Here is a 72089-nt window from a genome sequence, read left to right on the forward strand (position 1 = left end):
CCTTTGGTATACTGGAAATAACCACACTTGAGGGTGAACAGAGTAATTTAAATATCATAACTGTTTTTGTCTATTCACAGCTTACTTTCTGTGTGATGTCTGGTAGCTTTCATTAAAAGAGTGTGGCTGAGAAGCAGGGTATGTGCCTGCTGTTTTGCCCTGTTTTGGCTCCACTTCATGGAGTCAGACAAAACCATGGGGAGCAAGCAGTGCCTGCTCCGCTGCAGGGACGGAGAGCTGGGGGAGGCCAGGATGCACTGCAGCAGTTGCAAAGGCCTGTTTGTATCAAAGGGCAAGCCAGAGCCATGCCTCAAAGATGCCTACAGAACAAGCAGACCTCCTGAAGACCTATGAGAGACTCTGTACAGTTTATTAGAAAGGCAGCAAGTCGCTGGAAGTTGTTAGAGCAAGAGTGGAAAGGAAGAAGGATGGATATTGCAAGGTCACCATGTGTGGGGTGGTGGTGATGAGGATATCTTCTTTTTGGCTACTACTCATCCTGGTTTTAAAAACCTGTCTTATTTTAATACGCAGTTTTGTGTGATTTTGGAGCCAAGTTGTCTCTACGTTGGTGATGTTACTGTAATTATATTTAGGCACTGGGTTTGCAAGAACTTCATACAACAGTCTGAATCTTCCTGTGGTTTTGTATTAACTAGTAGCACTTGCAAGTCAGAAGGAAACAAGACATTCTCTTTTGAGGCTGTTATGTTTCCAAGAGCTAGAAAGCAGATTGTGAAGAAAGACAGAAGAACAATGTTCCAATGTGCCCATCTCCAGCCCTAAACCAGGTTCAGCGTGCATTGCTCAGCCCACTTGATTAACTCCCTTGACCCAGACTCTAAGTCCTCAGATCCTACAGACTCCCATTCTGCAACCTCTCCCATCCCAGAAGTAAAGCTGCATTGTTCAGCTCCGTTCTACCCCAGGCCTTCTTCCAAACCCTGTCCCAGTTCACTTTGTCCTGCCTCCCAGCCTCGCTGCAGCTCTTGGGCTCCACCACTGCTGCCTAGCAAGGTATTGTTTGGGGGTACCTCTAGACTGGTTGCTCTGACAAAGCCTGCCCAGAGGAGGCTCAGGGAAAAAAACAGGTGGGGTACAGGCAGATAAAAAGCAAAATGTTATTTTCAGTCATGTCAAACATGGAAAGCTTTATAGCAGGCTCTTTTAAGTTAAAGCTCTGAGATTGCCTCAAAGGGTACTTATTCCCTTTCTTTTTTTCCTGTGGTTTGAGCTACACCTTTCATAAAAGGAACAATCTTCCTGCATCAACGTATGTATAGAGCACTATGCCAACTATCAATCTTCTTGCTTGCCACATTTTTCCTTCAGTGCAAATTCCAGTAAATCCTTCTGTTAAATAGAGAGGAAAATGTATTATAGATGCTGTAAAAAACACTTTCTCTCTCTTAGCCAAACCACAGTAACTTCATAAAATTAATTAATTTTCCATAATGCATCAGAGATACTGTGATCAATAAAGTGGAAAATAATCTGTGGTAAATTTCTGACATCAGAATTACAAAAAGAATAAAAATGAATGTAATGTATGTCCGATAATTTGCACAAGAGTTAGTACATACTTATGCTATGTCATGAAATCTCTGAAGCAGAAACTGATATCATCTGTACCACAAATGGTATGTGAATCTAACAAAAAGCATAATGCATATCTGGTAAATAATCTGTGTTATCACAGGGAGTTTTTTCTGTTGTTGTTGTTATTATTTATTATCATTGTTTTGCTCTTATATCAACGTAATGCTTTGCACATAGATCTTTTACTAGTCAGACCTTCCTATTGCTCAGCTCAAACTTAGATTTTTCACGGGCATCTTGTTTTAAGCTATTGACCTTTTTTGCCTGTTTTGAGTTTTTTCAGGAGTCTAGAAATATGAATAATGGACTCCTTTCTTCTGATGTTATCCTACTCACTTCACACAGACCCAAGCAGATTGTTATATTTGCATTTCCTCCTCCCTAATAGGCAGGAAAAAGAAAAGAAAAATATTTTCAAAATATTTTCAAAATCCGTGCTGACTGATTAGTGGAATAGAGCTAAATCTCCTACGCTTTTCTGGGGAAACTGGTTTAGCAAAGAAATGGGCAAAGATTCAGCAGAAATCATGTTTCATGCTTAAAGAAAAGGTCTGAAATGCTCACATGAAAACTTTTCAAGGCTGCCAAGTCACACAGGCAGTGATTGTGTTTCATTTTTTGTTGTTCACAAATCTATGAAACACATTTCTAACTTGGTATAAAATTCCTCTGAAATTTCTCTCCTTCCTCTGCAGATTGGTGACTATTCAAAAATGTGCCCAGTGCTTTCAGTCATCCAGGTGCATTAGCCGCCCCTGTTCACGATGCTCAGGTCCTTCAGCAGTCTTAGTGGTGATAGTCATGATGGCATGCACCAGCCTTCCCCTTAGGCTAATCTCTTGGTTCACCTCTGCATCACTGCTTGTACAAACGTGCCGAAGTAGTGCATAGCCAGCCACCACTCAGGCACAACTGCCCCATTTCCCAGAGTTACGGTGTTTCCCAAGCTGTTTCTCACTGGCACAGCTGCTAACTTGCTCTTCAGGAATATTCTCAAATCAGAGTCTTTCCTATTCATTCTAGGTTGAAAATGTCAGCATGTGCTGGTCAGGTAGCTCCCAGGAAAACAAAAGGCTCCAGGGATCTTCTTCCTCAGCTCCCTCAAGTGTGTCAGCAGGACAGCAGATTATAGAGGTGAAGCCAGTAATAGTTTTTTGTATTCTTAGTCCTAAAAAACTTCAGCACAGCTGAACTTTGCTCTGGCTCAAAATGCTTTTGCTCTCCTCAGGGCTTTTAACACACTAAGTCTTTCAGTTTTACCTCAAATCTTTTCTTCCCCAAGTAATCTCGCCTGGACTCCTAACAGCTCCAGTGTTCCTTCAGTGAACTCCTTGGCTCAGATGAAGCCAATGACCTAAGTCCTCTGGCCTGCAGGAAAGGCAGGATTTCAACTCTCATTCTTGCAAACTTCCTTCATTTTCACTATACCCCTTCATTTTTATTTTTCATTTCCTATTGCTATTTCCTAAACTTTGTACTTCATTGCTGGTTCATAGAAATATGCCTCAAGTTCTCCATTTCCTTGGCATCTGCTGGTCTTCAGAGGCTCCGCTTCTTAAGTTTTGCAAATGTGCTGGTTGAGGACGTCTGTGTCCTGGTTCAAATAAAATCATCAGAGCCTTTTTACTGGCTGGATACTTTTAGTGCAAAGTCTCACTGCAAAAGTGAATCTTTCCTCAGCTCCCAGAGCTAGCTGACTGTTTCTAACACCATGCAACAATGCCTGTCTTCATATCCTGGCCTTTTTTCTTGCGGTTTAGTCCATTTCTGAAACACTGTTGCTTATGAATGCAAAAAATTCAGGGCATTTGCCTCCTGAATGCAAACTGAACTTCTGATATCCTGAACCATGCTCACTTTTAGCCCTTGAGGCCCAAGTGATGCAACAGGCACAGTCTCAAAGAATGATCTTTCGCTTCACCGGAAGGATGTCCAAGCCTTCTCCTCTTCATGGCTCCTTGACTGGACATGATTGAAGAGCCATGGTTTTGAGAGAGTTATTTGGTGTGTGAATTGTTTTGACTGCCAGTCTACAGCAAGATAATGATCCATCCATAGTGATTGCTCCTTGGATTTAACATATTTGAAGCAGGAGCTTGCAGTTTTGTTCAGGAATGCAAACAAGAAAGAGGAAAGAGAAATACTGGAAGCCTGAGTGGTGTCCTGCTGTCTCCTGTGAAAGGGAGAGTGTACAATACAGAAAGAAAGACTGATTCAGTCAATCAGCTGTCTGCTGGGGTGGTGGATAGTTCCTTCTATAAATGTAGAAACATGGATCATTAATGAAGATCTCTACTTAGAGCATGTTGTCTTAAAACCATCACATTGTGAGTCTGCATCGCTGCTCCTCTTGTTTTCAGTACATGGAAGACGCATTTATACCACATTGGGATCCCAGACTTTGGAATGTCACCAAAAAGTATCTGTGTTGTATCTGAATTCTGACTCTTTGAGGATTCAAAATCAGTGCTCCTTTGGATGAGGAGCTTGCTGACACTGGTACTGTTCGAAACCTGAGCCTTCAGTTGCTGATTCATATAGCAGCTGGCTTAAAAGAAATGGCAGTTCTGTGAACATGTGTTTTTGAGTTACGAAGGTATCACCTCCTTCCCTGCAGGGTTCAGGAAAAGGTTCTTCTCTCCTTTACTCTCTCTCCTTCCCCATCAAAATTCATGTTCATCAGAATGCTTTCTATTTAATTTAGTTCACAACTGCTGCTTTTTCAGTCTCAATGCTGTTAATGTTTCTTCCAGCCTTTCTATAATGATAGAAAGTCATGGTTTTCTTTGGGGTGTGGAAGGTGGTGAACAAAACTCAGCTACTATCTGAAAACATATTTAGAAAATGGAATTTGTAAATGCTGTCTCTTGTGGCTGGAGTTACAGCAGCATTATTTTGATTCCAGCCTCTCAGTATTAAACAACATCTTGAAAAATCAAGAGCTGGGTGAAGGATCTTTTAAAAGCTATATGCCATGACTGTTTTACATTCTTAAGATGTATTATTCTAAAGATACCTAGTGGTTTGTGTCTAGATTATTTAACCGGGACACCTGGGTAAATGCACAAGCATACAAAAATGAATAATGATGAATCTGGCCATTTCCAATTCCCTTTGAGAACAAACCTGATCAGTTATAAAACAGTAATTAGTAGTCAGCAATTAATTAAAATTTAATCTTCTTGAGTAGGTGATAAGAAAATAGGTGTGAGTCATGCTAATCATGTCTAGGCTAAACTCAGAAGAACAAGCTTCTATACTCTTTCCCTGTCAAGTATCAGGTTTTGTAGCATCATTTTGCTGGGTTTGAGTTTCCCTTCTGCTTCCAAGTTGAAACCTGCAAAGGCTGGATGTGAACAAATAGCCCAGCAGCAGTATGAACTGGGCAGCCAACGGCACTTGAACCTGAGAGTCCCCTGCTGAAGAACTAACACAATTGTTTGGTGTCTCTCAAACACCATTTTAGTTGACTTGTCGTTTGGGAGTGGTCCTTGCAGTCAGCCATCTCCCTGGTCATGTCCAAGCACTGCTTTGGAGGGAGGTGGTGGAGGAGCCCTGAGCAGAGCCACTGTGTGAGCCAGCAGTTAATCAGCGTAGACATTCATGCTGCCAGTGCTCAGCCTCACTCCTGGCCCTCTTGCATTTGGCAGATAGGCATAGCCTTTGACTCATCTAATGATGCCCTAGGGTATATGTGGTTTGTTTCTGCAGCTCTGATACATAAAATCAGTTTAATAATGTAACATTTGTATCCTTCCCTTCAGACTGACCTCTCCATGAGACCTCGAATTGTATTTGAAAAGTCGTTGTAGGCCAGAGTATGGTAAGAGGTCACATCTGGAGTGCTGTGTCCAGCCTAGGGCTCCTGAGCACCATAAAGGCATGCACTTGTGAGTCCAGTGAGGGGCCATGAAGATGATTAAAGAATTAGAGCATCTGATGTACAAAGCAAAGCTGACAGAGCTGGAGCTGTTGTCTGAAGAAGAGAAAACTTAAGAGGGATTGTATCAATGTGTATAAAACCCTGATGAGGGAATAAAGAAGATGGAGCCAGGCTCTTCTCAGTGGTGTCCAGTGAAAGAACAAGAGGCAATAGGCACAATCTGAAATAGAAAAAATTCTATTTAAACATGGGAAAATAGCTCTTTTCCTCTGAAGGTGGTCAAACACCGTAACAAGTTGCCTAGATAGGTTGTGGAGTCTCCATCTTTGGAGATACCCAAAGTCTGACTGGACAAGGCCCTGGGCAGCTTGCTCCATGAGACCATGCTTTGAGCAAGGGTTTGAGTGGGATAATTGCCATAGGTCCTTCTACTGCAGGGGTCCTCAAACTTTTTAAACAGGGGCCGGCGCGCGGATGAAGTGGCAGGCAGCCATCTGCGGCTGCTTGGTTCCCCCCCCAACCCCCGACGGGGTGGGGGGGGGGGCAAGGGGTGTCTGTAAATACCGGGGGCGGATTGAGGACCCTGGGGGGCCGTATCTGGCCCATGGGCCGTAGTTTGAGGACCCCTGTTTTACTGTCAGCTGCCCTGTGATGCTGTGAATAGAGAAGGATGTATTATTTCGTACAGAAAAAATTCTCAGGAAAGTAAGTCTACAATTTTTTTAGCCTATTTGATACGTATGGAGGTACTGCTGTCTTACACTGTTAGATGTTGAAGGAGAAACATCTGACTTTGTTGTGCTTATGAAAATTATGTACACACAAATACTGTACATATTTTGTTTTTTAGAATTGGTGTTAGCTACAAGTTCTGCAGGTTTTTTTCTCCCTGTCTCTCCTTGTGACGGAATGGTGTATCACAGCCACCATTTTCAGCCTCACAGTGCTGAGAAAGTAACTGTCATAAACAGGAGGTCCTTTGAGGGGGAATGAAGAGAAGCTGCATCTCCCCTGACGTGCTAGGCAGCGCAAACAGCTCTGCAAGGCTTCCTCGCCCCTGCTCGGGCTCTGGTTCTGTGGCCAGCAGCAAAATTTGTGTTCACAAGTGAAAGAGGCAATTTTGTAAAGGGCAGCCCTTGCAGCTGGAAGCAGCAGCTAGCTGTACCATCACTTCTCTTCTCCAAATTTTCTCCAGTCAAATATCCAGAAAGTTTTGCAAGATTTAATGTGTGAGTATGCATTTTAAAAAATAATTAATAGCTTGGGGACTGAAGCTGACTTGAAACTGTAAGGTCATAACTGAAGGTCACAAACTGAAGAACTGCTGTGGGTATAATGTGTGCAGGAATGATGGACAAAACAAGCAGGAACTGTCAGACCAGGAGAGATGATACAAGGAAAATAAAGAATGATAATCAGGAAAAAATACAAGTTATAGGAACTAGCTATACTAGTGCTGACACTTAAAATAATGTAGTCTTGTGTAGGAGAAGGGCAGGGATAGAAAATATTTTTAATGATGATCATGTGCTTTTTCTGTGTTTTCCCCAAGGGTGGTGGAGTATTTTCATAAATCTATGACTAATTTTTGAGTTCTGGATCTCAAGCCAACTCTACAATTAGCTAAACCTTTTAGCATTTTTAGTAAGAGTACTGCATGGATTCTTTCAGCCAAGTTAGTCGCACACATGAACACAAATTTTTTACTAAGCAGTCTATTATTCATGAAGGTTTAGTAAATATGTTAGTAAATAGTAAATATGGTTAAGGAGGTCAACAAGGAGTTAGTACTTCTTTCTATAATAAAAATGATCATATATTTGATGTGATAGGTCAAAACTTACCCAGAACTAGGACAGAAAATAAACTGTGCTTTTACACACAAAATGCCTATCTTTAGATGTGAAAGACTTGGCTTCATTTGTAGAAACATTACAGAGCACGGAAGACATTTTTTTGGTGAAGCTGAGGACTTCCCTGTGTAATTAACTGGTGAGTAGCAAGGCTGTTGCTAAAGGGAAGTGACCCAGCATGCTGGTATTGCCTGGCTGAAAATGAATCTACTAAGAGTGTGAGTCATTTTCATAATAATGAACTCATGATATGACTTTGATATTAATTTTTATTGTATTTTGTATCAATCCTTTAAACTTTTTGTAATGTTATTTTGTTAAATGATAGAATTATTATAGTTAATTATATACACTACTTCTGATTTTTTTCTCTTCTTTATGTTAACTTCTTCAAGCTCCACATTTTCTTCTGAAGTCTTTCAAATCTGTGAAGCTCTATAAAGAAATCTTTCTCATATTCATATTGAAGTAACTGAGCTATGTTGTGTCTTGAAAATTTTTATCAAGTATTGCAATAAATGGAAGTCTTAGCTGATGCAGATAAACATTCTCCATCACACTAAGAATTATGCTGTATAACAAACCCTGTGGGTAAGTAGCATGATTCTCATTCTTAAGGCTTTGAAAACTTATCACTGGACAAAGCAGTAAAATCTTACAGTAGACTATGTCTTGGCAAAGATACTTCATGGATTTAGTTACTATGTAACAGAGATTTATTCATTTCAGGCTTCCTGGGTCCCTGCTAACGATTCTTTTTGTCATTTCGTACCATTACTAGTAACCCTATGTCCAATTAAAAGGAATTGTTACAAGACTGTTTCCAGATCAAACTCTTCACAGGTACCTATTTCTGTGCTTCTAGTATAAAAATCTAGATTTGAGAGCTGTAAAATTTGGATTTAACCTGTTTTATCTGTATTGCAGTACAAACATGATCTGTATTTTGGGTTGCATTCACATACATCTCATGTATTTATTTTCTGTCATTAAGACACTCTATACCTCCTTGCTAAAACTCTAAGTGTGGAACTTACAGTACAACATGGGAATTGAGAAAGTGGAATAAATGTGGTGATATGTAGACTTTTACGGTAGCATGGTGGCTGTGCTGTTACAGTCTTTCTTACCCAGTCTCTGTGGTCCAGTAGAGCTTGGGACAGTCCCCTCAGACGTACTTTGACCTCCCCCTGTCTCTCCTTCAAGCACAAACCATGAAGAGTGAGTGGCCAACCGAAGACCTCTGCTATCCTCACTCACACGATCATTAAATTGAAAACATAGCCTTCTCGGCTTGCCTGTCAAGAAGCAGCATCTTGTATAGCAAATCCAAGATCCTTGTGTTTTTGAGAGATGTAAATAAAACACAATAGATACCTCACAGCAGGAAAAGGTTTTGTTTGATTGTTTGTGTTTTGCTTATTGACAATGTTTCCAAACCCACACTGCTGTTTTGTTCATGACCATATTCTGACCCTCTGAATTAATCTCTTTTTGTTCATACTGCAGCACCGCTGAAAGGCTCCAGCCTTGTACATGGCACTGAACAAACCTGTGATAAAGGGCTGAAGAACTTTTCCCTCCTCTCAAATGATGTGAAGTGAGTAGCTCTAATGGTTGGAAGAGGTACGAGGCATAGTAGGCAATAGGTGTGTTCATGGTCTGTTTGAGTTTGAGCCCATTCTTGTGGGTAACCAAAGCAGTGGAGATGTGATGACACATTTTGACATATACTAGTCCAAAAGTAAAAATACCCCTTCAACTCCAGGTGCGCATGCTGCTGTCAGGAACTAAAGCAGTCACTGTGACTTCACTGTGGCTAGATGGAGATAGCACAGTTTTAGCATATATCACGCTTGTATCTTCATTTTTGTTGTGTGGATGTATAGAATCATATATGAGACTGCACAATAAACTGTCAGGACTCTGCATGCCAGCTGCCTAATGCCTGTCAATATTTTGTCAGCTTTTGTGCAGAGACAATTTAAGGAGGAAAGTGAGGCAGGATGAGGAGACCAATGACTTGATTTTCATCACAGCTATTTTCCCTCCACTGCCAAGTGGGTTTGGCGGACTAAAGCTGGGGTGCTGAGCTGGCGATGCTGTTGCAGCTGTATAGTTTGTTCTGCACAGAGCAGCAGGACTGTGCCAGGAGTTGTGGTGGATGTAAGGTGGATTCAGAGAGGAGCCAGACCAGTAACAGCAGGGGTAGGTAGTCTAACCAGCAGGATGCAGTAATCTCAATCCTCAGTGAATCTGTGCTGCAGAAAGCAGCAGACCTTAATCTACAAGGGCAAAAGAAGTTTCTCAAGGACTACTAGAGGTATTGATTGAATCAGATCTCTGACCTGTTTTGCTAGAACCTGGCAGCAAGCCCCTGCTTTGCTAGCAAGGGATGTGTACCCAAACTCCCATAGGGGTCCCCTCCTCTTGCAATAACTTGATTTAGGGTGAGAGTCTGGTTTATGTACTGCTTTGGTGCTGAAAGGTGTTTCCTACTGTTGAAAGCAGAACAGAAAATTTCTAGAAAATTACAAAATGCTTAAAAAACAAAACATTGGTTTTGTACACCTTAATAGAAAGGTAATAATTGGGGATTCTTCCTTAATTAAAATAATCAGACTACAAAGGCATTCTTTTTTTTAACCTGCTCTTCTGTGGTAAACCTCATATTTTATTGAATATATTTTTGAATATTTTTTTTGTAGATCTGAGAAGATCTAAGATTGGTTGAGTTGTAAAAGATGCTTTGCAAGGTGTAACTTGGGCCCAGCTCTTCTTATTTCAAGTCAAATACTTTTCTGAAATAGAATAAGGTTTTGTTTGTGGATTTTTGTGGAAATGACAATAAGCATGGAGTCTGTAAAAAAGAAACCATATGGTTTGGGGTACCCTGCCTTCAGCAGACGCTATGTTGGTAATTATTACCCTGAAAGCATGTATCAGATTCATGCTAATCAAATCAGATCTTAACCCCCCATCACGTAGTTCTACTGCGTCATTTTGTGATCCATAGCATAAGCAGACAGTCTTTCTTGGCATTCAGACTAATCTTAGATGTTTCCATTATTTCTGTCGGCCATACTAATGCAGAAAACATGAATGGCCAACTAACTGACACAATTAAGATGGAAATTTTGAAAGTACACCTCTCAAAACCCTATTACTAGCAGACTATATCCTTTCTTACTTACACATTGGCCAGATCTTGTAACTTCTACTTCTTGATAGAGCTGCTTTCTCCTGGAAGCCTCCACTTTCTACAATCCCACAAGCTGCGTGCAAGGATGTACCGGTCCCAGGTGGCTGTCTGTTTGCTGCTGGCCAGCACCATTCAGTCAGGTCTCCTGCTGAAGGGTCCGTGAACTGTCAGCAGGTCCAGCTGGATACCCACACAGTGGCATCGGGGACCTGACTTGCATGGTCATCCTTCACTTCTGACCATGGTGCTGGCAGTATCAGGAGGGGAGCAGCTGCAGGATTTCCTTTTTGGAAGTCAATAAGAGAACCAACTGAATACGGACTGTGGTGACTTGGCTGTTGACACGCATCAGTTGTCCACTAAGTGTAATGGCTGACCATGCTGTTGATGTTCTCATCCAGTATCACATATGTGTGCATATTGGAATACATTTAATCAGCTCTTGGTAAATTGTTCCTTTTCCAAGGGGAAAATATTAATATTTTCAAGAATAAGAATACCCAAACACTTTTTCTTATCTCCTGCTAGATTTCTTCGTTGGAAGGGCAAACTTCCATAGACAAGGGGTGGGGCTTTCACCCCACATGCTGCTTAGGAGCAAATCTCCCCACCTGAAACAGTAGTTCTGCATTAGATGCCTTACCTCAGAAGAGCTGTCATTTCTTTAGGGTTAGTGGCACTAAAAATGAACCCTGGAGCAAACACCTGAGCTCTGGAGTGGGGGTGGAAGTTGAGGTACGTTGTCTTCCTCAGTGATTTCCATGCAGTATTTTCAGGCAGTTCCCAGTTCAGCAGTGCTGTGTTGTGGGATTGATTGTCTGAGGCAGTGAACCTGGGTTTGAAAATTAGTTTATTCCCCAAATAGCTCTTTCTTCAGAACAAATAATGATACAAAATGATTCTTATGTTTGATGTGGAGACTAATGTGGAAAATACCAACTCATTCAGGGTCAAACAGCAGCATGAAAGTATGGGACACAGTGTAATGCTCCCATGTGACTGGCTAGGGCAGTGGGCAAAAGCAACTGCGCAGAGCAAAGCCGGGACTGGCACCTGGGCTTCCTTCTGTGCACCTTCAGTACCGCCAGCCAGCACAGCCTGGCTGCTCTCTGGGGAACTAGCGCTGCACACTGCCTAATCTGAACCTATTTCCCAAGCTGTGGGAAGGAGGCTGTGACCAGTAACAGACGGTGTCGTCTTCTGCCAAAGCTCAAATCCTCAGGAAAAATATTGATTAACCACTTAGGCAATTTTGTAAGAGCAAGTGATGAAAAAAAATGCTTTATTTAATGAGTTCTACAAACATTATAAAACCTGTTACTGGGCCAATGTTATTTAGCTAATTCTGTTACCGCTATTGTTGAACCTCTTTGGTTGGTTTGTTTGTTTGTTTTTCCTAGCATTATTCCATCTCACCTTACTCATTTTGCATATTAACTGAATTCATTAGTGGAGCAGAGATTTGAGCCAGCTGGATTTTACTCAAACTGGATTATCTCACAGGGACATGCAATCCATCAGACAGGCTAAAGTAAACACTTTTTTGGGTCATAGTCTTCCTACAGGCCAGCCCATTTAAAATCCTGTATGAGATCACTGAAATCTCTAGGTACGTTACATGTTTACCGTTGTAATGTGGGGACATGTCAGGAGCAAAAGGTCTGCATCCAGCAGCCGGCTGCTCCTGCCTCAGCCAACCATGGCTGCTGGGAGTGGGCAGGCACCCCTGCTCCTGCCTGGGTGCTGGCATGTGGCGCCGGACTCTGCATCCTTTAGTCATTAAAAGCATTTCCCATCTAATGGCAAGGCACACTTTAAATAGAAATGGGATATTCCTATTTCGGTTGTATGGACATATATATGTTTTTGAAATACTTTAAGGGATGGATCTATTTCCTATTCTTCTGTCAACACAAGCCAAATCTCAAAGGTGTGTGTGATGGAACACCTGTGAATCCAACCCCACTGGCAAATGGAAAGCTGTCAACCCTCTATTAGCAAACAGTATTATCATCATGGATGCTAGTCCTGCCAAAACTGGGTGTTCAGGTATCCCTGCTTGTCCTGCAAGCCCCCTGAGGTCAGTGGAACCCCTCACAACCCCACTCCAGTGGGGAAAGCCCTGTCCTGGCCCTCCAGCTACACCAACCACTGTGAGTGAATTCATGTGAATCGTTAGCCTAATTTGCTAAATTGTCCATAAATAATTCCTACCAGCTGCACATTGCTCAGCACCACACCTCAGTATCTATGGAGCTGCTGTCTGCTGTGGCATAGAGAGGGTCTGAAAGCCTCTGCGCTGCATGGGGCTCTCGCTGTCGCAGCAGGGATTTGCTCCTTTGTTTGTGGCTGGGAAATGGACAAGCTGCAGCCCAACTGGGAGCATTCAGTGGCAGCTCTGATTCTCATTTTCCTGCTTCTGGTGCTGCCAAGGCAGCAGCTTCTTTGTGAGGCAGAAACATGAATTATGTGTTTCTCTTCCAGCCACCCTGAATATCCAAAATACCATACTGAGATTTACTAAGAAAAAAGCCCTTAAATACATATTAAAATCATTGTAATAATTAATCTTTCTTCTCCCCCCACCCCCCACCCTCCCACCCCCTGCCGCTCTATTTGCAGAGAGTTATGGTTTGGGGTAATCTAGAGCAATGAGAAGAGAGGTAGAAGATCTGCTTACAGCTCACTGGAGGGACTTCATGCAGTAACATCACTCTGAAAAGTGTCATTGCAACAAAATGTTTTATGAAGGGAACTGGGTACACAGGAACTGTTTAAAAATGGAAAAAATGTGATGTTTTCATTGTCTTCTGGAACAGCTTTTTTAAAAGTATATTATATTGAAACCAAACAGCCTGGAAAATGCTTTGGAATTTTACTAGGAAGAAAACCAAATTTTTGGGCTTTTATCCAGCTTAAAATAAGGTCAAACTTCAAAATGTGAAACCCTTTTCTGAACTAGAATTTCCATATATCATATGGCCATGATTTTATTGTCCGTGCCCTAATGTTGCAAGAACAGGATGTGAAGGCAGTTGCAAGCTGTTTTTGTTAGTGGTCAGATTCAAGGAGAGTTTATTCTTCCACACATTCAAATTTTCTAATCCTCATCTTTTATTATTTTTTCCAGCTGCTGAGAGATTTTCTACAGATTTCCTATTGGGAGGGAAATTCAACTTAAATATGGAAAGGAGGAAAGTCAGAATGGGAAGCCAATGTCAGATTAAAGAGAAGGTGTCTTGTCAGTGTTACACATGTGGCAGGGAAAGGGCACAACTGACTAATCTTCCCTCTGCGTGAAATCCTTCAGATTCACCCCTTGTATGGTCCCAGCCTTGTGACACAATCTTGATTAAATTTTGATAGTCAAAGAAATGTCATAGAGCCCCACCCTGGTTTTCTCCCCTTCTGAAATACTCCTTGGGCAGGATCTCTGCTCAAATCATTGACTGAAGTCATTGAAGGCAAACATTTCCCTGGCTCTCTGATCAGATTGCGCTGCATGGTAAGCCACGGTCCAAAGCACACCTATTTTTCCTTCTGTTTCACTGACCTCACCTGTCAGCCTATTGCTGTGTACACTGGATATTGTGATCAACACAAGATGCAAAGTGAAGAAGTGTCGTAAGTCCTTACAGTAATGTAGACAAACTCCTTGGAAAGGCCCCAACTCCTTGTGTCTTTAGTACTCAAGCGTTTTCTGAGCTTCTTCTGCCAAGGTTTCCAACTTTGTTTTCAGGCAGCTGTGCACGACCACTGCTGCTACAGAGCCACTGTGGTGGGGGTGCTGTATGTCACAAAATAACCCTCCCCTTTCCCACTCCCCATCCTCACACACCATCCCCTCACGCAGGGGACAATGTCTGGGTGTATCGGTGTTGTAGGGGCTTCTGTTGCAGCAGCCTTTCTGGATGCTTTTGGCAGCTGCCACAGCTTATAGTAGGCCCAAAGACCAGATTATCCAAGATGAACAGGGCTGCCTCGGGAAGGGAAGGGTACTGCTGTGCTGCACATCTGGGTGTAGGTGATAGGGTACTCTGTCTGATTGTGTAAATGTCAAGTTACATCCTAAACATGCTTGCAAGCCTTTTGTGTGCTAAAGGTGACTCCACTGAAATGAATCCGTGTCTCACCTTTTAAAATCTCTCTCTATAGACTCTCATTTGATAGGGCACAAGCATTTTTAATCTGCTCTGAAACTGGAAGCCCAGATTCCTTATCAGGATGTCTTCTTCATGCTCTTTTTGCTGGTCTTCCTTCTCCTATGTATTTTCTCTAGTACCAATTCAGTGTATATTTTTGGAAACTCTACCCTCACCAGACACCTTAAACATTTCACAAATCATGCACATAATCAACAACATATCATCCAGTTGCCACAAGCTAACTATTCTTCTGCATGATCAAATCACAACATCCCCTGTGTTTGTCAGCTACCTAGGAAATGGATTTAAAAGGCAACTGTATTCTGACTTCTATTCATTTGTCTGGAACATTCCACAAGCCATGCTAACAATTACAGAAATCAGCCTTTTTTAATGCTAATTGATGGTATTTATTGATCACTGGCCAAACTTCTTTTGAATAATCAGTATTTAATTCTGTAGTTAGTATCTTTTACTGGGTGCTATTATAAAAATCTGACCAATGAAGTCCTTTAAAAGAGTCATTTTACAGTGTCCCTCCTCAAAATTCAGCTTATTGCCTTCACTGCCAAAACCACACTGAAACTTTCTTTAAAGGACTAGAATTAGATGGAACATTGGGGTTTTGTTTGATCCTTGACTAACTCGGTGTACTTTAGGAGCAGTGTTGTTATCAGCTGACCCTCCCCATCACTGGGACAGCCTTGGGGCACACTGCTGAGTGTGTTTGCTCTCTGTGCCCTTGCCAAGCCAGTTGCATGCCTGTGACCACGCCCTCCCATCACATCCTTTCTTCTGCCCCACCTTGTGAGACAGTGTACAGAAACAGGATGGACTCATGGCTCATCGTTTTCACTAAGGTTCTTTATTGCTGCCTTGCTGCGTGGGCAAAACAAATGCAGTGAGATTTAGATGACAACCCCCAGCTAAGCCATCCAGAGCTGCCTGTGGATTCCTGAGTCAGCAGCATCCCGCTCCCTGCCTGGTTGAAGGGGAAGTGAGCAGCCCTGCAGCCTACTGATGCGTTGCCCCACAGCCCTGAAGCTGGACCCATGGGCTCCACATGTGGCCTCCCTCCTTAGAGTGGTCCTGCTGCAACTGCACCTTCTGAGCTGGCAGGGTGGCATGGGACACTACTGTCAGGTCACCATTTATCTGGTCTGGTGCACTGTCAGCTAAGTGATCTCATCTTGACCTTGTCAAAAAAGCACATCCACAGCCTGAAAGGGGATAGATCCCATCTGTCTCCTAGCAGCGACATGCCTGGTCTTCGCTTATATGATAGATGCTTTCTCATGCCCAATGTTATGTTAGCTAGGCTCAACAGCCAGAAAAAATTTAGTGATTTCAGAGAGACTGTGATAGCTCTTTGCTCAGCTAGGTCTGTTTGCCTGCCATAGGCAGGATATAATCAGTGTTAAAGACACTAAAGAACAGCCAGGGAAATACTACCTGTATTCTTGCTCTATAGATGCAATCTGATATGGGTCTGTTGAGCTGCTTTAATGACATAGCATTTCTATGTGAGATTTGATCCTAGGGCACTCTCGATATATCAGCTTTATACTGGCTGACAACAACCAGCTACTCATAAAAAGGTTAAGCTACAGTTTATTCCAAGCCTGGAAATAAATGAACTCCCTCCAATATACTGGGCTGCTTCATCCATCTTTCTTCCATCACTTCCATCACTCATCTCTGGCAGCAATATTAGTGTCAAGATTCTCTTGACATTTTTCATGTGTCTGGCCACAGATGTCCTCAGCCCATTAAAGCTGTTTTGAGATAGGGTGAATATATTTAGAACAGAACAGAACAGAACAGAACAGAACAGAATAGAATAGAATAGAATAGAATAGAATAGAATAGAATAGAATAGAATAGAATAGAATAGAATAGAATAGAATAGAATAGAATAGAATAGAATAGAATAGAATAGAATAGGAGTAGAAGTATTTGGGTTGGAAAGGACCTTTAAGATCATTGAGTCCAACTGTTAACCTAACACTGCCAAGTCCACCTCTAAACCATGTCCCTAAGCATGTACTTCTGTCCTTGCCATACACATTTCTGACAGTTTTAACTTCCAGGGTACTCTTTGTTCTGCATTCACAGTTTCAAGGAATCAAGTGTTTCTGAACGGCTAGGATCTTCTCATCTTTTAAAGGAGTTCTGCATATTCCTCATCTAGGCAAGATCATATTGCTTTTGGCATTCAGATAGGATGGATTCAGTTAAGTCCTCACTATGCCTGATACATATTGGTGTCACTTGGAGTAAACTCATCTCTTGGCCAAGTTTAGCATTTAGCATACCATAGTTTTCTACAGGTACTGCACAGGGCTATGGGGTAAGATACAGACATAGAAATCATAATTTGGAAAATAATGGTCATCTCAAAGAGAACTGGTCGTGGCAAAAAGTTCAGCTGCCTGGCAGAGTGTTGTCATGCAGCAGTAAGGCAAAGACTGAAGTTACTCACAGAGCAAGAACATAAAACTTTCTAGCTGCTTAGGGCTGTGAAGGAACTGTAGTTTACTAAGAAGAGGTGTTCCTACTTGTGTGCCATCCTCCTCAGGACAGTGAGGGCATTCCTCTTACCCATCAGAGGCATGACTCAGCTCAGTAACCCAGCTTGCAAATATTCACTCTGCTTCTGCCAAATGACATGTTCTGGGTAGAGGGTAACAAATTGCATCCTTAAAGGCTGAGGTTCCCTGGCTTAGTCATGGGGACAGAGCAACAAAAAGACAGAAACTAAATTCTGTTATTTGCTTCCCTGTTCTCTGTGGTGCTGGGGGGGTGCTGCTGCAAGCACAGGGGCTTTCTCACTGTGGATACTGCATGTGGTGCATGGCCAAAAAGAAATTGCAAAAAGTAGTGGAGAGATTAAGGTCCAAAGCACACACGCTTGTTTTGCAGCACCTTACTGCATAAACCCACATTCTCTACATGTTAACTAGGCACGATTCAAATTGTGAGGCATTTGCTAATTGACATGAAACAAGCACTTTCGTGTAAGGGGCAACATGATTGCCTCTGTAGTACAAGCTCCAACAAGAGGATTGCTCTGGGTCCATCAGCTGAATTGTCTTGCAGGTGTTAAAGCCTGCTTCTACTCACCTCCCTGCCCCGCTCCACATTAGAGGTGACCTCCTACTCTTGTGCTTCCATAAAAGGCCCTGTTTGAGTTTAAAGTGCAATTGGTTGGCTTGGCATTTGCTTTATTCTGTTCATTTATTCAACCTTAAGCTTGAAATTGCTCTCATCTACACTTGGAAAGCTAACCGTACATATCTCTGAAGTCATATGCAATATAATTTTCCAGATACTCAATTTCACTCTTCATGTTCCAAAATGTAAATAAGATGTATGGAAATATATTCAAATTCCTGTCATTTGGAGTGACGATTAAATTATAACCAAACCAACAGAGTATAGATATTAACTCATCCCTGTGGCTCTACCTCCCTAATGGGTCCAAATCAAAGGACCTGTAGCTACTGCATATCAATTTATTTCACTTCAGTTGCACTTAAGAGGTAATAAAAGTATATTTTATCTTTGATGAAAAATTCAAAAACATATTTAGCTTTTATTTCTCTGGGACATGATCTGGGATACAAACCTATCCTGTGTATCAGGCTTTGGTGGCTTGCTGGAGCATAAGTGTTTTGGAGGTAGAACACTGTGTCCCATCTTATACTGCAGGTCCATTTCCCTTACTGTTAAAACTAAGAAACTGTTCCTAAGGAAAGAAATTATTTATTATTTGTATTCATTATTTCTGTGCTGAAGAAACAGGCAACTGTGCTAGCTCTTGTTTGTGCTGGCAGTGCAGCCTCACTCCTCTTCAAACAGCTCGGACCAACTCTGTAAACAGCTCAGAAACACTTTGACACCTGGCAGCTGGGTTCCGTGAGCCCGTGTGCCAGAGACACCTGCCAGACACCTCTGCAGTACTGTGCTGCCTCTGAGTCTTGGATGCCCTAGCCAGCACCCTCCCTCCTTCCAGCTGCCGCTCCCTGTGGGGAGAAGGATGCCGCTGTCAGCGGGGAAAAACTGCCTGTCTGGCACCATTTTGAGTGGTGGTTCACGTAAGCCAGGCAAACTCTAATCAGATCTGCAGATCTGCTCAACTCCAACATGCCTGATTGGAAACCAGATTGTCCCTGGTGGGTCAGACTGACCTACTTCCCTTCTGCCCATGGCCCAGCCTGGAAGAACGGCCAGCTTCCTTCCCTGCTGCATGTCCTGGCACCCCATGGCCACCCCCAGTGCCCTTCCACCTGCACGGTAACACACCTTATCCTCTGATGCAACACATTTCAGCTCATAATAAAGTTATTGGCTCATTCCCTCTGTGGAAAGATCGCTGTCATATGATGTGGGAGCATCTTGTGCTCCCGCTGGTGTCTGGCTGCTTTGCACGGGGAAAGGAGCAAGGCAAGAAGAGTTAAGAGAGCATCTCCGCCTGCAAAGGCAGAGATTTTTGCATTTAGCATACAGTTTTCATTTCCCGCAGCTAATGCTGGGAGCTGCCAAAAGAATTCCTTCTTATGCCAACTTGAGCACATCAAAATGTCGTTTAATACAGAGTCCAAGTTTGGCCGAAGCTGTTTTGATTCAGTAATGTCTCTTACAAATACATGCCAAAGTATCCAGTTTTCCAGTAATAACTTCAGCACTGGCACTATGACTTTAAAGAGCAAATATCAGGTTTTAAAACCTATAATGAATGTGTTTGCAATTAGCTGTAATTATTAGGTCACTTTTGTAAATTTTATCTTTCAAATTTAAGGGCAAGTGTTACCTAAAAAGATACAAGTGTATGTTGGACAGGCATTAATTTGCTTTGTAAAGCAAAATTGGACAGAGAAAAACAAAAAATTGCCTAATGTAAGACATAGAGAAATGCACCTGCCTTTATAGAAAATTATCCACTCTAGCACCTTGTTCAGCACACAACACAGACAAGCACTATGATATTTCTGCGCATCTTACTTGACCCTCAAACACACTATTAAGAGATTCAAAGTAGGTTTTCAAGTGTGCAAAATTCAAGAAGCAGTAACATTTACATTTTGGTTAGGGAACTTCCATCTGAAAAATTCAGATTCAGATTCTCAGTTCCTCCGAGGTTTCTGAACATTTAACTTTTTTGGTTTCAGAGATGTTGTCAACCACCTCAACAAGGGAAGGTTCCCACTTCTTTATTTTCATCTCTTCTTATTTCAGTGATTATAAAGTGAGGAAAAACTTTAATGAAATATATCTTTGTGGGAAGTAAGTAACTTCTGGCAGGAATAAAATGTGATTTCTTAACAGGCACTGTGGAGCAATGAACTTATTCATCAGCCAGTTCATATCTAGCCATGTACTATGGCTGTGTCCTTGAATGTGGTTTTAAATAATGTCTGAATCTTTCATTATCCTGTTCCTTTCATCGCTTTGCTCCTCCACCCCTGCAGTCCCTTTCCAAATTGTACATAGATCCTCAGTCCAGGATATAAAGTCAAATTCATGTTCCATAAACAACACAACTCTACAGGCTTTTCCCTTTATTTGGGGCTAAAATTTAGAGCAGTTAGTATCCAACACTTAAAATATAAACCCCCCTGAAAGAGCTGTACATTTTTTCAGGAGCTCAGCTTTATTATTACTGCTGTCTGTGAATACCATTTTCACTCATATACTCTTGTCTGCTATTGAAATGTGAACACTGAGAAGATTTGGGAAGGTGTTTCTTAACTATACTGTTTATTTCATTGTTAAAAATGAAGAATTTGCTGAGTAATCTGTTTAAAACTGTCTGTTTTCACAGAGGAGGCTCAGCTTGGACCGCAGCCAGTCTATTAATGCAGGAAACTGGTCAGCTTGTACAGAATATTTGCTAGTCCTTGCAACACTGAAGTTCCACTAAAATGTTCCCAGTAAATTAACTGCAATACTAGAGAAGGCGTCACATTCTTCTTTTTTATTTAGTCATGAAAAAGAACACATTTTAGTTTTCAGCACAGTTTACACTGAAAGCATACATACATTAGGCTCTGCCTTAGTCTGCTGTATTAGTTGTCTTGGTGCATTACTTACTGCAACCACAGAAGTTCCCAAGAAACAGTTATTTTGAAAGAAACAAGTATTGGAAGTGCACATTCTTGATGAAAGTATCGATAATAAAACATTTCACTTAGTACATTAGCAATGGTGAGAAGGTGGAGAGCAAGGCAGAGCTCCGCAGTCAGCTCATCCTCCAGAGGGACCTCCCGCCCTTGCTCCAAGAGCCACTTTGTCTGTTAAGATGCCTATTAATAATTTGAACAATGATGTGAGGAATGTGGTCTGTTGAAGCAGGTAGAATCATACATTATGAATTACAAATTTCCATTTGTGTTTTTCCATCAGTTACAATGCTGTACTTCATCCACAGCTACTCAGATGGAGTCAGCTCATGTGTCTGATGCCAAACCTGATTTCCTCACCCGGAGCAGACTTGGTCCCTTCTTGCTCAACTCACAGGCAGAGCAAAATCAGGCTCATTGAACAGAACCTGAGATGTCTGCATTGTTGAAAGAGCATCCCATTTTTTTCAGACTGCCTCCAACCCAAGAAAATACACTTCAGTTGTGTATTTGGCCCTGGAAAGCCGCTGTTTTTAAAGAAACTGGGTATGCATGTGTACAGTAGGTCATCTTTGCACTGAAGTGTTATCACCTTGATATCCACTTAGATATCTGCCTAGTATAGTCTTTTATGAATTGAAGGTCAGGCTAACTCAACAGTGCAACGAAGTGGAATGGTAAGGCTTAATCTGTCTTCATCACCCTATTCTCCATACTTATATAGATCTCACTTGTGTCTTTATGGGTTGGCATATCAACATCTCAATCCAGTATCCTATTCCACACAAGATTTACTTGGTGTTATCATGTGATGTCAACTCCCTGGCCTGTCTTTGGTTCAGAACAAATTCTGTTCTGTTTTAGCTGATATTGAGATACTTTTTTCACCTAATAGGATCAAAGACTTTTCTTACTGATGGACACCTTTTAAGTAATCATCTTAGAAAAATTCACCAGGTGTGCAATCACCTTTGAAATACAAGGAAGAAAGAGGTAACATCTTTTATCAGAGTAAATAATGCAATTGGATAAAAATACGTGCACTTCTGTGTATGCAACTCCCTCCATTATATTCTGAAGAGTTAGATAAGAAAGATTTTGCATATCCCAAACCTAATGCATTAGTATTTTCTTCAAGTGTTAGTTGTTACATTTATGAATATTGCCTCTTTTATAGTCTTAGACCATCATGACAATTAACTGCACTAGGACTTTAAAACTTAGGGTAAGTGATGGAGTCTTTCAAATCTAATGGAAATATATGGAAGCCATTCACACAAGATGCCTTGGATTAGACTCACAAGAAGGACAGGGGATGGCATTTTTATCTCAGTTATGTGTCTCCTAGTTAAAACATAAATTTCAACTCAACGATAACTTTACCCATCTGTCTAGAGTAGGAAATGACTAATTGGACCTAAATAAAAGAAGATTTGGAGGGCTGTTTGGGTAAGGAATAAAAAATAAATTCATATCAGCCATAACAGAAAGGGTTTGTTATATTAGGAATAATGCTGGGAAATACCTCTTATTTTTTTTTAATCTCCTCATTTAAATCCCAAAGAAGGATAATATTACAATTAATATTGCATTTTTTAACCTAATGACTGCTAATTTAGCAGGATAGACTTGAATTCTCCTTGTCCCAGAGAAAAGCAATTCAGAGAGTAAACCTTTCTGAAGTTAATATAGATGAAAATGACACATTTCAGGCGAGATGGCATGTATTCTAGTCCTTTGCATCAAATTCTAATGCAAGTGGATTTTTTTGAGAAATACATCAAAATCCACTACAGTCAATGCAGATTCTGAAACCATTAGAGTTATTTTCTCAAACCACTGTGTATAGAACATATGGCAAGTGTATAGGTTGCTGTAATTAACTTCTGAATCTAGGAAACTGCAAATCAGTACAAAATTTAAACTATGTGTGTATTTGGAGGAAAACAAAACTTGTGCAGTGGGTGTGCAGTAGGGAATTTCATTAGGAGCAGTTAGTAGTCAGAATGGGGCACATCTGCTGGTGATGATTGTTATGCACAAGGGTTTATTTTGCATGAGCAGCTATTGTCAAAGTACAGAGAATGGATGTGAATGTATGAATGTGTATGTAACTATACTGGCATTCATACCTGCAGTCGTGGTCCTGATATTTCAGGCAACAGCAAAGGCAATAAAGAATAAGGGCTCACTTCACTGCAAGCTTGTTCTGCACCCTCTACACACATGCATGCTCATATCTGTGAACGTACAGCAAGCCGATCTGATCTGTTTTGAGCAAAGCCCTCACTCTGCATGGCAGCACAGTTCTTCCTTTATGGCAAGTCATTCAACATGTGGCACTCTCACAGGCACAGCAACTTTCAGCAGACAGTAGTAGTAGTATTATTAGACTGGAAACCTGCCTTCAAAAATATAAATATACAGTTATTTCCTGGTAAAACTACCATTAGATGGTCTCTGTAATGAAAACTTCTCTTCACACATCCATCTCCTTCTGCCAGCACTCTGAAGATTTTTCCACTGTTCCCTGACATTGCAACAGCATTCTGGTCCTCTGATGTTTACGGCTGCACAGAAGTATTTTTCACAGTTGAACTCAGTTTAATATATAAACAAACTCAGTTTAATATATGAACACATCATTTCCCAAATGGAAGTGCAAGTCTTTCAGACACGGCCAACTTTTTCTTTCAGTGACCCCAACACAACTTTAGCATGTCTTTATGGTAAGAAAGTAGTATTTTTACCTTGAAATACTGATGTGGATAACAGCTTTCGAGGCAGAACCAGGGAAGAGATGAAACAGGTTGTCTTCTGAGGTTAAGGGCAGCTGGCTCCCATGGCTTTTAAATTCCTGTCCTCCCAGTCCTGTAGACAGGGATTGACATGGTTATTATCGTGCCTGCTCACTTCCCACTCCCCAGCCCACATGATTGAAGATAAACGTCTTTTATTCCCCTGTGACTTTTATTCCAGTATGGGCCAGGATTGATGGCCAGCAGTGGGGATAGCCCAGGGAGATCAGAGGGACAGACCTGGGCCAGCAGTGGGACCAGCAGGACTGGGCAAGAGGCAGGGGCTTGCCCCACAGCTGAGCAATAGCCGTGGCTTTCCAGGGTGACTCGTGACTGGAAGTGTCTTGTTTCTCCGGGAAACAGTATCTGCAAATTAGTGTATAGAAGAAAAAAGTGATCTGGCAAATTATGTTTTTTAAAGGGTGCTAGCTCCAGTGTAGCCATGCAGTTCGCGTTGGTACTGGGGCAATGAGCTCAGAGGGCTTGTCTGCCTTGCCTTAGGCACTCCTGAGGTGACAATAAACAATCCCTTTCCTTTTGTATGGGAAATAACACACCATTGCACTCAAAATCTTTGTGGGCAAAGAGGAAGCATGCCATTACATTTATATAAACTAAAGTCAAGAATTTGTTGTTACTATAATGTAAACCTTAACTATAATGCAAATTTTAACAACCTAATTCAAGAACCGTTATTAGTCTAGATGTTATTATTGCAGGAAAAGGGGAACTAATAATGCAGGTAGAACACTTCTGTACAGGAAAAAAGTCTCAATAGTAGCAATAATAAAATTGTAATTCATGTATTTATTAGTTTCTATACCTTTCCTTGGAGTTGTGCTCACCCTTCCACTGCTCCTCTGGCCCTTCAGGAGCTTTGGACTGCTGGAGAGGACAACTCCATCAGCCCCTGGAGCCCCTCACTGTGAGGAACGTGATGTTCATGGTGCTGGATTCTTCTTCCTCCCCTGAGATGCACTTGGGATCATTTGTTTATGTTTGCCAACACAGTTTTACACCTTTCTTTTTCTTTCCTGGTCTGCAGCTCCATGTTACAAATGTATTTACTATACCTGATATAATTTATGTAAGTTAGATATTATTTCCTTTCTTTTTTTTTTCTTTCTTTTTTTTTCTTCTATTATTTCTTTTCATTATCCCTAAAATTGGTTCTGTCCAGCTCCATCCAGGTCCGTATTTCTAAAACTGATCCCTGATGAGTTGTCTCCAGTCCCAAGACTTTGCTCCATCTCTTATCACTCCATGCCTGTACACCTCTGCCATGCACCCTGTGTCTCTGCTTCTCAAACCCTCTGCTGTCGTAACAGGCCTCTATTCCTCCACCCTACATCATTGTGTCAGAGTCTTAAACATCTCATTCGACATAGGATCACCACTTGCTACTGCCAGCTATATGAAATGACGGCTGCACCATGCAAAGACAAGTAAATAAAGAACAAATTAGCCACAGACACTGATCAATTAGAGAAATTGCTGTCACAGCCTGACAAAGCAGAGCTACAGGCAGGTCAAGAGATGTTCACACCCGAACAGCCTCAGTCCTGACGGAGTTACTGCAAATTCACTGCAGAGCTCATGGCCTCTTGCTAGAAGGCAACACTACGTTGCAGGGCTGCAGGGTTACACAGCAAAATGTGTGGTCTCTGGAGATACTTGTGTTTCCATAATCCCTCTCTGATAGCAATACACTCACCCAGCCCTGAAACATTTCACAGAGTGTCATCTTCCAGCACTGATGTGTCTGCAGGGACTGGGAAAGCTCAGTTTTTCTTTTTCACCTACTGGGCTGTGCTAAAACCCATGCAATGAGTGTCAGTGCTATGTCTAAGAGGTTAAGCAGAGCTTCTATGGCCAGAATGACTGTGGGTTAAGATAACCACAAGCCAACATGGTGCTTTTATGGTCTAGGATGTTTGGGGGCAGCAATACCCCCTGCTGAACCTGGTGTTTTTACTCCTTTAGCTGTTCTTTGCATTTCTCAGTCACACCTCCTGCCATATTTTAGGCCATTGCTTTTGGATAAGTATATTTTGTGGGTAATTATTTCAATTTTTTGTGGCTAAATATTTCAAAGTCCTTTTATGTTGTTTCAATGCTAGCAAGGACAAATAAAAAAGTTTCTAATTCAAGCATTTATCATGTGAAAGAAAATTGTATGACCTATTCAGAAAATATTAAGACTTTGGGAAAAAGGATTTTACAAGATTGTTTGACCTGTTTGCCTGGTCCAACATGTTTGGACATTTCATGGGAACAGGGTTTGAAAACTAGAGCTGTGTTTGCTGACCTTCCCATGAGACAACAGCCCTGTCCCCAGTGCTAGCCCAGCTCCCAGCGATTCACCAGCTCTGGGTGTGGATGACAGCGTGGTTCATTCGGAGACCCTCCCCAGGACACCCCCAGGCCAGGCTCTGCCTCTGAGCCCAGCCTGTGGCACTGCCAGGCACTGGGAGATGCTGAGCTGGTGGCCAGGCAAGTGGAGAGCAGCGTCCGTGCCCTGGGATGCCCATTGCTGACTTCGTGGGCATCCAGCCAAAATACCTGCTTTGTGTCTCTGACAAATTCTTTGTACCTCTTCTGTTCCTGTTTTAGTTTGGGGGGATAGGAAAGCACTTTGGAAGGGCATTGCCTGCCCTGGCACCACAGAAATACCAAAGAATGGGGAAATGCAGTGCTTTCCAAAATAATCCCCGCCTCTACTGCTCAGTCCAGCTCTTATCTGCATCTTTGTCAAACGCAGTACCAAAGTTCTCAGCCAGTTGCTTCCATGCCTTAATCATCGTTCAAAAATGTTAAAACAAATTAAAACTCCAGCTGTACTGACAATTAGCTTAAATTGTTCTTTCATACCAAACATATTTAACAGAGGCTGCATTATTTTACACCACATTGGAATTTCAAATCGGCCTGATTTGCTCTTGTATTATTCTGTGGCTTTGGACATATTTGACACATAAGCATTTCAGACATGCTGAACATTGCTCACTGTTGCTGAAAAGACCCTTGTAATTAATAACTAAAAGAAAGGAAAAAACCCTCATACAATATTTAAAGGCTGCAGTTTTCTAATTAGGACACAATATGTGAAAAGACTTCTAAAACCCCCGACATTATAACAGAATTGAACGTATTTAAACATAAGTCTATTGAAAAATAATACATCTGATATTGTCTCTTTATTCCATCTCAGAAGGCTTTGAAAGGTTTCTCACATGCTATAGTTGCCGTATAACCACATGCTTCCAAAAAAACGAATTCAAGGGAGAAAATGTAGTTTATTACCCCAGAGTAATATGTAACGTAGTGATTCATCTCATCTAAAAGCAGCTGCTTTCTTTGTCATCTTTATATGTAGCACTCATTTTCCTGGCATGAGCACAATTTACAAATTCACCCCCATCCTCCCAAGATTCAGATAGCATCATTAGCATATATTTAGCAGTAGCAGACAGTGAGCAGCAGGTACAAATGGCTGGCTGATGTGCTAATATGCTTTGGGCACTTTTCCATCTTGTGTGATAAGAGAAAAAATACACTACTTCAAAGTCTGCCAGTCGCAAACCAATTAGCAGAAAAGAATAATAAAATGACCTAAAAAGTCGGCACTGAACTGGGGTTATAGGTATACTGACATGTTGCCTGATGTTTATAATTCTAGTTAAGACAAGAAATTACCAGCTGAGTGCAGAGATGCTTCAGCACATCATTGTCCCATTTAAGCCTTTTTGTCTCTTTTTCAGGGAGTTGTCAGTAATAGAAAGGTAGGCACCTGCTGCCTACCAGCAATGTGGATAATAAATATCCAACAAGCCACAGACGGCAGAACCTGCTGTCAACATGAATTGAATATTTTTATTTCAGTGAAGAATGACACCTTCTTAACATATGTTGCTAAACAGATGTGCTCAAGAGCTGAGCAAGTGTGTCTCTCTCATTTTTCTTCCAACTTTAAAACAGAGATGTTTTCTGCTGCTGAGAGGACAACTAACCTTTATCAACAAGCAGGCTTAACAAATTGCCTAGTGACACCCAGATGAGCAAAGCACTGACACAGGTGTAGAGTCCAATTCAAAACATGCTGACAATTAACCCTCTATCTTAAAAAATACATGTCTAGAAGGAAGTGAGGAAGGAAACTGTTGTTGCAGTCTGTTTTACTCGAATCCAGCCTCATTTCCTAATGGTTTTGACCTGCTGACCAAGAAGGCACCTAATGCCTTATAGATACGTTCAGTTTATGAAATCCATTTCCACCTAATGAGTGGTGGCAGCAGAAGGAAAACTCTATGTAGAACAGCTCTTCATGTTCTGCTGCACGCCCAGCACTTGTTCTTCCTAACATCAGTGACCAAGCAGAAAAAATGGTGCACTTGAATTTGTTGCTTCAGTAAGAATAAACATATGGACTAACCCTTGGGCAGACTGGAAACCTTCTGCTTAGAGGAAATTCTCTGTTGTAAACACTTGAAACTTCTGTCACTGGTTTCAGAAGTACTGTCAGAGCTAGTGCAATGCAAGATCACATTTCATGTGTGAAATATTGGGTGCCTTGTTGCTATCATACTGTACTTGGTGTCCTAATAACTACCTGATAACAAGTTTGATACTAATGACTTAATTTTATAGGTGTTTTCTCTGAGGCCTAAGAGATGATTTTGAAAATTTTTAGCCCAAGACTTAACTTGAAGAAGGTGAATTGTGAAGGGAGTAAAAAATTGAGACAAATGTTTGCTCTGTCAGGACTGACAGAGCAGGAGCTAACCTGATACTGTTAACATTCATACAACAGGAGATTCTGCTTATTATAAATGCCAAATTCAGAAATAAAAGTCTTTTTTTCTGTTTGCTGAATATAAGCACCTGTGAAGAGCCAATCTCCAAAGAAATGCAGTGCTTCAGGTACCTCAGAGGTCTGTACCATGTCCTGTCCATCTCTGTGTGCTGATGCAGCAGCTGCGGGCACCCCATCGGTGATGTGTGAGGTTCACTTCAGCCATCACACAGAATTACTCAAGACCAAAAAGTGGCTCAAAGCAGGGACCTAAACCCCGATGGGTTATTTCTTCCCTTGGCAGCTCCCTGTGATGCCCATGGTTAGAAACAAAAATGCAGGTTGGGCAGATGAGGTGGGTAGCCTGAAAATGTGAATCAAATTCCTCCATGCTCAGTGGCTACTCAACTTCAACAGTGCATAAAACCAACCTCCCTTCAGCCTGCAAGTTCCCAGCCCCTCTTTAAATCCACCTGGGAGCAGGAAGCAGGATGGGCTCCCCAAGTCTGCTCAGCTCACACCTCCCAACATGTCACCATTCACGTTCTCTCTGTCAATTGGGTTGCTTCCTGGGAAGAAAGAAGTCCTACCATCTACTCACTTTTCCCCGGGTTATGCCTGCCTTCAATTCAAAGATGGTTTAAAGCAAGAATTTCCAACTGAATGTGAGTTCAAATACACCTTGTATTTTGAATTTCCTAGAGAAAGGCTCTGGGCTCAGCTGGTAGGTCTTGGGTCTCAGCCTTCGCATGTCGGTCTTGGGACTTTTCCCTCTGGAGCCATAAACTCTCCTCCCAGAGGAAAGCCTGCAGGGTCAATTATAGGAAATTGAATCCAGTTTAGGGTTTCAGTTTCTGGGCATTGCACTCAGGGACCAGATGCTTTAAAAAAAGTGTGTCAGCATTCACTTTGCAGGCACTTAAGTGCTCTTTAATCTAGACCTTGTCTTCCTTTAGATGGCCTCTAGGACAACCACTGCAACTGTAAGAAACTCAGGCAGTTAACTTGTGCTGATGAGTTTTAGTTGCATGTTAAGCAATGAGCTGCTTGACCCTACAAGAACCCGAGTAACTTTGAGGGAGATGCAAAGTGCACCTGAAACATCCACAAAAACATAAACCTGAAAGGGCAGATGGTTAAAGGAATTAGGCTCTTCCAGGATTGAGTAGTGGTGGATGAAGGTATGTTAAGTACATGATTTGGGAATTAGGTCCCTAAGCACCTCCCTGAATGGAGTCCCAAATGTTCTTGTTCCGTAGCTCGCTGCAGCAGCCTGTATATTGGCCTCCCTGCAATCTGGGACACACCTGCTCTACTCTGGGCTGCTTGGTGTTCATCAGGACTCTGAGATAGGGGAAAAAACAGCCAACCAGGTCATTTCCCTTCTTACTGATAGAGATTACGTTCTGCTCGTTGACAGACTACTTTCAAATTGCAAACCTTTAAGCAGGAATTAAAAATGAGCCAAGAGTCAAATTCACCACTGAAACAATATCTTAGTGGCAGTTATTCACAACAGAAAAAAGTATCCAATAGGTAAAACCTTGAACAAAGGTTTCATGAATGTTTAATGCAAATTTTAAGAATGCAGCCTACCAAACTGTAGTAAAAAGTGAATGTAGAAATGATATATGTATGGTAAATGCGTAGATAAGTAAGAGTTGCTTCAGAGAGAACATGCCTGGTGCACCCGTAATAAGGAACAAATTGAGTCACCCCTACCCACAAACACACAGCTAACTTTGCCTGTTGCTGCAGATCCCAGACGCTACATGCCAGTTTAATTCCACCAATCCGTTCTGCCTGTTTTTCTTTATCAGGGGCAGAGGGGATGGTGACTGGTCTGCAGGGATGTGGCTCAGTGGAGGGCTGTTAGCAGAAGTATAGCACGGTACAGTGGGAAGGGCAGAAGGCATGCCATGCCTCACACACAAGGCAGTGCATTCGCTGAGGACCACAAAGGCATGAAGAGCCTTCATGTATCGAGTGACAGCTGCATTTTTTCTCCTCCCACCTTTTCTGGTTTTGCAATTTTTCTACATATGCAGCTATGGCTCCTATTAGGAATCTGATCTGGACTAGACCAATGTTAGCCTCTAATCCCAGTTTAGAAAAGACATTTAGAGCGAGAAAAGGGGTTCAGATTTTGTATAAATCACAGAATATATAGCAAACTATTTGGTGGCTTTTCTGTGCAGGAATTTTCAGACTAGTTCTCATGTGTCAGCTGGGTTTGGGAATCAAGGTTATTAGAGCTGCATAACCCCCTATGTCAACACTGGGCATTCTTGTTCAGAATTAAAGTAAACTTAATTAGATTTGCTTTAATTTAATGAGTAAATTAAACTAGATGGAAATAACATGAATTCTGAATGAGTTAAGATGGTTTAGCTAACCTACTTTAGATCTAATTTGGACAAATTTTCCTGACTCTCCAAGTAGACGACTGTTTAAGGCTACACCCTATAAGGAATGCAGGTCTTGGCTCCCTGCACAGTTTGCATACACAGTTCCCAGACAGACAAGCAAAAGGATGTCTAGAAGCAGCCAGTGAGAGAACGGGCACTGGGGTCACGGCCAGCACAGCCCCCTTGGGAGCTGATGTCCTTCCTATGCAGCTTCAGATGAATGCTTTTATAGCCTAGAGACCTACAGCCCAGAGTCCTCTTTGGTGGGTGGGCACCTTCAGTGTGTCCTCTTGAAAAACAAGGTAAAGCTCAGCTCTGACAGATGCTGGTGGGACCACCACTGCCTCCTGTACACTGCACCGGCCAGCAGCAAAGCAGCTTCAGCCACATGCAGGGGAATCCCAGCTCCTTCATCCTCAGAGGTTCAGCTGTATATATCCCAGGAGCAAGCACCTGTGATCAGTATGAGCTAGGGCACCTCCTCCTCTCCTTTTCTCCGAGTGCAGAAGAATGACAAGGGAAATGACCTTGAAGCCCGTTGCTCTGAGCATTTACCGCCAGAGGTTCCTCCTCCCATTTTACACTCCTGTATTTTACATCAAATGATCATGGATTTTAAAGAGAAAGGGGCCACAACTGCCTTCTGTGGGATACTTCATCCTTTGCATGGCAATCATGATCTTGGATGGTCCAGAGGGAAACCTGCAGCATCCTCCAGCCTCCTCTGGCTGTGAACGCACAGCTCCCCAGTCTGTGCTTGGACTGCAAGGAAAGAGACTATTGCTTCCTCCTCCCGTCCCATCCTCTTGCCCTAATGAGTTCCAGACAGGCTTTTCTCACCACACTGATACGCTGACTAATGCTCCAAGGTGCAGTGTGTGCCCTTTATCTGGGTACTACCGAAGGCAGTTACATTTCTTTCCTCCCCACCCCCAGGCATGGGGCTGCATATTGCTTAACTTGTCCTGCTAAACGCATTCCTTAACTGTGGTTCAAAGTGTGAGCAATCAGTTCTTGACCTGTGGCATGCTTCTTCATCACTGCCAGTGCTGTGGCGGTATGGACAGCTAAGCCTGGAAAATTACCTACTGGGGACGCTAAGCCTGGAAAATTACCTACTGGGGACACGGCAAGACTGAAGTGTCATTGCGTACAACCACCTGGAGGAAAAGACAAGCAGAACAGGGCAACAGCTCCAACTGCTCACCTCTGTAGGGTGCAGAGCCACCTTTGAGCATCAGCTTTTTATTCAAGGTTTAACATGTATCACCTCACCTTCATTTTTTCTTATGACACTCATGCCACTCAAAATTCACCTTAAAGGCATCCTGACACATTATTTACATTAAAGCAGAGATACGGCTGTCTTTCAGCACACAGCTTGTGAATGGATGTTGCTTATGGAACAGCCCAAGCGGCCTGAGAGCAACCGCCTGTGCTTATTCACAAGTGAGTCCCAGGGAGACAATGGGAAGGGGAAAAGAAAAAAAAAAGAAAATGCATATGCTAAATATTTGAAAGACTCTGCTGAAGAAAGTAATTGAGCTTGAGTAGATAGACTTTCCTTACTGTCTAGCAATCCCACACATTCAGTCTAGTTTGCATTAATCTAGTGGACAGACAGTTTCTACACTAGCTACACATAGGTACAACTCAAACTGGTACAACACTGACAGCGGGGACTTTCCCTCTGATAGAGCTTGCTTCACAGATCCTGAACACGGATGCAAGCAAACAAGGTGTTTGCTTGTATTCCCAACACTTACTTAGCTCTGAAAAACCCTTCCTGTTTTTCTTACAATTGTATGAAGTGAAATCTACCCATGACAAATAAAATTGGCACAGAATTGTCACAGCAATCGAATCTACAGCATGGTCCTCAATTTCTTCAATGTAACAATTAGGGTAGTCTTCTTGCCTGCAGCATTTCTCTGAGTGAAGCAAAATGAAAGCCACCAAATGTGGCAGAAACCTGCTAAGATGGCACTGGATGATCCCTGACACTTATTTTGCAAGTGTTGTGTTTGCAACTAGACCACAAACTGCCTGAGAAACTGAAATTGGTGCTTGTGGCTCTTCCTCCACGTCACCTTCAGAAGTGTTGGGGCAGAGGTGACGGGTATGGTACCCTCCCGAAAGAGCATGAGCCAGCTGAGTACTGCTCAAGGTCAGAGAAGGAACTGAATGTCTCCTGCAATGCTTACCTGAGAGCTAGTAACTAAAAATGGAACAGTGGGAGGACACTTCTATTATTTCACCACCTTTATTTTTAATGAAAGAACTGACTCTTGCTTTTTTCCCAGAAGAAAGATCTCAAAAAATAGCATGGGGTGAATCAGTACCAACTGTGAAAAATACAGCCACCCTAACCTACACGAATAAAATTTTATACCCTCTCACATAGCTCTTTAATTTTTTGTGTCTGTTATGCCCCTCAAGTGCAACATTATTTTGCTGATAAAAACTTAGTTGTTACTCTCAATCGTGGGGATCAAAAGAAAAGAAAGACAGAATTAAAAATTCCTGATTTTTTCTTCTCTGAAAACATTCTGAAAACAGAATGTTTTCAATCTCCTTGGAAATGCCTTTTAAAACTAAAACCAATAAACCCCCCACATGTTCCTTCTGATTCTTTATTTCAAATGGTAATGACATATTTCTTAGAACAGCAGGAGTGGATTTTTATTAAAATTGCCTGAAAGAGCTTTATGACAGGCAACTTCACAGTGCTGTAGGATAGACTTAATTGTAAATCAGCAAAGGAGGGGAATACTGTGGACTGGATGCTACTGGATTGATGGAGGGATGTAATTCAACTTGCAGAGCCTGATACTCTTTAGTGGAGTCAAGCAAAAAAACGTTCCCTTTGATTTCAAAGTGGAACCACATTAAGTGCTTAGTTTTAAATTGGGTTGCCAAGCAGCGAGTCTATCAGACAGAAGGTGTGGGAGACACCTTTTAACTTTAGAAAATTAAGTTTTACTGTATCTGAAAGTCGTACCTATTGAAATTAACTCAGTACATGCTTGAGCTCTGCTGCTAACTGCATGAATCTGAAGTATATTGGTTACATTACTTGTATATGTTACACAATTTATGTTTCTATGTATAGCATGTACTATACTGCACTGTGTTACATTGAGAAATTACTGAAATTACAAAAGCAGCATCTCAAAATTTAGGAAATGCCCGAAGTAAATTGACCCATGTGACTAATTCAGCTTCCCTGTGAATATGCACCAAAAACGGGCTCCAACACACGATTTTTCTGGGAAGGCCTTTCTCTTTCCGTTCACTGTATGAACAGTACCTGACTGAGATTCCTCTAGAGGCTTATTTTGCCTTGCTGCTCCACAGTTGACCCCATCCCTTACTTCCCAAATAATATTCACACCCTATTCTGAAGATGAAGCATTAATTTCCTTAGGAGGGTTTGAGATTTTTTTTTAAACTTTAATAAAGCAACATCTGAAAACTCTATTATTTCAAGGAGTTTATATTCATGTTCCAGCAGAATAAGCTGGGTTTATTACTCCCCTTTTGCAGCTGGTAAGATTATGAGTCTCCTCTTAATTTGTGGTGGTCTACTTAAAGAAATTAATTCCTGATTATTTTTTTTCAGAAAATTTTGCATTTTGTAGCATTTTCTCTATTCAAAGCAGAATGTCCCTAAACTTCAGCAAAAACTGTGAATGCCCAGTACTTTTTTCAGAGTAAGCCCTGAGTTTAAACTCAAGCCTACCCTTCATACAAATAATTTATTTTGTGTGGCTTGCATTGCATAGATGAACTTGGGTACAGGCAGGGACAGAGTTGAGTTCCCTGAGCATCGATCACTCTGCAGGCTGAGAGAGACCCTTACTTGATGTTCTTGCTGCCTTCCTTTCTCACTGTGCAGAATACAACTGATGTTGTAAAAGTAAGGATTATACACACAACACCCTCCCTGAAAGACTTTGGTTGACTAGGAGGCCGCTGTATCACCTGCGCACTGAATTAGGCAGGGAAGTGGTGGAAAAGATGTTATGTGACCGTGTACCATGATGTGCTTTGATATATTATTACACAGGCAACCTTAATTCTGAAATCTCCTAACTTTTTTTAATTTAGTGATCGATCTTAGCATTCTTTAATATAGTTGTTTTGTAGTGTGCAACTTGCTAAATTGATTTGCTCTTCTCTCCCCCCCAAAAAAAACCAGATAACAGAGCATGGGGAGCTGTACCGACACCCACAGTGCTGCCTGACAAAGCCTGCATTAATGGCATCTCCTTCAGTCCTGAAATCTACAGTTCCACCAACAGAGCTCAACTTTTCAACTGCCGTATCAGACCTTTGACCATCGAGCAAAGAAAGTACTTTCTAGTGACAGAAACAAAATGTTGCTGTCCTCACCACTAGAACTTTACCCATTTTGTGCCTGCCCATTATGGCCATGTAGTAACAGCAAAAGGACATGGATGCTTTGGAAGCCCAAGGCATCATCAGGGACTGGTGGAACAGGCTTTTGTAGTCACAGGGCTTTCTGTCCTTGCCCTTTTCTGATCTTTGTCCCCATGTGTTCCTCCCTGACCATCTCCAACCTCCACCTTGGTGTAGCTGCCAGGCCCAACTTCAAACTTGTGTTCCGGGCTTCTGCTTCTCTCCTCCTGTGGTCAGGCTCAAAAAGCTGCCACGTCAGGATCTTCTGACAGCTTTTCTCAGCTTCTGGTCTGGGAGGTTCAGCGCCTTCTGGATGAAGGGAAAAACAATTATAGAGGAATTCTCACACAGCTGCTGCTGACCAAGGAACCAAGATTTCTTGGAGCAAAGGGAGCTACAGAAAATTTATCTGTCAAACTTAAGCACAGTAGAGCTTGAGGAAACCTTAGATTAACTTGGAAATATTTGGACAAATTTTCACAGGCAGTGCAGCAGGCATATCTAAGGATGCAAAAGGTAACAAGTCTGCCAAATTTCAGGTCCTTGTTTCAGAGTATGAAAGAACTACAGCTTACAAGCCAAACTTTTTAGAAGATTTAAGAGGAAGAAACCCTTTTTTTATTTTTATGATCTCCTTCTGAGAAATAGCTGAACAACTTTCATTTAAGTTTCCCAGAAGAATTCAGGCTGGAGCAGACAACCAGCATGGAAGATGTTAGCTGGAATAGTGAAGGTCTGACAAAATAGGAAGGTACTGCAAACAGAGTCTTGTAATTCACCAGAAAGATACCTCTGCCGCAGCAGCTAATGTTCATTGGCAGTTGATTAACATTTTCCAAAAAGATATCAATTTCATATGCAACATATTCTTCCATTTTGAATTTTTTTTTCAGATTTTGTCGGTGCTTGTCTCGAATGTTTCATCAGCATATACTTTTCCTACTGATCTAAGCTGGGTCTTACAACACTTATAAATCAAGCATATGATGTCACTGGGCCCTGCAAGTGGTAGAAAGAATCTAGAAAACATGTAGAAGTCTAAATAGAGGCAACTGTCTTCTCTGCAAGTATGAGATGACAAAAGGGCTAGAAAATGTACTGATCTAATTATTTTACCAAGTTCATAATTTCTAAATAGAAACCTGCAATTTGAACAGAAACATTATTCACACTCCATTTGCTGGTGATTCCAAGTAGGTATGTTCCTCTGATGGGTTCATTCCACAGTTTTCACTGGATTCAGCACTTTAACAGAAACCAGTATCTCAGTGGATCTTCTTGCACCTTTCAGTTCAACCTCTCTAATCCCCAACAAGTGTAGCAGATACTTACTACTTGTCGACGCAAAAACTGCAATGCATCAAAAACAAATTACAGGAACGGATTAAAGCAAAGGCATTTACCATTATGCTAGCGAGATAATTTGCTTTCCTTCACATTTATTTATTTAAAAGGATTCTGTTAGATTTCCTTTGATGCTTCACAAGTCCCACACAATATACATTCATTTAACTGTAAAGTACATGCAGATCTCAGATCACACCATCCAGTAATCTGTCAGTCATGAGTGGTCAATGCCATACTTGTTCCAAATAAAATTAAAACCATATAGTGCAGTTACATTAACCGAGTTTAGGCTCCCTACATCAGTTTAACTCCAACCCTACCATGAGTAAGGAGAAAAGGAAGATGTTAATATAGATGTAGATTTGAACCCTTCTGAACTCTGCAACAATTTGGATTCAGGATTCCATCAAGCTTTTTTGGTACATCAAGTTTAACCAATTTAGCACCCCCACTCTCCCACCACCCCAAAAATTCACAAATGAGAAGGTGTGGTGAAGGCCATGACAGTTTATTTGAGAAAACTGTACCTGTCTGGTAATGTTGTATGTATACATATCACAGCTTAATTTCCTCCTGGACACACACATGTCATTAATACTAACCCCTAGAATACTTCAACCAGACTAAGATCGATTTCTGAACAGGTCTCAATACCTCCACACAAAATTAGTTTGATTGTGGTCTGACCTAATTACTGCAAAGACATTTAATAAAACAGTATCAGGCCTAAGCAAACATAAGCCATGGAACTCAGCTCAAACCTAGCTCATCACTATCTCACACAATGAAATGACATAAGGGAAGCTGCAGTACTGATGCAAAGAGCCATTAGGGAAAGTGGTGAGTTTTGAATGTAGAACAAGACACCATGAGAAAGATACAGAGCTCGTCAGCCCTATGAATGTGGTCCTTACTTTATGGTCAACTTTGTTGTTTGCAGCACTCCTTTAATAGCCTGGAAACGGAGCCTTTCCTCATTGATTATCATTTCTTTTACAAACACTGTTTCTTTCCTCTTCATTATTCTGTATTTTACTTCTTTGAGTATGTACTAGAAGCACTGCCAAACACAACTTGCGCAAAATAGCAATCTCCAAGCATTTGGGGATGAATCTTAAAATCAAAACTACATTCCTGCTTTTATTCCTCTAAAACAGATGTGTGGGGTTAAGCTACAGAAACTCACATAATCGAGCAAACAGAACTGCACTTCTCTGCTGCACAGGTGAGGAATGATTTGTACTTAAATGTAACTGTTGCGCTTAACTTCCTTTTCCAGGCTTTCATTTGTTTAAGCTATCTTTGATTAATTTAATTAAAAACAAAAAAGTAAACATTTTGCTTCCTTGGAAGGTTTTGTCATTTTTGTTTAGGAGAAAAAAGATAGGATAAAAGAAACCCTCTTTCATACTGACCTATAAGAAGGAAACCAATAGGTAAGAAACATAGACTTAAATCAAGGAAAATAAGCCAGGAAACTCTTTAAAAGATAGTGTTTACATATATATAAATGCACCCTGCTTGTCAAAAATATTTATACAAAAATTAAGACAATTGTTAATTATTGAGTGTTACAAACATAAAAATGCCACCTGTTTTCCAAGTCAGTTCAGCCATGACTTATTTCAGATCATTTGTATTACTGAACATCCCTGAAAATTTGTAACTTAGTAAACTAATGAATCACAGTGGAGTTTCAACTCAGACAACTGGCAGTGCAGATGCAAGTCTGAAGTTAAAACTGAATCAGCAACTGAACAATGAGCAGATCATTTAAAACTTAAAAAAAATGTTCCAGCTACATAGCTTGCATTCATATCCCCTTGATAAACATAATTTTATTAGGCTAGCTCTTCAAATTTTCACGCACAGTAAAGCTGTATACTAAAAAAAAAGCAAACAACAAACAACTCCTCACTGTATTATTCATTTTGGAAAGGGAATTAAGTGGTGTATTTTTGTATATGTGCTTAACATTGTAGTACATGTAACAAGTAGTCTCCATTTGCAGAGAAAGTGTGAATAGATTTAAGTTCTTCTTGAGCCAACATTTGTTGTAAGACAGTACTTGCTGTGCAAACTGGATGGCAGCTGATTTTTTTCCAGTCAATGTGAGGTTTCATAATCAGTTTCTACATAGGCATCAACCCTTCATTCATTCAATCATAAAAATGTGACTTACTAGAAAAGGAAAAATAGAGTCTAAAGGCACAGAATCATATAGCTGCTCTAGTAGGAGTCTGTAAACAGAGAATTGTTTGAATTTAGGAAATCCAAATCTAGGAAAGTAAAAAGGCATCTGAAGCAGGCTTTTATCTAGCCAGCTTCCTTAAAGACCCAAAGGGTTTTGAGGTCTACAAAGTATGCACTAAAATACCGTATTTCAAAAAGCAGTAAGGCAAATAGTATAATCATTATTTCAAAAAAGTTACAATGGTAGTGTAGGCATACACAGTATAACTTAGTTACAATGTGTCGTACTGTTTCTACTACATAGCCCTATAACTGTTTCCTTTCTATATAACTGGAGATCAAACTGGGGTTCCAGGTGAACACACAACCATCCTTGCACCACCATCTACCACTGGCAACAGTTCTTCAGCAGCAGCAGCATTTGCTCTGCTGCCTGGGTCATGTTCATGCGTAGGGCAGTCCACAAATCAAAGTCCAGAGATTAAACACTGTCATACTTGTGAAGAGCTTCTTCTAGCTTTTGTGTCACTTTTTGAAAAAAAAGTATTTGCTGTTGCAAGAAATGCTGCATCTGTGATTTAAAGTCCCTCACACGGATTTTGTGGAAATGATTAATTTCCGCTAGGGTTGCAAAAGAAATAATGTTACAGCGTTCTTGAATGCCCTCAGCTTTTTGGAGCTCCATCTTGCCCTCTTCCACATGCCGCTTACTCTCCTTTACTTTGGTAAGGGCTCCTGTGTAAAGAACAAAACAACATAGTTGAACTGTGAGCACAATGTAGACTTGACTACTGTAGTTTAACAAGTGATTTAATAACGTTAAGGATTTGTATAAGGCTCATTCCAAAGATATTTATATGTGTGCATATATATAGATGTATGAATAATAAGAAACAAAATAAAAGCTTTTTTCATATAAAAAAATAACAGAATAGTGAATCTTTTTCTTTAAAAAACCACTTTTTTTAAGGCTCTAGCTTGCGAAAGTTAGTAAAATGTGTCTACTTCACAATCTTAACAAAATCAGATGGCATCCTTCAGAGAACAGCTGATAAATATACCAGTAGTGGAAAAAATGAAAGCACTAGAAAACTAGTCAGATCAATTTAAGCCTACACAAACACCAGAAAAATAACCTCAATAAGAAACTGGATTTTGTGAAGCATCACTTTTCCCAGTCTTTGTGAAACATCAAAAAGTAAATCTGAATACAGAAAATCTTGCCAATACACCATTCTGCTTTTATGCCACAGATACCCCAAAATTAATTATTGAGTACAAGAATCTAAAACTTTATTTCAAAGTCACAGACATCCAGGTAGACCTAATAAAGCCCTGCAAGAGCTAAAATAAAAACAGACCAAAAGAATTGACAGTCCTCCTTCTCCAAATAACTACTGAAGTACACACAACCTACAAACCCCAAGTATCACCTAAACAGACTACCCAAAGCAGACTCATATGACAGAGTACCAAGGTATGTCTTAAGGCATTCATTTTCTTGGACTCGATTTCCCATGTAGCAATTACTTTGCCTTAAATATAATAAAAATAATTAAAAAAAAAAAAACAAACAAAAAAACAACAAACCAATCAGATCAATACAGCTTTTATAGTCTCACAAGATGCTAGGCCATTTTTTACATTCTTTATGATCACACTTATGTTACTCCTTCCTTCAGCTTCGCAATGCCTTAACTCCCTTTCCTTTCAGATTACAATTCTTGCACTACACGACTGCAGCTCACTGACAGGACTCCTTTTACGCTGCCTTGAAGAAATTCTTTTCCGTACCCTCTACAGCAAAACTAGCCAGCAAGCTAACAGAGAAACCTCTTTGCCTATGTATTCCAGGGGGACAACCTCCACTATCTGCTGGGGGAGTGGGTTTGTCTTCCCGTCAGCCTGAATCCAGATGTCATAAACCGTGAAAACGCAGCTCATCAGCAGTAATACCATCTTCTGACTGTTCCCTCCCGTGCCTGTTTAACAAGGCATTTTGAATGTGTCTCCCTCCAGCACCCAGACCATCTCAGCAGTTCAGACCTGGAGCATGACCTTGTGCACAGATGCGTCTGGGTTTGCTGCACACACAGCTGGCTGGGAGGCAACTGGGGAGCACGGCCATGGCTCACCACATTTCTTTCAAGTGCTTCTCACATTCCCCTGCCTGCTGCGGCTCATCCCTTGCCCCCCTGCCCATCTCCAATCCCTCACCAGACAGAAGCAAGTTCATACATCAGATGATATGGCAGACTTGGGGAAAAATAGTGTGTTGCATTTCTGAAATTAAATGGGGGTTGTGTCTTGCATTATAAATAAAATCTGGAATTTCTAAAAGAGAAGTATACATGACTTTTCTCCATTTTCATTTTTAGAACCAACTCGTTAACTGTTGAGGTGGTGTTTTTGATTGCAAACACTTTGAAAATATTCTCTCTGCTATCAGTACTCCTCTACTCTTAAAAGTCATATTTTTCTGCTTAATTTGCATTTAAGCTGTACTGTACATGGCATCTCCTGTCTGCAGTCCCGGTATGAGCTCTTAGTTGTGAGAGTAAGAAATTCCCCTCTGGTGTGACATACTTGCAGAAAGACCATATGGACGATCTTCCTTTTCTTTTTTAAACTGTGGCAGGGAGGTTATTAACAAGGCAAGCACAGACTGCTGGCTGCATGGCCAAGGATGCTGGTACGTGAGTGGCAGAGGCCACACTCGAATCTGGTATGCCAAAGAGCTGTCTGAAGGCCAAGGGCAGCAGCTCTCCCCAGGGACTGTGAGGTGGTGGCAGCGCTCCAGACTTTCCTGGCCCCTGCTGCATGCTGGCATGGTGGCTAAAAGCTTGGCACTGGGTTGCTTCAGCTGATTGACCTCATCATCTCCACCCTGGCCCAAAAAAACACCACAAAAAAAAAAGTTTTCCACATGCAGTGGTGCCAGCAGTGGGACCACGCCAGAAAATCTGTATTTTACCCTCTAAGGGTGGGGAAAGTGTGTGTGGGAAATAAGGAGTGAGGGATCTGCAATGCAGGGAATGATCTGAAAAATATTTAAACCCTTCTTCTGAAAAAAGGATGCTTCTTTCAACAAACAAAACCAGGCTTAGCAAAATTTTTCTCTGCATTCTGTGGGCATGGCAGGAATCCATGCACGGCTGTGAAAAACTGAAATTTGGGACTTACTGGAAGCCAGATGGAGATGGTTAAATAAACATGACAACTCTTCAGTTGTGATGTGGGAAACAGCTTTAGATGTTATTTCTAGAATGTCCAAACTGGAAAAAAAAACCCTGACATGTACAGCATCAGCAGCTGAAAGCATAACTAAGTTCTGGAGCAAGTATAATCTTCAAATTATTTCATATCAATAAAAAACATGTACTACCAAACACTAAAGCCCTCCAGACTAGACATACTACGGATTATGCATTTTTTGCCATTAAAAAAAGAAAGGAAGATTTATAATTAGTGAAAGGAATCCAAGGGGAAAACCTGCAACCATTAACACTGCTCTCTTAATGCATATATATTCACACTGGTCCTACAGTGGGATTTCCTTTGAAACCTAGACAGATTACAACATGACATCAGCAATACATGACAAAAGCTTATACACATGCTTAAGTACAAACCAGCTTGTCTTTTTGAAGTGCCTTTGAATAAGTGTTGAATTATTAGTAAAACAATTAATCTTAAAATAACTTAATAAAGGGAAAATTTTAGCTTACTTTAGGACAATCAAAAGAACTTTCCCCAAACACACAGAAAAAACTCCCATGTGCTTTATTTTAAGACACAAGTGATTATTTGTTCTAAAATGTAATTTTATTTTTTTTCAGCATCTACTGAAGTTGGCAAGACTTAGTTTAGTAAATCTTAGAAAAGTCTTAGTTTGCATGGCTTTGCAAGCCAGCTTTGCTAACAGTAACATACTACATTTATTCCCAAATTTTCTCCAAACACTTCTCCATAGACTAAAGCCCTTTTATTTTAACTCACATGAGCAAAACTCTGAGGTGAAGCAGAGATTCATTGATGTCAAGGGTGCAACAATCCAGGCAGGCTTCTAATGGTGAAAGGCGGGAGGGGGACAGTGTGAGGGATTTGGGGAGCAAAAAGCAGCCCCTTGTGTGCATCCCTGCTTGCAAACAAGGGCCTTTCTCAGAAATGCCCAAGTAGGGGACAGGTCCCATGGTAACCTCTAATGCCTCCCACCCACAGCTCTTAGCCTGCTTCACCCCTGGCTACACCATGAACTCCTGCACCTCCATCCTCACTGATCTGTCCATTGCCCTCAGCACCTAATCCAGCACGTCCCTCTCCTGCTGCTGCCATCACAGGCTGTTGAGGCTGAGCAAACCCCCTGCAGTCTAAATACACCTGCAGAAACATCTTCTGGTTTCTGAATTTAATTATGTGAATGTCTAGCATTGCTTTGGACAACCCAAAAAAGCAAGATATGTTTAAAAACCAGAAGCAGAATTATGGCAGCCCTAGAAAAGGCTAACACATATTTTAGGGAAAAGAAACAGAAGGAGCCACCTCCTAATACATATTAGCTCAAGGAGACCTCCGGCTGAATACGTCTGGGATAAATATCCACCAATGCACTGCTTCCAGCAGGATAAAATACCTAAAAATAAATTCTTGGGTTTCTTTATCTCTGGCTCTACAGATTCTGTAAAGTCTTGCCCATGCATTTAAAGCTTCTGGTCCAATGAAAAGACCTTCTGTCAGGAGATCGAGTCCCAATGATCAGGACTAGCTTTCAAATAGCAAGGGGGCCTGGGTCAAAGGTGCTGCAAAAAGGTGTGCTACATCTATTTCTGTTCTTAAAGGTGGGGAAAAGCAGATGCGAATGCTGTTTTTCATTCCCTGAAGCCTGATGTTAAACAGACAGTGGTGCTCACTGAACGCTGCTAAGGGCTTAAGGGAAACTCACAGGTTTCAGCACTTGTTTTCAAGCGTAAGATTAGACAACACAATACACATGTTTAACAGAGGACATTTAAAGTAATGTGCTAGCAGCCAAGAAGACAGGAACACGGTAAAATTCCTGCTAGAAATAAACACTTCCAAGCTGTAAAGCGCACAATACAAACAGCAACTTAAAATGGGTGATGAGCAGTTATCAGGAAAAAAAGAAGTGTATTGAGCCAGTAAGCTGCCCATGCAAACGTGGTTGCAACAAGGCAGAGAGAGTCATATACATTGCGGAAAATTAAATAAAAGAATTTCTGAACCTGGGAGCACTCAAGTTTGGGTCAAACAATGTGTTTTCACATCACCGGCACTTTTATTACACTAAAAAGTGCTTTGAGATTGTTTGAAGAGTGAACTAAGAGTGGGTTTTGAAACTGTACTTGAAATTGTACCCACTCTCCCTCCACACTGTAAGTATGTGTGTATACATGTAAACCCATGCTGGTGCGTATGTGTCTCCAAGCTCTACAGCTGCACGGTATGATCAGCCTACCAGCAGCCAGCCCTACACTGGTTCTTCACACTTACTGTACATGAAACAGACAAGCTGCACCCTGCAATGTGGCAGAAGGCAAAAGCTGTGGGGCTCAGCTCACGAACGCTGCAATCAGGACTGCTCTTCATTCAACTCCTTTGTCTCATTTGAAGCCAGGTCTGCCCGGCCCCTGCCAGCATGGGCAATCAGAAGACAAAGAAGAGCAGTAAATGCTAAGGGTGTACCATCCTCCTGCTGCTCCGTTTCCAACTCTTCTCAAAATACCTGAACATCAGCTTTTGACTGCCACATACAGGAGTCAGGAGTGAAACGTCAGCTGTCTCTGAAGCTCATCCAAATAACGACAAGCCAAGAGAAAGGGAATTCTTCAGGGCAGGAGCCATTTTTTGCTCTGCATTTGTATGGTGCTTACTACAGTGGACATCTGTTTCACAGCTGGGCTTGCTCGATTCTTAAAAAACATGAGCAGTAATTACTGATACAGTTTCTGAAAAATCATTGCTGTAGCAGCAATGGTTTAACTGCATACAGTAATACTGCATATGGGACAAAATTCAAATAAGTATCAGATCAACACTGCCAGAGCATAGCACTTGAGCAGCAGTAAGTATCTGTTGGAGTCAGGGAGGTCCGCGATTCACAGTCACTCCCAGGAACACGTATCATCATTAAGTCACCAATATATCAATGTCGTCAGCATCTCACTCCAAAATACTGAATTTACAAACTCACCCAGCTTGTAGTAGCCAACAAGTTAATGTTTTAGACCCTCTAATTGTAATGACCTTATCATTGCAGTTCTTAAAATACTTCTTTCACTTCAGTGATTAATTATGCTATAACAGAGCAAACAGATTTCTTTCACTAATAGTGAAATAACAGTTTACATATATGTCAGTTACCCAGCAAATATTCATGTTCATGTTACTCTGCACTTTGAGTTAAAGAATTATTGTAAAACTGCAAAGGGAACAAAAGACGACATGGTGGGGGGAAAAAAAGGTGGTCCTGTGGTTGCCCTGATGTCTTACAAGTTTGTTATCTTCTGAAGTACATTTCTAATGGAGCTGGGGCAGGGTGGGAGACTGAAGCAGTGAAGTAGGTGCCAGCCCAACAGTATATGCTGCTCCTCAAGTGCCTTTGCCGCTCTTTGCCTTTCCCCAGCTGGCTCCAGCACTACCAGGAGGGAGATGAGCACTGGCCAGCACGCTGCTGGCGTTGCTGGTTGTGCTGCGGGTGAGAAGCAGTAACTGCTCAGAGGGACAGAAATGAAGCACCTGGCCACCAACTCCTCCAACCACAAACCTGCACTTAGATTCTGTCTGTAGACTCTATTCATAAAATGATACTGAAAAGGACAGCAGCCATAAAAACGGCAGAATGGGAAAAAACAGAGGAGGGTGATTGTTCTGGCCTTGTTATCAGTGGTAACTGTGGCAAAACCAAAGAGCACCATATTCTTGAACACCACATTTGACAAGTCCCCCAGCCAACAGGCTTCGGTGCAACAGCAAAACCTCACATCGAAGTCCAAAGGCTCCTATGAGAGACGCTTCCCTCACAGGAAAGGACAACTAGGGTCAGAAACACGGTGATCTTTGAAACAGCCAAGTTTGACAAAGAAAATTTCTCAGCAGTTGTACCTCACAAGTTTGTGCAAATGAAATGATCTGTGCAACAAACAGTTTTTCTTATTTCTACTATCAGAAAGCTACAAAATAAAATATGGTGCATTACTTTCTAGTAAGTAAACCAACGTACATTTCCACACCATTTGTATGCCTGTCATATTAAATGGTCTAACAGGAGGTGTGATGTGTCTTTCAAAACATGCTATTGAAGGGAGAGCTTTGAACTAGTCTAACTCCCTTTGCGTTACTTTTATTACAGGACACGGTTCTAAGTATGAGACACCATCTCTAAAAGGAAAGGAAAAAATGATACATTCATTATGTAGCTTTCATCAAAGGACACAAAAGCAGAAAATGCAACCGGAAATGTTTTCTTTTTCCTTACCTAACAGTGAGTTTATTTAACTACATCTCTTTGCTTAAAGATTTGAAAAGGCAAACCCTAGGTAGCTCATCTACATGTAGCACAGTTTTGATTTATCCTCCTTCTGACAGAAACAACTGTGGAGGAAACAGCATCATCTCTAATCCAGCAGACTGCTGCCAGAACAAGCCTGTCTACATGGCTGTCCCACTTACAGCAGATCTAGCAAAGATGTTGTTACAGGACAACTCAAATGACTAATCCAATAAAAAACTGCATTTGGCCTGGAGGGGACGGAGATGGTGCCTTAGTTTTATCAATGGCGTAGTTATGTGATCCAGCTCAGCCCAGGGCTACACAATCATTAGCTCCAACACAAGGGAAGTTGCCGAAGCACCACACAAGATTACACATAACATGAAATCCTACTCCAAAAAAAGCCCCCAAACTTCCCCCTTTCAATTTAAACTGAAACAACGAAATTGTGTGCAGCAGAATAGAGGTTTTACTGCATTGACAGATTATTTGCTTACGAATGCTCTGAGCACAGATTAACAAAAGAAGCCTACATTAAGATTCTGCAAATTCTTTACATTTTCTGGCCAAGATTTAGAATGGAAAACAGCATAACAGGAATCTGCTTGAAATTAAAACCAAAGGACCACTCCAGTAAAGACTGAACTGTAGAAAAAGAAATGTCAGAGGGGAAAAGTACCATTACAGTAATTAAGGTAGGAATGATTTGCTACTTTAACATCTGGTTTTACAGATTTAAACATTAAAAGCAAGTGATCTTGACATCAAAGGCAAAATGATGAAATCACTTGTTCTTTCTGAAAGTGCCAATACAACAGTTCTCAAAACCAGTCTTTCTAATTCAAAGATGATATTCTTCTCCTTAAGAGTGCAAAACTATTTTAGCAATGCTCTCTTTTCCATAGTGAAAGTTAGAAATATATAAAAAACATATCAAATTGTAATTACTTTAGTATTACAGGGGTTTTTTTTCATAGATGCGTGAAAATGGCTTTAACGCTTTCAGAATCTGCAGTCTAAAGGTAGTTTAGAAAGTGAAGTTTATTTTTTATTACTTTGTTGTCCACTGCTCGACCCCCCCCCCCCAATAAAATTATGCCATCCTACAAATCTAGGCTCATAAATTACAGTACTGTGCTAACATCTAGGTTAACATTGACTGCAGGATTATTAACATCAGACAGATTTTTTTCTTCCAGTTACCCTGTTGCAAAGCTCACCGAAAGCTGTCACCCAGATATATTCTTCAGTTCAAGATGGAATCACCTTCTAATCTACACAATCCAAATATCATGCACAAATAAAACAGTCTTTATTAGAGATTTCAGAAACTTAATTAGTTCTAACCTCATCTGGTGGTTTTAACATGTATGTTGATTTATTTAATATAAAACCGATTAACAGTGTTAGAATGCAGTGTCAAATGTCACTCAATTTTAAAGAACTACCGGAGTAATGGATACTATATATGTCTAACTAATCTTTTTTAAAAAATTTAAATGAGATATTTAAGACCTGATTGGACTCACTGTGTATACATGCACCAGCTGGTGTACACAAATGTAGGAAAAGCATACACAGCCAATTTATTTAGGACTTTTAATACCTCTGCAGGTTCAGAGGCTCTCAAATGCTCATGCTACTGACAGCTATTTAAATTATCATATTGGCAATGTGCACTTCCTTTCCAGAGTCCCTCCAAGGAACTACAAGCTTTGGTGTGCAGCACCTCCAGCATTAATGTTTTCTTGTGTCATGCTACTTCCACACTGCTATGCAAGAAACAAGCCATAGTTTGCCCTTGACACAGCTGGTAACAGGAGGTGAGAGCAAGACAGCAAAAATGAACGAAAGAAACAGAACAGAATTATCATTTATTGCACCTACTGCATCACACAACACCATTATCAAAACAAAAAAGCCCATACTGCTAAGTAACTGCATGTAAAAACTGCAAAATCGGATGGAATTTTCCATTCAAATCTTGAATGCAGTGACTTTAAAACTAATGCATCTTCAGATGTATTGTACACAAACTGTGTTTTAAGCAAACATATGACCCCATTTCAGCCACTGAAGTTTAAACTGCGTTCATGAGGAGTTCTGACTACAGGTACCTACAGCGATGTCTGAAAGGAGGCCAGTCAGGAATAACTTGGTCTTAAAATCCAGCTAAATTGTGTATATTGCTGTCCATTATCACAAACATAGCATTTTGCACCACAGCCTGAGAGGCAAACATTAGGTAAGGCTAGTTTTGCCCAATTCTAAGGCAGTCTGTATTTTTCGGTACTCACATGTACCATTTACAGAGTTTTACTTTTCTATGGCTTCAGCTGACACTGCAGACTGGGAGGACAGAAAGGAGTGAAACAAACTAGACTGATCACTAGAAACACGGCACATTTGCCTGTTAGAAAGCCAGTCATGTTTTCCAGGGTGAATGCATTAAAATTTAAGCAATTGCAAACTGCGGAAGTACCAAGAGGAAACCTCTCAGTGATTTTAAGTGCTTCTTACTAGCTTACACCTAAATGGGGCATTGAAGATGCTTTTAAGACAAATCTGTTTTTCCAGAGTTTAAGTTGGTCTATCACAGTTTGGTTGTCATCACTACTGAACACTAATTCTCCCAATTAGGATGTTAAGAAGAACAAGCAGTTTTCTATTAGAATGATGCTACAGACTTAACAGCTTTTGTTAATACACTGTTAATAATGCTGACTTCAAGACAACAATCTAAATCAAAAATGATGCTTTGCATGCGTGATATAAATTAATTTTCAGTGAAACTGGTTAACTGCATAGGAACAGAAATGTATCCTCTCTATCTATAGAAGATTAATATCAGTCAGGGCCAAAATGGATGTAAGTATCATTACATCAAATGGTAACTTCTTCAAAATTGTTGCAGGATTCATGGGATGTGGGTGGGCAGCAGAAGACAAGTAACACTGTGTATCAATATCAATATACCATTATCAAGAGAAGCAAGTATAAATGCAGGTTCCACCAACGCTTACATCCTTTCTTTATTGGGGTGCAATGAAGAACCTGCTTTTGGATGTTGTTCTCTGTAAAGGCTAAAGGGAAGCAAAGAGTGAGCACAATTTATGGTGTTTGTCCATCACCATCTGCTAAGCTCAGCTGCTGTCCTAAGATGAGCAAATACAACATGCATAGACAGTTCAACATAAATTCATGTGAAAAGAGTTGAGATCCAAATGAAATGCAGATATCACTCCATTAAATTCTCTCTCTTAGAGATCTGAATGCTGTAGTATCTCTGTAAGGACAAAACGAAGTAGACTCCTTTTTGCAAGCAGAATATGCAAGGTAAACCATCAATAATGTAACCAATTAAAATATATTATATAATACAAGACAGAACATGTGAACAAAAGCTATACATTATATATTGTTAATTATGTTAATTAATTTAAAACTGTAAATCTGTAACTTGATTAACTCATTATATTACTATAGTACATATTATAATATACAGATAATATTGTTTTATAAAGCAGAAGAGAATTGCCTGCCTTTTTAGGATGAAGCGATCTACTGCTTGGAGTTTGGGCTTACATAAAACTTAAAGCAGATTGAAAATGTAGCGTCATTATCATGGTACTTGGTAAAATGGGTATTTCCTCAGTAAATTTTCAGCCAGCAGAGCTAATCATGCATATAAAGACTGAAATTTGTAAGCCTGAAAAAACTAGAATAACAAGTTGCTTTTCACCATGGGGCAAAAAAGCAATGTAAACTCCTCCTAGTCATAGCATGATCTGCTTTTCAGTTACAAAAGAACCGCATGTAGGCATAAAAAGGTAGTTTAGTTCATTACAGTTACAGGAGTTGTTCACCTGTGATGTGCACCTACCTAAAAGAAAGGCTGAAACCATCACGCTTCTTGCTGCTCTGCTACAGTAACAACTTGAAGTCACTGACAAGAACTGAATAGACTGTTTAAATGCATATATTCTAATACTGATCTCACATGACTACACTCCAAAATTTACACACTTTTCACTAAATTGTTTTTTTCTTTGTTTTATTTAAAACCTCACAGCCTTCGTGAAAGATATAAATAAGATTGTGTAGAAGTGTTTGCCATTTGTTTGCTCTAGTCTATAAGACTGATAAGACATGTTTTGGGTGCTAAGCCAAATATGACTTCATTTTTTACTTAGAATTTTAAAATTCTGTGCTATTTGTACAAGGCAATTTAAAAGAAATAAGGTACCAGCTGGATGAGTTTATACAGTCTGCCCACATTAACTTGGCATTTTAACTGTTCAAACAAAGTCTTAACAATGAAGTCATGGAAAGACCTGGAAATGCTGAAACATGTCCTTGTTTAAAAAGTGACCTGCAAAATAAAAAAAAATTGGCCAGCTTGTTTGGTTTTGATAATGTGGTTACATAGACTTGCAAGAACTCTGAGAGCCACTTTCCACTTTCAGTCTACCAATTCTTGTCTTCCCTGTTTGGATGGAAGTCCTTTTAGCAAGACCTGGAGCTCTCAGCTGCAAGAGAACCATTCACTAGCTGGATTCTTCCTAAGCTTCAAGCTGTAAAGGTATTACATAGTCTTTGAAATAAAATTACTTCCTCTTTCTACAATATGGTTTTTAATTCCTCAGTGTCTACCCCCTCTTGCTGCCCACAAGTTTTTCCCAACAGACAGGGCCTTGCTGCCTGTGGTGAGCAAGCACCCTTAAGAGCACAAGAGGTGATAATGCACTGCCTGCAGCCAAACCTACAGCTCTGATCTCTGATCAAAACTTCTCCAGCCTGTTGGGACTAAGTGGGCAGTCTGGACAGACCTTCTGGTGTGCAGTAACACGTGCAGTCCCTCCCCAGGAAGGAACAGTTACACTCTTCCTCTGCTACCAGCTGTTTTTGAAAAAAAAAAAACCCCAACAACTCACTGAGTTTTATCAGCTGCAAAATGTTTGTCATCAAACGTGTATCGTATCAGGCTAGCAGGTTTCAAAAGGTAACAGGAAAGAGAAAGACATCACGACTGCATGAATCTTGCTCCCTTATAAAGCTAACGTAAGAAGAGATTGCGGAGGGAGCAGAAAAGAAAAAAATAATGATCATACTTTAAAGAGACTTATGCATCTTTTAGACAGGGAATAGAAGTCCTTTTTTTCGCCCTCTTCCTGTTTAACCTTCTTTAAGTAAGGCTACCGCTCAATTTTAATATTGTTCATTGTTGTCTTCTGATTTCACAAACACCAAAGATGCTATCGTTCTATACAATTTCTAAATGTGAAGATTCTTTCACATTTTAACCATCTAAAAGTCTCAGTTTCCTTCAGGTTACCTTCAGATACTGGGAGGCAATACTGGGTGACTCAGCAGCAAGCAGACAATGCTGTATCATCGCTGTAACAGCAGTGGGGAGGCTGACAGGGCAAAAAATACAAAGTCATCATGGGTCAATCCATCCTTTCTCTTCTAAGTCCTTAAACAGATGAAAAGTAGGTATCCACCTCTTTTTACTGTTGTAAGGGTCATTTCACAAGGATTAAGTGCCTAGCTTTTAGCCAGCGGCTACCTGAGTTGAACGTCAGTGCAAAGAGGGATGGGAGTGGAGTGGGTGAAGATGAAAAAAAGGACAAACAAGGATGGAAAAGACATGTCTGCACAACAAATTTAAGAGGTTAGAAAGAAAGTACGAGAGAAAAGCACTCCTTTTACACTGTGATATAAAATTTTGGGTGCGAATTTTGATGTCTGATTTATTTGTGAATACACATACCCCTCCTTCCCCCTGCAAAAAAAATATTGCTGAAAATGTTACGGTGTTCCAGGTTTTAATGCTGTTTGGGGTTTTTAAATGCATTTCTAAGTGGCATCTTATTTTTGCCTATAATTTTTATAAGATATTCTAAAAACACACCCAGCACATTCTTTAAAGCCACTGTTCAGAATTAAGGTTGCTTCAGTAAATAAGATCATTTACCTTATTTTACTTTGTTCACAGTGATCAAGAAGCAAAAAAGCCATTCAGCTGTCTGTTTAAATAATTCTCTTAAACCTTGGCATGCAGAGGAAATGGAATTGCTGCCTACACCTTAGAAAACATTTAAACCACTTTCTCAAATCTGTTTTGCAAGAATCTTAACCAAAAGTTTGTCTAGCACTGACATCATAATGTTAAGAGAAAGGGGAAATCTGGAAAGCAGAGATGAAACAGCAAGTTAGCATTTCTTCCACTTTCAGGAATCACATGTGGCCAATTATATTAATTCCTCAAACAAAACTTCAAAGAAAGAAAACATGTAACTTCTCTACTCTCACTAAGCAAATATGAAGACAAGATAGGCAGACAAACATGAGCTTGAGCTAGAGTACTAACACACACTATCTCAAATTCTCACATGTTCATAAATTTTCTGAACCTGCATGGACCTGCAGTGAGCATTTATGTTGAAGACTACTGAAGAGGGAAGATCACAGTTGAGAGCTCTACAGTTGAGTGAAGCTCCAGCGATTAATATTTAGGGATGCTTTTGCCAAGAACGCCTAGGGAATTTCCACAAACAGACCTTAAAAACACAGAAAGGAAGATATTATTCATTACAAATGAAGTTTGGAGCTTGCCCTTCTTCTCAAAATTAAAGCAACTGAATCTAGTCTTTCTTGAAAAATACTCCAGTTGTGCAAAATTACGGAAGTGCAGCTTAGTTTTTGAGCCTACTAAACTTCATGTTCTTCTTCATCTACAAAGGCTTTGCCAGAGGCTAAAAGAAAACTAAGTATATCTGTCTAACATACTTGGATCTTCCACTCCAAAAAACTCAGGTATGCACAGGAATACTTTCATGTAAGCATTTCAAAAGCACTAGGTTCATAGAAGTATTTGGGTGCTTAGATGCTTAGGACACCATTCTGCCATCATCTAGCCTTACAGGTACCAGTTGCCCCCTAACTGCTTAGTTTTCCAAATAAAACCTATAAAACAAGTTATTTGTAAGAGATGTATGCCTTGGGGCTGATACGCTCTGTGCCAGCCTCAGTGTGACTCACAAACCAAGCACTTCCAGATGGAAACGTGGGTCTTCCAGCTTGGCACATTCTTCGCTGTAGGGCTCAATCCAATGAATCTTCAGACCTGAACTGGAGCATGCACAAAACTGGGTAAGGTCTCTCACAAAGCACCGACAAGTTACTCCTCAACTGGCATGTGGGGCAGAAAAGTTCAAATTCTCCCTCTGCCTCTTCTGGAGCAGGAACTTTAACTCTTCCTTCCCTCACAGAAAATTCCTTAAACACTGGGTGCTCAAGACAAAGGAAGCTGAGGGAAAGGAATCTTTTAAAATCTCCCATTGACATTATTACCATTTCATGAAATATGTAAAATATTAGTAAGATAATAAACAGTTTGGAAATATTTCCATAGTCCATTGCTTCACCTGCTTTACACAAGCGACCAAAATGACAATCCCTTTCTGTACATTCCAGACCATGTATGATGTCTTCAGCAGAGGAGGCTGAAACACCTGGACCCCAGAGCAATTAAAATCACAACAGTTAACACATCTTCCTGCTAACAGGCACACAGCGGGTCTTACATGGCTTTGGTTCATAATTCTAGGAAGAAAGACAAAGCCCAAATGGAGGGAAATTGTTGTCTCTGACTTACAGAGTCCTTTTTGCAGAAGTTGCAGAAATGATTAAAAAAACCCAGACATGCAGACTTCTCAGTCGCTACCACAAAACACACTTCCAAATCACATTCAGCAGCTGTTCACCTACCGGTCTGCAGCAGAGCAAAACCGCAGCAGGACAATGCAGTTGAACATTCTACCCCACAAACATGGGCACGTTTTGGGCACAGCTGCCTTTATTTTTTGGTTTTTCTAAGGTCTAGGGGAATACAGAAATGGAGTCTAGAAAAGGCCTTGGTTTTTATCCCAAGTGGACAATATATTTGCACTACGTAGAAAGCAAAGGAGAACTACTTGTAACTTCAGACTTCATCTTTTTAAAGGTACAACCATGTAAGCAATGCATCAATCAGGCTGCTGTTTCTACCACTTCTATGGGCACGTTGGGGTCATTCTACTGCACAAATAAGTTGTACACTAGAAAATAAAACACACCAAACTCTATTTTTCAGATGACCTATTATCACCAACAGATACTTGTTTAGTCTATACAGACAATAACAATTCTCAAAACTGCCAACCATCGCAGAGAGTAAATTTAAAAGAAGGCTCTTACAAGGTAAGAGCCTCAAACAGTTCATATTTTCATCTGAAGTTTACAGTTGGGAATTGAAAAGTAATACCTTGATACAAGTAACTCTTAAGAGTAATAAAACAGCGATGTACCGAGTGTAGAAAACATCTTCCTCTCAGCTTTCCTCCAGTTTTCCTGTTTTGTTATGGGTTCGACAACAAACACATAACCCAGTCCCAACCCTATTCCTATCATGAACATGGACACGCAAGAGATCAACCTCCAAGCACATGCCATTTTCTGATGGCAAGTATGTACCAGAGGCAATACTGTGCTGAAGGCAGTGTCAGCCCACAGGGGCTGGAGCACGAACACCTGCATGCAGGCCGGCTGCATGTTCCTCCAACAAGCTCCAGGACTGAGCTCTGGCACAAAATCAACTCTACGTAAGTCATGCCCATGCACTTCTCTAGTGGAAGCTCATTTAGACCAACTTTCCCTTGTTCAGCAACGTAAACCCAACCAGTAAGTGCAACTGGGTTGAGTCAAGCACATATTTTATTATCCCCAATTGTCTCTTCAAAGTCTCATCTCCAAAAATACGGCCGTGAAGAACTCTATATAGCTTTAAAGCCTCAGGATGCATTCTTTAAACAGTATATATAATCTGCTGACTTTTTCTACATAATAAAAAATATTTCCCATTAATTTTTTCCAGAAGCTTACAGATAATCCTATTATTAGTTGACAACTCACTTTAAAATGCCCCCAAACATGAGGCATTGCCAAGGCTACCCTTCTCTCCAAGTCTAAAATACTTGAAAGTTGTCATCAGAACACAATGCCACAGCAGCTAGCAGAACAACTCCTCAAAGGTTAGACTGCACACTTCCCTTTTCTCTTCAAAATAATATGAAGATTGTTTAAGTTTCCACCCACAATTTTCAAGATCTGACAGCAGAACGGAAATCTGACTTTAATGCATGCAATTTTAATGAAAACCTTATTTCTTAAGTAACAACAAATTGTGCATTTTGTACCAACTCTGTTTCCTCAGATTTTCCCAGCAATAATGCATACACCTCCTGGAAGCCTGCCTTTTTGAGCTATTGAGAAAACTCTTCCAGTTCTTTTATTGTCAAACTCAACATACTGTTCCAGACGCCAAAAAACCCTGGAAATGTCACTTAAGGATACAAAAATCTGATTCACCGTGGGTGACAATTCAAGCTCTGCCTTTTGGGATGCAGAACACTGCTTACTAATACCCAAAATAATCTTCAATAAAGTTAATGCATTTTCTCGGCTAACTGTTAAGACACACCCATTTTTGCAGAGCATGTGTGGTATTTTCTTGGTCTTTTTTACAGCCCCAACGCCCACAATCCCCCCAGTCTTCGAGTTGAAAACTACAGGTAAGGAACATAACCGCAAGAATGAGTGATGGGCTAGTCTATTCACAATAGTGAAGGATATATGAAATCATACACACATAGGCAGTGCTACAGAATTCTATTTATCTGCACAAGCATCGCTAGTTACATAGCAGATGGTCCCTTAATTTTTGGAGTTTCTTTCTCTCTGACAGATCACAAAGCACCATACAAACAGCAATCTGAACCTCAAAATCATGTTTCAGCTAGAAAGATGCTGAAAGGGTAACAGGTGAACAACACCTTTTTATGATAATAAGGGCAAAAGATGAACAACTCCAGCTAAGAACACAGATCATTATTCTTTCAATTCTTAAAAGAACGTTCAATGTGTGGCTGAAATGAGAAATCCCATCAGTTTTAAACATCTCATCTGACTGCCCTGACACCACAAAATGTACACACCAGCATTGCGCACCTCAGACAAGGTGGTCAATCTGGTGACTAACTGCATCTTCAGATTACTTTGTATTTGTTATCTGCTAGATCAGAGATTTAAGATATCTAACATATATCAGAAAGTAATAGATGTTTTCATACCACTTGATTTCTAGGGTTTGCAAACAAGCCCATTCACCTTTAACATATTAGCAGTATAGGCAGATGTGGTTTCTTTCAGATACGGGGCCAAATGCAGCAAGCTCTGACCAGTAAAGTTCCCAGCTATGTCTAGACCTTTGGCACAAAATGAAAATTGTCACTGACGTGTTTTTTGTATTTTTCGCAGCAGTTTGCCTGAATAAACATGGAGAGATTTGACCCAAGGCCAGCAAACCAGACACAGGGCAAATTTAGCCCCTGCTCCCTACACCTGATACATAAAACTTGGTTTCAGTAAACAGGCAAGGGTGTATTACCTTTCTGGACGTGGATGATGTCTGGAAAGTTGGCCAAATGCCCCTGATACAGCGCTAACAAATCCATCACAGGGTCTAGGTCCTGCCGGGGCTGATCTGCAAAGAGGTCCCCGATGGCATCGTAGGCTTCTGCAGTGAAGGCTATAGCTTGGTTGAGGCCAGCCGAAAAGGCCTGCTGGTCCAGCTCAAACGCCTGACTGAGGCACTTGAAGGAGTGCCCCACCTTCTGGTATTCCTTCTTGAAACCAGTGACTTGTTTGCGGGCAAACTCGTTGGCTGTGTGATTAAGCTGCAGGGCGCTCTCATCCATCTTCTTTGTGAAGGCTTTGAAGCCATCCACCTGGCTTTCCACCTCCTGCAAGTCCAGGCTGGCCCCAGGGCCTGTAGGGACACTGATGGTCAGGAAGAAGTTGGCACCCACCATCTCATCTTTCTCAGCCTTGCGCTTGCCTTGTTTCCAGGCCTTCTCATCCGTGCTGGGACAGGTGAGGAAGTGCTGGAAGGCATCACACTGAGCCAGCACGGGGTGGCTGCACATGTGGTCCATCCACCAGGCCAGGCCTTTGCGACGTTTGGAGATGAAGTCCTCCTCGAAGCGGCCAGTGGCCTGCTTCTCTGGCAAGTGGGGCACGGAGATGACAGGGAACTTCTCGGCCAGGCGCCCGTAGAGCCAGTCAAAGTGCTTGTAGCGGCGGTGCACCTGCTGCCCAGTGTGGCTGGGCACCAGCTTGTAGGCGATGTAGCTCTTCATGCCCTTGAACTTCGTCTGCTTGGTGGGGTCCTCAATGGAGCACTGGAAGGGGTAGGGGTTCTCCTGCCACTCAGGCCCCTGGGGGCCCAGCACCACGCACAGCTTGTCCCCATCCTTCACGAAGCCCGACGCCTCGCCCAGCACGAAGGCCTCCCCGCCGGACTTGACGAAAGTGGAGAAGCGGTTGAGGTTGCGGCTCACGGTGGCCGAGCTCTTGGCGCCGCCGCCGCCGGGCGGGTGAGGGTGCGGGTGGCCGGCCGGGTGGCCGCTGCCGCTGCGGGAGCCCAGGGAGAGCTCGGACCGGGTGGACAGGCGGTAGCGGCCGGAGGCCCCGCCGCCCGCCGCTTCGTAGTCGGGGTAGGAGCTGCCCAGGGCGCCCGGCTCGTCGGCTACGGTCGAGCTGTCGTCCCAGTCGTCGTCCCAGTCGTCATCGCTGCCCTGGCTGGGCTGGTAGGAGCCGCCGTAGGGCGCCGGCGGGAAGGGGTACCCGGCGGCAGCGGGGGGGCTGCGGGAAGGGCTCGGGCGCCGCCGCCGGCGGGGGCTGCTGCGTCGCCGGCTTGAATGCGGCGGGGGGCGGCAGCGGCTCAAAGCCGCCGGCGGGGAGGTTGGCGTAGCGGGCGGGCGGCGGCGGCTCGGCGGCGGGGGCGCGGATCACCTGCACGTACGAGGCCGGGAAGAGGCCGCGGTCGCCGCGGCTGTTGACGCCCTCCAGCCAGCCCTCGATGTCCTGCTCGCTGCAGAGGCTCAGCACTTCGTGCTCCCGCAGCGAGATCTCCCCCGGGTTCTCCGACCTGAAATCGTACAGCGCCCGGGCCCGCAGCGCCATGGTCCCGCCGCCCCGCAGCCGCAGCCCGACCGCCCCTGGGGGGGTGCCCGCCGCCGCAGTGCCGCCGCCCTTCGCCGCGCCGCGCCGGCGGGGCTGCGGCAGGAGAGCGCCGCGCCCGGCCTCTGCCTCCGCGTCCCGGCGGCGGGGACTGCGGCGGCCGGCTGCCCGGGCTGCGCTGTGCTGCGGCGCGGCCGGCTCGAGTCCCTGCTTCACCCCGGCGGGCGAGGCAGGGCGCGGGGGCCGGGCCGGGGGCCGGGCCGGCGACCGTCCCACGTCGCCAGTTTCGCTAATCCAGAGCCGAGAGCCAGGGCGGAGGAGCCGAGCGCAGAGCGGCCGCCCCCATCGATGGGCCCGGCCCGCCCCTTCCCCGCCCGCCCCTTCCCCGCCCGCCCCCTGGCGTCCGGCCGGCGGCGGCGGGTGCGGGGCTGCCGCGGGTCGGTGCGGCTGCCGAACGGCCCCGGCTTGAGTGCTTCACGCGAGGTGCTGCGGGCGGTGACACCTGCGCCTTCAGCCTCTGCGAACCCGGTGGCCGATTTCCCCGAAGGCCGCCGGGAACCCGCGGCTCGCGCACGCAGCGGCGCCTCGCGCCCCCGCGCCCCTCCGGCAGCCCGCGTGCGCCGCCGGGGCTCGGGTCGGTCTCCGCGGCTGCCGCGGGGCTGGCGGGACGTGCCGCTGCCGCCGCCGCGCCGGCATCGCTTCCCGGCATCGCTTCCCGGCATCCCGCCCCGGCATCCCGCCCCGGCACAGGTGCTGGGGGGGTTGCACTAATTCTGGAGGCCCTCGTCCGGCTGCTTGTTGCTTACCATGGGAAGTGAGGCTAGCGTTAGGAAAGCGTGCGTTTTGCTTGTGGGTAATATGTATTTTGGCCCTCCTGAAAAACGCGGTCATGCTGCTGATGCTGGTTTTCTGCGGGATAGCCTCAGCCCTATCTTGGTGCTTTTTTCCCTGCCCTGGTCATTTCTGCTCGCAACTCCTGTGGCACCTGGTCCTGTGTGGTCTAATCACATGGATAACCATCAGATTAACCATCTCTGAGCTCTCTTTGGAACCCTCCAGGTTTCTCTCAAGTTTCTCTCAAGAGTTCTACCTGTTCATGAACAATTAGGAGGTTGTCTGGAGGACATGTACCTGTTTGGTCCCCAGTTCTTCATGCTTACCCATCAGCATCCTGCCAGATACACAGCTCTTGCGCATTTCTCTGATGTACTTCGAAGTGTGTGTTGCTTCTCAAAGGTCTTTGTATCGAATAATTTGTCTTCATCTGTGGGAGATTCACTGGAATGCTACAAGACCCACTTGCTTCCTTTCATTGCTGCTTTTAGTACTTCATACCTGGGTTTTGCTTTGATTCACTTCTTCCTTCTGACTTTCATGTTTCCAATGCTGATGCACATATTATCACGGAGATTTTCTGTTTCTGTTGCTTGGCTTGTGTACTTAACATTTGCTTAGGCCAGCCTAGGTTTTTAGTCCCAAATTCCTTTATTGCTTAACTCTGGAAGTCTGTTTTTAATTAGCCGATACCAATAGTGCCCAAAGAACAGAGTAAGTCACCACACAACCAGATCCTTGGTCCCCAGCCCAGTGGAACGTGTTCACGTTGTATCACCTGCGCCATCACCTCCAGACTGAAGCACCAAATTTGCAGCAGCGAGCTTACAGAGAGCAATTCTGAGTACCGACAACAGCGCTAAAGTGAGGAGCACCCATTTTCTCCCAAGAGAGACCTGGCAGCTGCCCAGAATGGCGCAGCTGATGACCTTGACTTCATACGACTCTGTATCAAGGCTTTGGGATTTCCCTGCCAGCTCACTTGGTGCTGGTGGAAGCACCCTGATCTGGCCCAGTCATGACTACCCCACTCCCAGCAGGCTTTGAGGAGCTTCTCCAGCCCTGCATCAGTACCTGTCAGTGCTCTTGGAACTGCCAGAGCTGATTTCCTATCAAGGAAAACTACAGTGTTCTGCCGCGGGTGTGCTGCCAGGGTCTGCCTTTGGTGCAGACACGGGTTTTTTTATGCTGCATGCAGATTGCCATGGCACCTGACCCACGGCCCAGCACGCTGCCCTCTACCCATGTGGACAGCCTGGAGTAAGGGCTAAAGCCCCCACAGGAGGCAGATGTGAATCGGTTTAACTTTAGGCAGATGTGAATCGGTTTAACTTTGGTCTTAGATTTCGCCCAGATTCTGACTACTGCAAATCAAGATGAGTGATGGGGTTTTGTACTCCTTCCACAGGCACTCCTAAGGTTGATCTGAGCAGTCTTGATCATTCATGTGAATACTCACAGGTTGAACTACAGAAAATTGTCTCCCAATCTGCTTTTTTCTATACCACTTACTGTTTTATGTGTATTTTACTGCATCTGATTCAACTCCTTTTCCAAACTTTTCAGTCCTATTCATCTTAATTTCACTGTCCTTAATTATTAATGCTGCTTCCTCTGAAATAGTCTTTTTTTTTTTTTTTTCACATGAGGTGATCAGTACTGGAAATTATGCTGATCTGCTTGATTTGTGTAAATGCACACATTCAAGATTTACTTTCACTGAACAACCTGGAGTGGCAAACGCTGCCTTGCTCAGCTGCAGAGCCAGTCCAGAAACGGGCTTTTGCTGCTCCAAGTGGTCGTACTGACGCCTGTCAGGCTGCTGGTGTCACAGCTAGGGCAGGACGAAGGGACAATGTTGAGCTGGGCACCTACGTTACTCCTTTGGGTCCGGGGGCGCATGTGGCAGCTGCCCTGCTTCCCCCTGCCCGACTTGGCGCATTGGATCTGGCATCTTAGTAAGTACCAGCTCCGTATCTGTGTCTCAAACCGACACAGACAAAGGCATCAAGTTCAACAGCTGCAAAAACTGCTACCAGGAGAATTTGAAGGTGTAAGATCTGTAAAACTAATGAGAATAATATTTCTTAAATAAATAAATACAGACCAGTGAAGTAGTTATTCCCTAAAATCTTCCAGTTTTATCATGAGATCTTAACAAAAATACATAAATTTGAGTCGTGGTTTTTCAGGCAGTAATGCCATCAATAAGGCAAAATTATGAAAAGTGTGATATATTATTTTCCTAGTGGACAAAACTGCAAAGAGAATTTGGAACAGTAACGTGGTTGTAAATGACATTTTCCATCTTTCTCCAACAGGTGGGCCTATTCTGATTACCACTGTGTGCAGGCACTCTGTTGTGGATGTTAAAATTAACATTTAAAAGACCTCAACAATTATTTTCAAGAAAACCATCCTGCAAAATTAGAAGCCACCCTAAAAAAGATTTTTAAAGGCTTTGAAGAAGCTATTTCTTAGGCCATCAGTAACCATCTACAGTGTCAAGAGAAAAGCTGGACTGGCTGAGCTTTGTTTCTTGTTCTGACTAGCAGAAGCAAGGATTTCAAAATAAGGATAGCACATACTGACTTACAGCATTTCATTTGCACAAAGCATGCATCTGAATGCTTTGCTTGATCCGAAATTTCTACCATCTTCACTGGGAATCAGATTTTAAAAGTGAATGTTACTCTGACACTATTGAAACTGATAACCTATAATTCAGTGAAAATGTCTATTTTTTAACGTATTCCTAGGGATCTGTAATTTGGGGGGTGAAACAAAGCCAAACTAAAGCCAAATGGCTACCAGTGTCTGTGTATGGGATATCTCATTTTTTTAGTTTGGAGTTAGGCATCTCAAGACCTCTGAGAATATATGCTGAGAGAGGTGTTCAAAAGCAACATTATTTATTTTTCTGCTTAGGTGCAGAAGCTTAAAATAAAACATTTGGGAACATTTTGGGGAAAAGGTAAGGATTTTAGGCTAACTTGAATTAGGGAAAAGTGAACAAGTAAAGGCTCTGAAACCAAAACCAAAAGAGCGTGTCTCATCTCTGTGTAAGTTTTCCTTGAGGCCCCCAAATCTTTCCTTCTTTGTTTTGTTAATTTTCCTCTCTGCTTTGACTTTGCTGCTTTAGTAAGAAAAGCGAAGTGATTTTCCATGAGAGAAGAGATGAAGTTCTGGTGGCACTTACCCTTTTCATTATGGTGCTACCCCTTTGTAGACCCTGGAAAAACAGTGTGGATATTGAACAATGTCCCAGTAGGAGGCACGTGGAGTAGTGCTTTGTGCAAGAAAATGGCTACAAATAGGCCAATTTTCATCAATATGATTTCTACGAGCAAACTCAGTCAAATGCTTACTCAGTATTGATTTTTATTTGTTGTTGTTTGTACTACACCTTTAGCTGATTTTGTTTTGGTGGTGGTACTATCCTATCATAAATACAAATGATCTTAATTCTTTTAAACTACAGAGACGGATAACAAATTTCACTTAAAGGAGGAATAAACTGTTTTTCTTCTATCTCTACATCATCTGTAACTGGAATGTCACAGTTCAGGGTACCTGGCAGGGCTGCCACTAGAGGGCACGAAGTGATTTTAAACACTGAAGTTGCCACACTAAAAGGAAGTGGAGACTTTGAACTAGCAAAGCAGTAAAGAAAATGCAATGAATGAGACCAATGTGTTATTCTAAGAGTATTCTTTTTTCGGTTTTTAAAAGATCGAATATGATTAGCTTTTAAATGTTTTGTGAAATCATACTTAAAACACTGAATAGGTACCAGAAATAGGGACGCTTTATAGTGTGCTATGGAATTCAGGAAAAGTTGCAGCGGGGTTTAGGAGAAAATGAAATATTTTTCAAACAGGATCATAAATCAAGCAGAAATTGCATAGCTTTTTCCAAACTAGGTTGTGTAAAATTAGAGATAATTGAGCAGAAATGCTGAGGTTCTTGTTTGACCTTCACAATACATATTAGCTATCTCAGTCCCAGCCTGTGTAATTGATGGCTGCTACTCAGAAATTCTCAACTCTCCATTTAATATAGCTTGGAATGCATGTCTGTCTCTGTTCCCTGTCTGAAGGGATAATGTTTCATAACCATCTAAGAATGCTGTCGAGATCAATCCATTACATATGCAGTGGCAGTAGGGGTATGTGCTAGACAGACATTCTGATGGTGCTGAGTCTTTTGTGGTTATAGACGAACGGGGCCACGTCAACTGCCAGCCCCTTGACATGAATACGGGAAGAATTTACCTCCTAAATGTAAACACTGACACAGACAAAGAGGATGCATGAGCCTGCTGTGCTTTAGCCCAAGCTGCACGAGTCCTTGAGGAGTAACCTCAGTCTTATGTGTTGCAATCCACCGCTCAGGTTAGACAAGACTTTTAAGATCATGGATCAATCGTTAACCTAACACTGCCAAGTCCACCACTAAACTAAATCAAACCATGTCCCCAGGTGCCACACCTACACATCTTTTAAATACCTCCAGGGATGGTGACTCAACCACTTCCCTGGGCAGCCTGTTCCAATGCTTGACCACCCTTTTAGGTGAAGAAATTTTTCCTAATACCCAATCTAAACCTCCCCTGGTGCAACCTGAGGCCATTTCCCCTTGTTATATCACACAAACGTTTTATAAAAAGCAAGACTGTGAGCTAAGTGGTAAGGAAATCCAGGTGAGGCCAACGTTATGTCCATGTGCCATATAAATGTGGCATGAAAATGAAATTATCTCAGCAATAAACCCATTGTCTAGGATGAATAAAATATAATATAGCAAGAATGAAGGATTGAGTATTCAGTCATTTCCTGCATGCAGGTATCTCTATCCTCACCCAGGATAGAGGAATTGCAAAGAGGACCTCCTTAGCAGGCTCTGTGCCAGTGCTAACCCTGGGGTTTATCACAGGAAAATAAATGTTGCTGGCTTCTAGCAATACACGTGACTTGGGTTCTTTGGGCTGAAGAGGTTCACATCAATGCTGAAATTGCTATGGTCCTGTGCAGTGAGGTATCTGGCAGAGGCTGGCCTCAGAGTGAAGGACGAGTCACAACAGCTCCTTGGTTATACCTGTCAATTGATCAGGATGGACGATGAGCCTTAACTCTAGTTTTTCTGTGAGCCTTTACTGTCCATTGCTGAACCTTGTAAGTCTTCTCAGTCTCAGCCTGGAAACCAGAACAATTTCTCACTTACGCAACAGACCAGTTCTGATGGCAGTTTGGCCATCAAAGTGTCTTCCATTCTTTCAGTGCTTGTGTTTAAGCTGAGACAGTGCATTCTGCTAGCAGGAGGCAGTGGCATTAAATTCTGAGTGAAACTGTGTGTTATCGCTTGAGAACACAGAGTACAGAAAGGATGGCCATGGATATGCTCGTGTTTCCTCAGTCAGCTCAAGAGCTAAGGCATTCTGAGAAGCTCAGTGGCTGAAAATGGCATTAAGTTAGTCTAAGGCAAATGTTTTAGCTCCTGGGTTTTGCCAGTCTTTTGGCAAACATAGAGGTCTGCAAAGGATGAGGTGGTGAAGACGGTTTCTGCTGTGTTTGGTTTGGTCTTTGTATTGGTGAGAAGGTGAATGGTATGAATTCCTTATCACAGGTGGTGCACCCTGTTGCTTCCTTACTTCTTAAACCTTTGTTTTAGAAGGGATTTCAGTGCTGGAGGCATACTGGACATTCCATACCATTAGTGAAATGTTAAGAGATGATAATTTCCTAATAGAAACAGTGTCAGAAGCTGCCTGTGGTCATTCTTTATGCATTTAGAAGAATGTTTTACTAGCTCCCTATAAATACAGAACTGTGTTCATATAAGCTTAATTATCTGAATTTAAAATATATTGTCGTAAAAGGGTAAGTGAAAGAAGAAATGCCAAAGTTAAGGAGCTGATAGCAAGCAATACCAATTGACAGTTGTGAGGAAAAGCTAAAGTTATATTAAAAGTTATATGGCAATGGGAAAACAGGCAGGAAACTTACTCAGCAAGAAACAAAAACCTATCAATAGTTTAGATTAACATGCCATAATGATGACAAAACTGCCAATGGCGATGCAGAAGAGGTGTTAAATATATCCAAGGCTATTCAATAAATACTTCTGTTCTGTGTAGAGGAAAATTGTATTCTCAGTTTTTAATGTTGCTGAATTCCTTTGCATTCTATTAGGAACTAAAGAGGGTGTTTAGCAGCAGGTGTTATACTTTCATATCTTTGTGCCTCACAGCATCAGGATATTAAATAGACCATCCCAAGAACAGTCCAGACTATTACTTTTAGTTTTAGGGTAAAATTTATATCACTGAGCAAATCTCAGAGGTTTGGGGGAAAGCCTGCTTTTTCTTGGCCAGGGTGATTATTAACACTTGCACAATTTATGGAGCGGTGTGATGAGTTTTCCATCAACTGAAATCTTTAAAAAAAGGTTGATGACTTACCTAAGTACAGGTTCTTTTACAAACATACTATGGGCTTCATTAGGAAATTAACAAGCTAGATGATGTGGGTTCTATTCAGGGGATCACACTGGGGATCATCACCAATCCTTCTGACCTTTAATCCTATAAATATGTACATCTTAACTGTCTCCATACAGTAACCATTTCAGGCTGAAGTTTCTAGAAGGTCTCAGGTAAATATTGCTATGGGTAGTAATGACAGAATAAGTCTCAGCATTCATATTTCTGTATGTATTTGCCTCAGGGTCTACTAATCTGCATTGAGTCCCTATCAGTTTCATTCCAGGATCAAGCCATAAGGCTTCATGTATACATTAAGACAGAGACCGTACTTGTGGTTCATCTTGTGCGGTGCATACTGATCATGACACCAGGACTTGGATAATTGTGGTAAAGTTACAAAAAATATACTTGAAATACTTTAAAATGCATACAGCTGTCACTGCTGCAGGTAGCTTGTGAGTTTCTGTCTGCCTTGTAAGACAGTACAAGAATTATGTTTTTATTTGTGAAACCATGCTCTGAAAATCATTTCCCTTCACCAATTTTTCATTATAGCTATGATGAAATGCTATTTGGACTTAAAGACTTGGACTTATTCAAATCCCGAATCCAAACTCAAAATTAGCTCACTCACAGACAAAAGCTGTACCTGCTCTCAATGCCTACACCAGTGTACTGCTGCATCATCTGTGGAACATCATCCAGTGTCCAGGATAAGAGGAGAGTGGGATACCCTGGATAATGAGCAGTGGAACTAATAATTAAGGAATTATTGCCACTGGAACCCAAAACATCTTCTGATCCCATCTTACATCTCATGTAGAGTCACACACATCCAGAGAACCACTCACCATCTGCGCATCCAAATCAGCTGGCGGAGCTGCCCTCTCAGCTCTGCGCTGCATCGGCACTGTGGTGGGAAAAAGTGAGATGCCATTTGGTCCTGGAGGCTGCATGGTGGCACCTGAGTGAGGAAGTCTTGCTGGATCAAACTAACTCCATGCAGAGCCAATGGGAGGGATGACTGCGCATGTTGACTAGGTTACAGTGAATCAGTAAATCAGCTTGAGTTAATGAGGTCTCGACAGTAAAAATTTTGGGGTGGCTGGTTCAGATACGGCACTCACCCTTTAAGCCCCACGTTTTCCAACACTGCTAAGAGCAAGTGGAACTTTTGGAGATTCTGCCACAGTATCTTTGTTTACATGATGGGAATGTAAAATTAGTGGATGAGCAATTTGGAAGGATGTGCAACCGGAAAAAAATGTAGCTGAAGATAGCTGATGACTTATTCTTTCATCCTATAAATAATTTTGAATGTCTTTTCTAGCCCTTGAAAATGCTCCTTTTATCGAAGTCAAATATTTATTTTAGGGTGTTCAATATTATACCTTCAAATATATATTTATTTTTTTTTTGACTGAGAGAGAATCATTTTTTTCTATAGTAGCTAGCATGGAACTATGGAACTATGTTTTGGATTTGTGCTGGAAACAGTATTGATAGTTCAGGGATATTGTAGCTGTTGCTGAGCAGTGGTTACATGGAGCCAAGGCCTTTTCTGCTCCTCACCCCACCCCACCAGTGAGGGGCTGGGGGTGCACAAGAAGCTGGGAGGGGGCACAGCCGGGACAGCTGCCCCCAGCTGACCAAGGGGATATTCCATACCATAGGATGTCACGCTCAGCATGTAAAGCTGGGGGAAGAAGAAGGAGGGGAGGAGATGTTCAGAGTGATGGCTTTGTGTTCCCAACTAACTGTTGCCTGTGATGGAGCCCTGCTTCCCTGGAGATGGTGAACACCTGCCTGCCCATGGGCAGCGGTGAATGAATTCCTGCTTCTGCTTTGCTTGCGTGTGTGGCTTTTGCTTTACCTATTGAACTGTCTTTATCTCAGCCCACGAGTTTCCTCGCTTTTACTTTTCTGATCCTTTCCCCCATCCCACTGGCAGGGAGTGAGAGAGCGGCTGCCTGGGGCTTAATTGCTGGCCAGGGTTAAACCACAACAGTATATTTATGTATATATTCTGAGCCAGTTGGCATGTTTTTCCTGATCCCCATCCTTGCTGGTTATGTGCCAAGGCCCACCCTGCTTCTACAGTTTCCTCCCTGCTCTCCATGCACAGACCTGCCTGCTTCTGCTTCTGCATTAGCTGGCATGGCACAGGAGCAGTGTGCTCTGGCAGCAAAGAGGGGTGCTCGCTGGGGTCGGGGTCAGCCCATAGCACAGCAAACACACCGATGGGCATGAGAGGAACTGTAAGTGATTCTCTACTTGCATCAGTTCTTCTTGTGCAAGCAGCTGCTAGACATACTTCCCCCTGAAAACAGTGGCATCAGCGGTATTACCATGTGGCTAAAGTGTTACTTTTTATAGAGAATGATGGGATTTGTGGTGAGGCTACAGCCCACCGCGGTCTAGAGAGCCGAGACCCCTGTGCTAGCACTAATCTGGGCATGAAGTCCCGAGCTGCAGTGCCATGTGTGTCCTGTCTCTCCATCTGTGAAAATAATTCCAATAGGGGATGGTATTTTAGCCTGAGCAGAGTAATGGACAGTTCAGGCTTTCTGGACCTGAGTTATCCCACAGGGAGAGTACTTCTGGCTCCAGAATTTGCACAAGTGGGGCCAGCTCAGGCATCCCTGGTATAATGTGCAGGTCTAAGTCCTTAGACTTACCTGCTGTGCTCACGGCACAGGGCCACTGAGATACTCTCCTCTGGATGACAGAGCCAGCTGTTGTCTCTGGTCGTCATCAAGACAGAGGTCAGTGTCTCTTCCAGATAGGAGAGGGTGCACCCAATATTTTCAGAAATATTCCTAATCCCATTAAAAGCCAAATCTTGTAGCATTACTTAGATGAAAAAGCAGATTTTGATTCCTGGCTATGAGCTAAGTTAAGGAACACAAGACTTGCCCCTCTTAGAGGGAATGGTGACATCACGATACCCTAGGGGTTTCCTTTCCCCTTTTCCAATGCCCAGGGCTGCAGCTGAGCCCTTACTGAGTGACTGATGGGTGTCAGCCTCGGTTCACTGCACCACAAGGATCAGATTGTGTAGAGAGATCTCAAATGCCCTGGGCGCAGAAGGAGCTATAAAAAGGCAACAAGCCCAAGGCATTTGTGGGCTTTCTGCCCGCAAGAATCATGTGGAAATGTATGTTTGTTACCTTGTTTTTGGAGGCTAGTGCTGATAACTGAGACATTTTCTTCTATGAAAGCATTTTCCATAGTGTTTATGTTTGTGCCTGAAATTATCCATTTGGAGGAGCAGTCTGATCAATTATCAGGGCAGTTCTTCATGGGTGGGAATTGAAAAGGCTCCATTAACACTTGCTTGGCAAGACCTGCAGCAGCGTTTATTGCTTATTCTGGGCCAGGATTTTGTAGGCAGCCAGTATCAGGGTTCTTAATTTAACCACATCAGCATGTCTTAAACCTGTCTTAAGCCATAGCTGTTCTGAAATCCTTTGCTGTTGTGTTGATAAATTTCTCATTCTGCTGTCCATGAGCAATATCAGCAGCTTTCTCCATGACATTCGTATTCAGTTCTAATCAGATTATAAAAGTAAAACATCACATACAGTATATGAAAACACCTCTTTCCAGGCAATTGGGAAACACTGCCAAGTACTTTGAGGTTGTTCTGGTAAACACATAAAAATCATTCATCCAAGAACTTTTGATAAACGGCCAGCAAAAAAGGAGAGAAGCACTTCCCGCTGTGTTGTTCTTGGTGCTGCAGCACAGGAAGCCAGTGGCAGGTCCATCCCCCATTGTGGTCCCTGCTACATGAGCACCCAGGTGCTGGGCCAGGGCAAGGTCCCATTCACCAAGGAGCACGGGCACAGGCTTTTGTAAAGGTAAGAAAAGGTAAAATCCACCTGGGTATCTCCCTGCCATGTTTGGGTCGGTATGTTTCAGCGGTTTCTGACTGACAACACCATGAGTGAGACTGGGGCACAGAGTGATGTGAAGAGACCTGTGATACAGACCAGCTGAACACCCAGCTCTCCATGCAGTTTCATGAGGCAGGACTGTGTGTAACCATGGTATTAACTAACGTATATAGAACAGACTATGATTATGGCTGTCTGGTCTAATTCCTTGACAAGTTTCCAGTAGTTTAATCATGATCTAATATGAAATAATTAAATCAGTTACGTTATTTTTTTAGAACAGCTTTTTCATCTCTAGGGCTATGGATACATACCATCACTGCAATCATAGATATAATTATTTTTATAATAACCTGTAGTTTTGAATGATCAGATTTACAAAATCCTCTGTAAACAAAAATCACCACAGCAGATTACTAAGTGGTAACCCTGAACTCCATCCCAACAGTTGTGCCATAAGGTGCCATGGAAACATGGGTATAAACTTGTGAGCTTTTATGAAGTTGGTGTGTAAAGTTTAAATCCAGATCTGTATCTAAAAGTCATTTTTTAAAATCCCTGTTACATCTTTCATTAAATTTCTAGCTGATGAAGCTTCTTGACCTGAAAGTGTTGAAAATCTAGATTTGATTTTCTAACATGATTTTTTACGATCTTAAACCAATACACAAATCAAACACAGGGAATATGAGGGGAAACGTGTGGGATGAGTGGAAATGTAGGCACGTATGTTTTATGTTTGCTTTGGTTTGTTAGAAAACATTAGGTTCTTGACTTCTGCTCTATTAAAAAAAAATAATTATTGCACATCATGGAAATTTTCAATCCAGACCTTATTCTCATTTCTTGTACAAATTTCTTGTGAGTTTTAGTGCAAATAATAAATAAAATTCAAGAATTGGACTACCCACTTTTCTAAAATCAATTGCTTTGAATATCTTCAAATCTAAACAACCATGACATAAATCTTTCTAATGGATGGACACATGCAGATACACAAGCTCAGGGCTTTCATTTTAAACTAAAGGAACTCTCTGGCTTCAGCTAGTGAGAGCCTGGGTTTTCTTCATCAGATTTTTCTCATATTCTTAAAATTGTTTTTGTATTCAGTTTCATTTGAGTATGTTTTTGATTTGTCCAAACAGCAGATGGCTATCATAAAGAGTCTGTATTTAACTTGGCACTTTCCATTCCACATTCTTTACTATTCATAGCACAGCAGTCATACTCATCTCTAGTACACATAAAAGGAGGCAGTTTGACTTGCAGCTGCAGATCTCCTCAAATTTGAGTATTTACAAACTCACTTACAGGTCTATTTTTTTTAAATGTTGAGAAGACCAGATACTAGATATAGTGGGTGGATTTTTTTTTTTCATCCCTACCATTTTCATGAAATGAGAGGCACTCATTGAGAAATGAAACCTGTGTCTGTAGTAAGGAACCCGGGCACTTAAAATTAGGTTCATGTAGAGCCCATGCTCATATAGGGAGAGTAGGACTGTACATGGGCAGAAAAATTTGCTCTTAAAAACACACTTGTGGCATCTCAGCCTAAAATGCCAAGCAACATGAAGAATATAATATTCATCTCATTGAAAAACAAGACTACCTAAAATGCGTAAGAATAAAGGCATCCATGCTAGAGTAATGCATTTTTATTACCAGGTCTTCACAAGGAAGAATTTGTTCCTTTTGGGTATTTGAAAGCAATATATTTTTTCTTCAGTTGCTAATAGATAGCAGAATATGTTAAACAAGACCAATTTTCTAAATGTCTTTGAATGTTTTATTTCAGATTAATTTGTCTTCGACAGGAAGTATCATTTACTATGTTTTCAAGCAGATAGAGTCAGTGATTACTCCTTTTTCTTTTAGTCTCAAACATGCAACACACTTCTAAGTAATCTTCCACATTTGGGTGTTTGTTTCTGGTTTTGGTTTGGTTTTTTTTTTTGTATACAAGCTTGAATGGTGGAAAGAAGGTTTTTTTCTTGATGGTATCCTTCAGTTTGTGTGCTTTTCCAGAGCCTAAGGGAGAAGAATTTAATCTCAAAAATTAGAAAACAGATTTTTTTAGTATGTATGTTAAATTTCCATAAGACTTAAAACCTGCCTATTGCTTCTTTGATGATTATCATTATGTATAACAAATGCATATTCCTTAGAAATATAACTACTCCTACTGAACTCACAAATGTGTTTTATTTTCAATATCAAATAGATTTTTTTTTTTCTCTTGCTGTGACTAGCCTAAGTTTTCTACTGTCCAAAAAGCCTGGCTTTCCAACACATATGTAGCTGCAGGCAAGCAGTCTAACATTTCATATCAAACAATAAACACAGCATACTGAATAATAAATACAGATTTTCCTTTACTGTAATATAAATACAGCTACATGCTTACTACACTCTACAGTGTTGCTTTAATGATAATATTTTGTTATATTAAGAATTATTTTATCTCACCAATAAACTATGGACAAGGTTCTAATTCTCTCCCACCGAGTTCTTCATTTCAACAACCAAAATGCC

The 72089-nt window shown here is 41.9% G+C and overlaps 2 protein-coding genes across 2 annotated transcripts in view; both read right to left on the bottom strand.

Moving 5' to 3' along the window:
• Positions 1-37063: 37063 nt before the first annotated feature.
• SNX18 (sorting nexin 18) lies at positions 37064-58601 on the bottom strand. Its single transcript, XM_005242010.4, is given in 3 exon segments — positions 37064-39499; positions 56764-58036; positions 58038-58601. Coding segments are annotated over 3 exon segments (1830 nt in total). The 5' UTR covers positions 58341-58601; the 3' UTR covers positions 37064-39245.
• A 12728-nt stretch (positions 58602-71329) lies between these two features.
• HSPB3 (heat shock protein family B (small) member 3) overlaps positions 71330-72089 on the bottom strand; it is a 3551-nt gene continuing 2791 nt past the window's right edge. The window contains exons 1-2 of the mRNA XM_005241994.4: positions 72024-72089; positions 71330-71585 (exon numbers count right to left, since the gene is read on the bottom strand). The exon at positions 72024-72089 is cut by the window's right edge and continues 2791 nt beyond it. Coding sequence (XP_005242051.2) covers positions 72045-72089 — 45 coding nt within the window. The 3' untranslated portion in view covers positions 71330-71585; positions 72024-72044. The remainder of the gene's footprint in view (positions 71586-72023) is intronic.

This window comes from Falco peregrinus, chromosome Z (genome assembly GCF_023634155.1).
Source record: "Falco peregrinus isolate bFalPer1 chromosome Z, bFalPer1.pri, whole genome shotgun sequence".
Taxonomy (NCBI): domain Eukaryota; kingdom Metazoa; phylum Chordata; class Aves; order Falconiformes; family Falconidae; genus Falco; species Falco peregrinus.